The following is a 72,089-nucleotide window of genomic DNA, read 5'->3' on the forward strand; positions in this document are numbered from 1 at the left end:
TTAGTCCTCATTCTGATGTGTTGTAATACATCCCTAGCCACCAGTGATGAACACCTCGGTTCAATTTAACAGAGGAAAAGGAGGAAAGAAGGAAGGGAGGGAGGTTATATCCATACACTTTCATGTACTTTCCCATATATCATCTTCCAACCCTGAAACTCATATAGATCATAGCAACTGCCCTTGGAGTAGAGCAAAAAGCATTGAATCATCATGTGTCTATTAATGCCTGGCTGGAGCATATCTAGGATAGTATTCTCTGAGGAAAAGGCAAGATTACACACACTAGGTAGTAATCCTTCCAAAGTGAATTTCTTCAACAATTAGATTTTTGTTTTTGGTGATCATAAGAGAAAGCATTTCATAGTGAATAGAAAGCTGGCCTCGGTGTCAGGAGGTCTCTTCTAGAGCCTACTGACTTTGAGACCTGAGATAAGTCATCTAAAGTCTCAATGCCCCTAAAAAACTCTCTATGGGGCAGCTAAATGATGGGATCTAGGAGCAGTCCGGAAATCAGGAGGACCTGAGTTCAAATCTAGCCTCAAACATTTATTAGCTGTGTGACCCTGGGCAAGCTTCAATTGCCTAAAAAAAGAAAACTCTAAGTTGGTGAAATGCAGGGCAGATGCTGATATTAGTAGAATAAGTTGAGGGAGTCAGCTAATAGCGCATAGGTTAAATCATAGATAAAAATTTTTTAAAAGATAATTATCATTAAAATATCTAACATTTATATAATTTCTTTGTCCAAATTTATGATTATATTTGTACGGCAAATCTCTACCAATACATATACACCAATACATCTCCGGGTATGAGTGTAGGAGATTGAGATCTTGAAAGGTTAAGAAAATTTCCATAAGTCATACAATTAGTTTTGTGTCATAAGAAGGATTCAAACCCTTTTTATCCTGATTTGAGGCTAACTCTTACACCTCTGACACCTTACTGCCTACATACATAGCTCTTTACAGAGTACATTTACTTGCATCGTCTCATCTCCAAGTAAGAGTACTGACAGGTAAATTGTGAAAATATTATTGTCCTGTTTTTATAGAGAGAAAAATTATATTTCAGAAAGGCTGGATAATTTGCCCACATTAAGGTCACAGCTAGGGCCAGGACTCAAGTTACCTGGCTCCTCCCTCCCCCAGTCAAAACCATGACAAACCTGTCCTACTTCTAGAGAGGTCTTGGGATCAATCAATCAATCAAAAACTGTGTTTATTAAGCAACTACACCATGCCTGGCCTTGTGCTAACCACTGAAATTGCAAAGAAAAAAACAAAGCAGTCCATGTTCCTCAAGGATTGGACTAAATGGTTTCTTTTTTAAAAACTAAACAATTTTTTTTATTCATCTTCTCCACTCCATATCCCCCCAAACTGAACAAGTTAAGAGAAAAAGAAAAGGAGAGAAAAACAAATCCCTTAACACATCCTTAATATGGCAAAATTAATTCCTACATTAGCCATGTTCAAATTGTATGCTTCTGTTTGCATTTAAGTCTATCACCTCCCTGAGAGGAGATGAATGGCATTCATAAACTTATGGTTTATCATTATAGTGATAAGGGTTCAAAAGTCTTTTAAAGTTTTTTCTCGCAAATTTGTTTCATCATTACCTAAATTATATTCTTAGTTCTACTTACTTTACTTTACATCAGTTCCTAAAACTCTACTGAGCTGTGCCTGAAAATGCCCATTTCCTCATTTCTCATGACACTATTATATCCCATTACATACCTGTACTACAACTTTTGACTATCATAAAAAGAATTGCTATAAGTATTTTTGTACATAGAGATCCTTTTCCTCTTTCTTTGATTTCTTTATGGTATAGTAGGCTTATAGTGGTATAGCTGGGTCAAAGAGCATGTACAGTTTGGTAACTTGAGAGACACATTTCCAGATTGCTTTCCAGAATGGCTGAACAAATGGATAGTTCCATCAAAAGTGTGCTAGTATGTCTGTTTTCCCATAGCCTCTCCACCGTTTGTCATTTTCCTCTTTTATAATCTTTGACAGTCCAAGAGGCATGAGGTGGAGCCTCCAAGTTGTTCTAAGTTGTGTTTTCTTTGTTATTAGTAAGACAGAGCATTTTTGCAAAAGTTGTTGATACCTTGAATTTCTCAACTCTCACCACCCCCCTCACCATCACAAAATGTGCAACAAAAATTAAAAGGTAGAAGATATTTAACTAGATGTATGACAATGAGCAAATCAGTTCATCTCTCTAAGTCTCAATTTACTCATCTGTAAAATGAAGTGATTAATACTTGAATTCACTCCAGTTCCAGACTTCATGTATTAAAAATGTCCTCTGTCCCTGTGTCCTCTTCCTCTGATTGTGTAGAATATAATATAATAATAATATATAATATAATAATAATTATATAATATAATATATTTCTTATTCTTCTATAAGTAATGGCAAGCAGAATAATATCAGAAAAACCAGGAAAGACTTACATAAACTGAAGCAAAATGTAGTGAGCAGAACCAGGAGAACATTGTACACAGTAACAACAGTATTGTACACTGGCCGACTGGGAATGACTTAGCTATTATCAGCAATAAATTGATCCAAAACAATCCCACAAGAGAACTGATATTGTCTGAACACAGATTGAAATATACCATTTTTTCTTTCTTCCTTTCTTTTGTCCTTCTTTAGTTCTTATGTTCTGTTTTTGTTATCGTTCATCTTCTTGCACAAAATGACTAATATGGAAATGTTTTACAGCATTGCACATATATAGCCTATATCACATTGCTAACCATCTCAGGGAAGGGGAGGGAGACAGGAATTGAATTTGTAGCTCAAAACCTTTGTAAAGTGTTAAAAAATTGTTTTTATGTGTAATTGGGGAGGAAAATAAATTTTATTTTTAAAAAGAAATTCATAAATTAATGTGAAATTACCAAGGACAAGAGTGTCTCCAAAAAAGAGATATGAGAAGATACCTCCATTCCTTTGAATGAGTAAAATTAGCTATTGCCAGGAGACCTTGAGTTATCCTTGAGTTATCCTTCATTGAAAGTCTTCAGTAAAGCCTGTTGAGTCTATTAAAGATGGTGGGTGTTCTTTTTCAAGTATAGCCAGGTCAGCTAGGCACTGACAGCAACTCTAAAATATTAAAATTAAAATTATTAAATTAATTAAAATGAAAAGATTTTGTATCTCCCAGAGTAAGTAGTTCTATGCTTTTACTTTGTGGACACCCAGTACCTGGCACCTGGTACATACTTAATGATTGTTAATTGACTATCTGACTATAGAAGCTCAGGAAAGTTTTCTGAATTGAAGGGAATGAGACAAAGGACATTAGTGAAGTAAGAGTCATTCTGAATCCCATTGATCCATTTTCCCTTTTCAGACCCAGTTGGTGGAAGATTTCAGGGCCCTGAGGAAGACAGTTGAGGACCAGAAATTTCTGGAGCCCAGTCTCCGCTATTTCTTCATGCATCTTATTCAGATTCTGTTTTTGGAAGTTTTGGGTTGGTTCATACTGAGAAAATTTGGCAATGGTTGGCTCATTACACTGCTTGTTTCTTTTCTACTCGCAGTTTCCCAGGTAAGAATTTCTCTGAAAAATTCAATCCTTGGGCAGAAGGTTTAGCCTTCATTAGCCACCATATATATGTGATGCCCTCTAGTTGGATCCATTGAACATTCCATAACCTCAGTCTTGTCTCTCCACCACACCAAGGTTGTTTTCATCTGTTTTTTACCCTTATCGCACTCTAGTTTTTGTCATATACTTTTGTATACATCCCATGCCCTCCCTATGTCCCTTAGCACATCAAGTAAGTTACTTGAATATAGCAACTCTGTTGTCTCATTTTTCTTTCCCTAGCACTGAACACAGTCTTGGAAAAAGCAAGCAGGTAATAGGTGTTTATTAAACAGAGTTGAATTTCTTTTAGAAATATCTTGAAATTCAGAATTGTCTCCAAGATCAATAGGGCAGCTAGATGGTATATTGGCCTGGGATCAGGAAGACTCCTCTGGTTGAGTTCAAATTTGACCTCAAACACTTACTAACTGTATGACTTAACCCTGTTAGCTTCAGTTCCTCATATGTAAATGAGCTGAAGAAGGAAATGGCAAATCACTCCAGTATCTTTGCCAAGAAAACTCTAAATGGGATCATGAAGAATCAGACACAACTAAAAATGGCTAAACAATAGTACCAAGATTATTAGGCCAAATTCTCCCCTCTGAAGAATTCATCATGCTGTAAAGGAAGGAATATTGGGTTGGAGTCAGAGACCTGAGGTTCTAATCCTGTCTATGCTTCTTAACACATGACCTTGTGTATTACCTGGCCCCCTCTCTGTGCTTTAGCTTCAAGTGAGAAATTAGGGGGTTGAACTTCATGAACCCTAAGGCCCCTTTTAGTTCTAAATGATATGATACCATTGTGATCATATAACTACTCCAGCAATGCAGATGACAATTCCTTGGTTATTTAGAAAATTATTTCTGAGAGTTGCAATAGCCCCACAAATTTTCATCTTGTGGCCAGCCTCATTTGGTCGCTCCAAACTTACTAATTCTGTTCCTTGCACAACAGAACTGTCTGCCACTGAACCATATTCCAAGCTTTCTCAGCTCTTCTGTCAGTTTCACCACAATTCTAACTTCTCCTTGTCCCTTAGGCTCAAGCTTTCTTTTTGCAGCATGACACAGGACATCACTTCATATTTAAGAAATCCAAGTGGAATCACCTCATGCATGATTTTGTGATTGGACATCTGAAGGTACTGACAATTCAGGAGAGGTTTTTATGTATTCTTTCAATGCTTCTGAACTATGAAGGAAGGCCAAGTTCTCACAACACTTGAGATGGCTTTTGGGAAACCCCAGCCCTGTCATGCAGGTCTAAGAGATAATTACTCACTTCCTATTCATTCTTACTTAATACAAAGTTCTAAACAAACCTTGTTATTTTGATGAGTCATTATAGAAAAAATGGGGAAAAAACAAAGTATTTAAATACCTAGTACTAACAGTTTATATTTATAGAAAGTGCTGCATACTTTAGCCCTATGAGATGGATAGTATAAATATTAACTCCTTTTAAGAGATGAGAAAACTGTGAGATGAAGTAATATATTGCATATTTATAATGAATTTTATTGATTCTCTTTAGCATCTGCCTTGTAAAATCCAAATAACCCACCAATATCCACAGGCCCAGTAGTCTCTCCCAATGAATACATTGCAATGTAAAAGAAAGAACATTCAATTTGGATCATAATTGTTCTGTGAAAGGGTAGTTTAAGTACATGAGCCTTGAATTTAGAGTCTGAAAATCTAGATCTGACTCCTAGTTTGTTTTCTGTATGACCATGAGCAGCAAATCGTCTCACCCTTGAAATCAGTTTCCTCATCTATCAAATGACATTACATTACATGAATTTCCTATTTTAGGACTTTACTGTGGAAAAATCTCTCTATATTCCTTAAAACTCTACATTAATGTGAATTACTGTCCTTAAGCATCATTATTCTCACGTGACAAACTAGGAAACAGGATCAGTTGAATTTAAACATCTGGTGACCCTGAAGTGTCCAGTGGTTTTTGGACTCATGAAACCTGGGTTCTGGCTTATGGTGTGATGTTCACAAGTCATTAAACTCTGTGAGCCTCAATTTCCTCAGCTATAAAATGGGGGTGTTAATACTAGTTGTTTCTAGCTAAGGAAAGTTCTTTGTAAAGTAAACTAATGGCAGAGTGGAAATCTCAAAGGATTTGGTTCATATTCTGCCTTTCATTTATTTCGTGTACAAGTACTGCCTGTAATACCAGCTGTATGACCACTAGGCAAGTCATTTAATTTCTCTCAATCTCAGTTTCCTCATCTATAAAATGGAGATAATACTAGTGTGTACCTCTCAGGTTATTGTGAAGATTAAATGAGATAAATTATAATTATATATAAATATAATTATATAATTATAAAGCTCTTTACAAACCTTAAAATGCTGCATAAATGCTAGTTCTTATCATTAGTCATCATGACCATCACCTATCTAAGACTCAGATTCCCCATGTACAAAATGAAGCAGTTAAACTTCATGAACTCTGTGGTCAATACTAGCTCAAAAATAAAACATCTAAATCTAAGCTGAGAATTGCCCTCAGTAACATGGATAGTAAATGTCAACCATGGAAATAAAATCAATATTTTCTGACTGAAGTCATAGGATCATGCCCATTTTACAGATGAGGAAGTGAGAGGTTATGATCTTGTACAGGTTCATTCAACTACTAGGGAACAAATCCAGGTATTCTGTCTTAGAGACAGCGACTCTCAATCACCACCACTCATCCCCTATATTTGCCAGGGATTTAACTCTAATTATCTAATGCTATACTCACAATAGCCCTGTGATACAGAAAAAACGTCATGCATGATTCCCATTTTGTAGATGGAGAAGTAAAGTACTCATTAGTGAAATAGTCTGCCAGAATTGTTGATGCCAAGTCACATCTTTCCTCTCTTCCTCTTTAAGGACATCCCAAGTGACATATGTGCTAGGCAATGAACAGGACTCCGTATCAACTTCTTTTGAAATTATCTGATATCTCCCCATGGCTATTTCCCACCCTGCTTTCATAATAACCACTTGGAGACAGTCTTTTGTTCCAAAGGTGCTTGATAGGTCATCGAGAGCAGCTGCTGGAGAAAAATAAGGCCTTCAAGCCAGACCTGGGTACTTCTCTCCCTGCTCCCCCACACCTTACTATGACTTTTGTAAGGAGCAGTATAACCTAGATCTCTGTCTCACCTCCCTCACTGGTCAAAGGAGACACAGTCTGTTCACTAAGGGTGGGCATTGCCCACAAGGTGGACTCATGGAAATGCTGAATCCCATAGGATCAGAGAGTCAGAGTTAAAAGGGACCTTAACAATCACCTATTCCCACCTCCCCATTCTACAGTAGCAAATAGTTAATACAGGATTGGAAGCCAGGTCCTCTGCCTCCAGAGTTAATAGTCTGTTCACTACACAGTCCTAGCAGATGGGATAAAGAGTTCAAAACCTCTTAGGCAGGATTGTGTGGTAGAAATAGTACTGGAGCAGGAGTCAAGAATCACAGATCTGCCAACTAGGGAACAGTGCATCTTTGAACAAGTCACTTGAATTCTCTGAGTTTCATTTTCATCAACCCAATATCAAATGTGAGGTTTGAACCATGTGCTCTCTCAGATCATTTCCAGCTACAACACTGTTGTCTAAAGTCAATTACAGTCTGAAAAATTTACAAATCTATAGTCTGCCATTTATCTTACACCTCTGATTAGATCCACTATTAGGAAAGTTTCCCAGCAAGACAACAAGCTAGGATTTTAGCAGTATCTTCTAAGGAGGAAATGACATGAAGGCAGAGAAAAATATTATAAGATCAAGGAAACGGACATGATACAAATGTGCACTTTCTTACCCTGGAGGTGTTTTCAAATAAATGGTTACTCAATGAGGTATTGGTTTTGCGAAAGTTGAAAACTAGACCAAGAAATGCTTTTGAGGTCTCTTTGGCTCCATGTAAAGGAGGAAGATACACAGTGGAAAGTCCATTGGAGTGAGAGATGGAATAAAGGAGCAAGGAAGGAGTCTGAGAGCTGCCAGTAATTAGTTGCCAGACCCTGTGCAAACTGATTCCCCTGTCTGGACCTCAGTTTTCTTCTCATTAAAATAAAGAGCGTTAGGCTAAATGAGAAATTCTTAATCTCTTTGTTACATAAACTTCTTTAGTAGCCTGATGAATTTTATGGAACCTTTCTCAGAATGAGATATTTAAAGGTCTAGAATTACACAGGATTACAAAAGAAACCAATCGTTTTAAAGTATACTCATTAATTTTTTTTAAGATCATGGGCCCCATCTTAAGAATCCCTAAGCTAGATGATCTTGATAGGTCCCTTCCTGCTCAAGCATTTGTGGAGGCCATAATTTTTTGACACATTTCTACTGGACCATAATACCTGGGTACTGTTCTGCCACTGCCACTAATTAACTTCTCTGAGCTTCAGTTTCCCCATATATCCATAGAAACATACTAATAACTGCCCTAACTCTCAGTACAGTGGGAGTTTGCTCAACGACATCTGAGAAAGTTGTTTTACATATATGAGGGAGTGTTATATTAGCCTGAAATCATATTCCCAGACAACTATCATTTGTTATCAAGCTATAACAATGCCCCTCCCAACTTATTATTTGGCATTTCAGCAGATTAGGGTTTAAGAGTCACACGTACTTTTGACTAGGCAGAGATATTCATTAGGTTTCTAATGGCAGATTGTAGCTATATACAAGAATATTTATTGGATGGGATTGGAAAGGAAAGGTAGGGAAAGAAAAAAAGGGAGGGGAGGGAAGGGAAGCAAAGGGAAGGGGAAGAACGGAGTAGAATGGGATAAGATTTGACCAGATTACAACTTGGATTCAAGCAAAATTTTCCTGTTGCTGAAGCTTCTTTCCTCCTAAGGGCATGTCAGCCAAGTGGTGGAACTATCGTCACTTCCAGCATCATGCAAAGCCAAATATCTATCACAAAGACCCAGATATTGACATGGGACCATTTGTTGTGCTTGGAGAGTCACAACCAGTCAAGGTATGTTTAGAGTGAATACATTGGCATTATAGAAATTCAAAGACATACTTCAAAGAACTGGAGATATCCCGAAAGACTACTAGGTTTCAAGAGAATTTGAAGAAAACCCCTCCCTATTTCACATTGAAGACACACACATGCTAGCCAATTAAATCATGTAATTTCACATTTGGTTCAGCTAGGCTGCATGATAGATAGAATTTTGGGCTTGGAATCAGGAAGACAACAGTTCATATCCAACCTCAGACAATGACTGTGTGACTCTGGGCAAGTCACTTAACCCTATTTGACTCAGTTTCCTCATCTGTAAAAAAAAATAAGCTGGAGAAAGTTATGGAAAACACATTAGTATCTCTGCCAAGAAAATCCCAAATAAGATCATAAAGAGTCAGACACAACTCAAACAATTGAACAATTCACATTTAACTTGGCTTCTCAAGAAATGTCAGTATCTATTGTATAAAATACAAGCTTGTTTGAAATTTAAAGCCTTTTATAATCTGACTGCAAACAAATTTTCAGATTGGCTACATATTGCTCCACTTCACATACTCTATGTTCTAGCAAAACTATAGACCCATTGTTGTTATGTGTCCGTTACATTCTGTCACTTCAACCATCTAGCTTTTCTTTACATTGACTCACTTTTTTTCTGGAATGCTGTCCCTTCTCACCTCCACCCACTGAAATCCCTCTCTCCCTTCAAGACTTAGTTCAAGTGAGTTCTCCCTTGGCTGTCAGTGTTCTCCTAAACCACTGTCAAATTAATTTGTACTTACTTTATTCATTTCCATACTATTTTCCCCCTCCTAGAAGGTAGGGGTTTTGTAGAATGTAGAATGTAGAATTTCCCTTTGTATCCCCAGATTAGGGCCTTACACATAGCAGGCACTGAATTAATGTTTGTTGGATCAATTTATGCCTCTGTTCACTCAAAATTCAACCAAAAAATTCATTAAGCACTTCCTGTAAAGATACTTTTTTTTCTTATTGGCATTGATCAGTATACATATCACCTCTCTGAGCCTCACAGCTTTGACATAAATATGAGAAAGAATAGATTGGCCTAGATGACATCTAGATAAGATATCTTCCACCTCTAACTTTCCATATTCTAGATTCTAAGCCCTAGACTGGATACTAGGGAACATATAAAGTTTCGAGAAGACAGGATGCTTGCCTTCAGGGACCTCATGGAGTAATAGGAGTATGATCAAAGATGGAGACATTGCAAAGTGGAAAGAAAGTTGTATTTTGTGTCAAAGGATCCAGGTTTGAATCTGGGATCCAATGCTTACTCTTTGATCTCGGATAAAGCACTTCATCTGTCTGTCATCGAAAATGAAAGAACTCTAATATTCCAAATTCCATGGTCTCTCCAGTTTCTGACATTTTATTCTTTAAGTGTATTTGAGCTCTGATGTTTTATAGTCTGAGTTCCTTCTATCATGGTCTGTATTCCAATATCCTTCTACCAAACATAACCTTCTACATTCCATATTTTACATTCCAAAGGTGTCTCCTAAGTCTACATGACCATTGATTTCCCTCACAGTTCTAACTCAATAATGCTATAATTCAAGTTAGAAAGGGTGTTAAAGGTTACCTAATATGACATTCCCACCCAGTTCAAGAATCTCTTCTCTAACAATCCCAACAAGAGCAGCTAGTCTCTGTTTAAACATTTTCAGGGTTTGTTGCTATGCTAGAAAGCCCTTTCCATTGTCAACTCAAGGACTTGTTGATCCAGGGTTAGTAAGGGTTGTAAGAAGTTTAATGACCACACCAATGTTAGACCCATTAAGGGAAGACAGAGGTCTTAGAACTGGCATTACCTATCAAAAGATCTGATATCATTGCCAATTCTTGTTTCACTATATAGGACAGAGATGCATTTCCCACTATTCCACAATTTTCAAGTTCTTCTGTTTTCACTGTGTAATGCCAATTCAAGGATAAAATTGGTCATAAAGATTCTTTTTTCCTTATTGGCATTGGTTGGTATAAATAACACCTCTCTGAGCCTCACAACTTTGACGTAAATATGAGAATGAATGCATTGGCCTAGATGACATCTAGATAAGAAATCTTCTGCCTCTAACTTTCCACATTCCAGATTCTAAGGCTCCTTCTAGTTCTGAATTTCTATGTCCTAATGTCCCTGGCATTTTGTGTTCTAATGCCTTTCATTTCTGACATTCTATATTTTATAATCCATAGACCCTTCTAGATTAACCTCTTATGTCCTAAGTTCCTTCTATTTCCAAAATGTTGTCTTCTAATACCTGGGCAGCTCTAGCATTCTATAGTCTATGTTTTATTTTCCAAAATCCATCCCAGGTCTCACTTTCTATAAATGTTCTATGGTCCTTTCTGGATCTGACATTCTATGTACTAAGGTTTCTAACATTCTCTGTCCTAAGATATCTCCACATCTAATATTGTGCTCTCTGGATTTCTAGATTTCTTTTCTTTTTTTTTTTTTGCTTCTGAAATGCCATAGTTTCATGATGTGAAGTAGGAATGTAGAAATTTCATCTTTAGTTCAGTTATTTTGTGGTCATTGGCAAGTATTTTTTAAAAAGCTACTTCTGAAGAATTTAGACACTTTTTATTGAGTTGATCTAAAATCTCAGCATGAAAAGTTTTGCTTGACTTGAAAACACTATGACCATTTGTGTTCAGTGAAGCCAAGACACAGCTGATCTCAAAAGACTACACACCCTACCCTGGGATAGAGGGCTGGGCACTGAGATGCAGCTAAGTTGAAATTGTTCTCTTCCCCAGAAGTCAAACAAGAAAATTCCTCATCCAAATTTAAAAAGAAAAGGGAAGGTGTTGAGTCAGAGGATGCCTGCTTATTGAAATTCAAAGGCAAAAGTTTGACTCTCATGTAAACAGGTTTTTCCAGCTGAGGAAGACACTTATTCTGGCTTCCTGCCAAATTACTGAGGGCTGCATCTTGTTCACCTGCTGAGATCACCTGTTGGTATCACAATTCAGAACTTTAGCTCATAGTTAAAGGGGCAAGGGATATCTTCTGAGTCAGGTAGTAGGCTCATTTTTCCAGTCACTGCTTGTTTAATGTTTGAACCTTCATAAAAGCTTTACAATCCCTCCATGTTCAATATTCTAAGGGCTCCTGTAGCTGCCACAGTTTGACAATCTATGATGTAAATTCTTTTACAATTCTGAAATCCTTTGTTCTGTGTTTCAACATTCTATGTCCATGATGGCTGCCTTCAAATGTTTGAAGGACCATTGTGCCAAAGAAAGATTTGACTAGTTCTGCTCAGCCCCAGGAGAAGAATTAAGAACAAATGTTGAATGCAGTACCATGGGGCAAGAGTACTGGATTTGGAATCAGAAGAGCAGGGTTTGAGATTAGTTCCTCCATTTACTTCTTGTGAGAGCCTGGACCACTCGTAGGCTCTCTAGGACTAAGCTTCGTTGTTTATGAAATGAAGAGGTCAAACTAGACAATTTCAAGATCCCTTCTAGTTCTGAACAGTATGTCCCAAAGAAATGTCAGGATTTCCTGATGATTAAAGTCGTCCAAAATCAGAATGAACTTCCTTGGGGGACAAAAGACTGCCTTCAGCAGAAGACTTAAAAAATATACATATAAATAGCTGCCTGTCAGGTAGAGAGGGGAATTTCCTGTTCAGATACCAATTGGGTTAAATAACCTCTGTGGGTATTCTACCATAAGAGGATTCTGTGATTCCTTCTGTCCTGGGTTACCTTCTAATTCTAAATTCATCTTTTTCTCATATGCTAATAATACTGTGTTGACCTGAAAACTTGGTTAAAGAAAAGGCAAAAGGCTAATGCATACATCTTATGATTTAATTATTTAATTGATCAATTCCCTAGTAAAGAAAATGGTAACACAATGCATTACGGAGCCAGAAATGTTCTGGCTACCAATACAAAGAATTGGGCAGCCTTAAATCTGTTTTAGGACAAAGAAGTGTTCTCTTTCCTTCAGATTTATGCTCTCCATTAACTAGACCATTAGAAAGGAATTTCTTAATTGCGTAGGTTATAAATACAATAAAATATGACAAAGTTTCAAAATGAAATTATGACCTAAGATGTTTTTATTTACTTTATGATTAACATTCCATAACATAGTTTATGTCTACAAATATTAAGATAATAGAAAACGTCCCATTGTGTCTTAGGTTAAAGGTCTCTAAAGGAATGTTAAGTCAGCCTTGGCTGGCTTTTGTTGACATAGGAAGAGGCATTCTCTGAGTTTGCTTCAGAGAGAGCAAAGAGACTATTCCAAAATTTTATATTAAACATTTTCACCTCTTACTCCTTTTTAATATTTTTAATAAACCAAGATATGCCTTCTCATTTTTCATTCCAAACTTCTTCCCCCAGTTGAGCATACAAGAAAAACAAAACCCATTACAAGCATGTATAGTAAATCAAGACACATTGACCATGATAGATGTGTATACATTATATATGTATATATTCCCTTCTCAAGATCATTTTACAGTGGATGAAACTGAGGCACACAAGGTAATGATTTGCCCAGGGTCACACAATTACTGTCAGGGTTGATTTGATCTCAAGAAGGTGAGTGAACCTTACTGACTGCAGACCTGACACTCTATCCACAATGCTATCTAGCTGTCCCTTTTCTTTAGAGTAGAGGCTGTTAAATCATATGATCTTGACTTTGGTTCCTTCGTGTTTGATTTATGGCTTCTATACTTCCTCCTTTCTTGGTACTTTGCCCAGGGTCCCCTTCCTCTACCCTCAGGAAGTCTACTTCTTACTCTGTTCTAGGTCTGTGACTCAAGATTGGGTAGTGGGAGACAAAGCTGCCAGTTTTCACCTGTTCCCTGTAACAGTGCCCTAGTATGGGTCTGATGAAGTTCCTGTCTAGGTCTGGAATCTTCTCTTTCCCTGGTACACAACCTCTCCCTGAGCACTGGAGTGCTCAGAGGATCCATTCCCAACCTAACCTGTCCCCCTTGGACAGACCTCCCTGTTTCCCTCTGCTGACCTAGATCCACTCTGATATTTTCAGCATCTCCATATCAATTTCCAGTCTGGTGAATTTTCGAGATTGATTTGGAGGAGTTTTTAGATTGAAGCTTACTACACAGCTAGCTTCCTTTCACTCCATGATCTTGGCTCTGCATCTGATCCTTTAACTTCTAATATTGTCCTATGTTCTCAGGACCTTTATTCAACTAACACTCTATGGCTTATATTCCCTTCTAATTATGACATTTTAAAATCTCTATTCTAGCACCAACATTCTAAAATTCTATGATTCTGGATTTTACTGGAAGAGTCCAAGACTTACATAGATTTGGTGAAAATAAATAGTTTCTCATCTTTTCTGCCATCCCCAAGAGTTAAATGTCTCATCCAATGGCTCAGCCTTTATACCTCTCATGCAAATTGTCTGGATGACTCTTTCCACAGAGAGGATAAGAAGCTGTAATTGTAAGGACAAGATGAAGGGAACACTGTAGGGTAATGACAAGAGGTGAATTTGAAGCCAAGAAACTCAGATTAAAATCCTGCTTCTCATACTTAGGATGGCTTTATAATGCTGTGCAAATCACTTCATGAAGCTGGATCTCTATTTCCCCAACTGTAAAAAGGGATAACAAGACGTTTGTGATCTATTTCAAATGGATGAGATGAGACTGCTCATAAATGTGAGCTCTTGTTCAAAGAGAGGAGGCACCAAGGCAAAGTGCTGAATCTGGTCAGGAAGATGAGTCCAAATACAGCCTCAGATACTCCTAGCTCTGTAACTCTGGACATATCACTTACCCTGTCTTCCTCAGTTTCCTTATTTATAAAATGGGGATAATATTAGCACATACCTCATAGGGTTGTTGTGAGAAACTAACGAGATTACATTTGTATATTGCTTGGCAAACCTCAAATGCTACTTGTTGTCATCATCGTCATTGTTGTATTATTACTACCATCATCACCTGGTTTAACTCTCTATTTTACACTTACTACCCATGAGAAAATCAGGGCCCAGAGAGGTAAATAACTTGCCCAATACCAAACGAGGAGTAAGCACCTGAACTGGAATTCGTACTTACGTCACTGCCTCCAAAGCTAACATAAACGTTCACCACACTACATATTAACTCTTCACTATATAGCACATTGTATTAACAGGATTAACTTGTATTTCTGGTTTTTTTTCCTTTCTCCATTCAGTATGAGAAGAAAAAAATCAAGTATATTGACTATAAAAAGCAGCATCTATACTTTTATGTAGGTGAGTCTCCATAACATCCTCTATTCTGATTTCTAAAGGTACCTCCTATCTCTGGTATTTGTTATGCATCCTGTAGACCTATCCAGTTCTGAAATTTTGTGTTTTAAGATGCCTTCCATCTCTAGTAGTCTACACTCTAAGGCCCCTCCCAGTTGGAACCTTCTAAGTTCTAGGATCTTTCCCCTTTAACGTTCGATGGTTCATGTTCTAAGGCCCCTACTACCTGTGACAGTCTATGTTGAATTCCAAGGTCCCACTCTGTTCTAACATAATATGTCTTGAGGGCATTTTCAACTCTGACTTCTTATGATTACAGGAATAGTCATTTCCTAGAAACTGAAGACACTTTTTGAATATTGCCAACTCAGTCAATAACCAAGGTATAGGGTACCCAGTGAAAGGGTTGGATGACCACTTATTTATGCATTCATTGTACTAGCACCTCCTCATCTTACTTAACACCTTCTTTTCCCTTACAGTTGCTCTTCCCCTCCTCATGTCAGTCTTTATCAACATGAAATCCCTGAAAATGACGTTTCTTCGGAAGGAATGGGGGTGAGTGACAACCTTCCTGTCATAGACTCTGTCCTTGGAGCCAAGGCCAATAGAGGGTACAGACTACTCCTCAAGTTTGCTTGGTGACAGAGGCAGAGAACATTTACCTTGAAAAAGGATATGGCCAAACCTAGAGTGGGGACTGATAGCTCAGTCCTTAGAGCATCAGACTTTTCATCTAAAAGTCTGGTGGAAATCTGACTTGGTGGCACAGTGGGTAATGTGGATAAAGTGTAATCAGGAAGAAGACTCAGGATTAAACCCTACCTCAAATACCTACTAGCTGTATGACACTGAACATGTTCCCTAACCTCTCTCAGTCAGAATTTCATTAACTGCCAATTGAGTAGGTTGAACTCTCAAAGTCTCCTCCAGGTCTAAATTGATGACTAGATAACTTCAACCCCATTTAACCTGAAATTTGTTTTTTTTTTCCCTCTTTTAGCAGCTTGCCTGGATCAGTAGCTTTTATCTTCGCTATTTCATCACCTACAGATCTTACTATGGAATTATTGGGACTGTACTTCTCATATATCTGGTCAAGTAAGTAAATCAACAAATTATGCTATTCCTCTCTCCCGGTGATCCTTAACCTGGGGTCTGGAAACTTGCTTTTGTTTTTTACTTGTCTTCAAAAAGAGGAAGTTAAACAGGGCTTAAAGCGCTGGACTTGTGGTTAGGAAGGCCAGATTTTAAATCTGGCCTCAGGCCCTTACTACTTATGTGACCCTGGGCAAGTCATTTGACTTCTCTTTCTGTAAAATGGGGGTAATAATGGCACTTTCTTCCAGCGTTATTGTGAATATCAAAGGAGATAACATATGTAAACTCCTTTACAATACTTAAAGTGCTATCCTAATGTTGTTATTATATATATATATTTGATAACTATATATTTACAAAATTATATATGTATAAAATCAGTTTTTCATGTAATCCTATTTATTTATTTTTATGTTTTTTAGCACATTATGATGAAAAAGGGGCCACAGGCTTGCTCAGACTGATAAAGGGATCCACGACATAAATAAGACCATGCAACCACCTCTAGCCCAAACCACCAGCTCCTTTATCCCCATTAGGGCTATAGGAACTCTAGCAAAGCCCAAGTGAGCCCTCCATGCACACACCTATCCCAGAGGTTACCTAAGAATTGTGTTATCTCAGGCCTTAAAAATAGACACTGAAATAACTGAGATTGTCTAATATTTCTTCTATTGCCCTTGTATAGTGTGTTCCATTCCAACCACCCCCTCCCACACTGAACAGGTTTCTCCCTCTTCCCCCTTTTCCCACTTTTCATTTTATTTGGAAAAACAAAGACCAGATTGTGAAATGGTTTAAACAGACTTGAGTGTGTGGATCACCTCTTCATTGGCTCTCAAGGTTCTCCCTCCTCTCCTTGACTTCCTGACTTCCTTTAAAACTCACATCAATTTCTATCTTCTGCAAGCAAGAAACCTTTCTCAATACCCCTACTACTAGTGCCTTCCCTTTGAAATTGCCCTCATTTCCCCTGTCTTGTTTTGCATGTACATAGCTCTTTGAATGTTTCTCCCCCACTAGAATGTGAGTTCTTTTAGGACAGAGACCAGGTTTTTTGCTTTTCCTTATATCTCCAGCATGGAGACAGTGTTACACGGAGTTAAAATTACATATAATAAACATTTTATAAATGCTTGTTGACTGACAGATTGAGATGGCCAGTGAGAGCTGTAGTAATGGAGGGAATCAGTTGAGCTAAATCACAAATCTAAAAATGGCAAAAGAGTTTCCAGTACCTCATTTCACAGGTAAGGAAACTGAGGCAAGGTGGGAAATGACTTTCCTAAAGGCAGGAAGTTAGAATGACATTTAGAAATGAACCCACTTCTTTAGACCCCTAGTTACGTGTTACTTTTTAACTAAAATATCACTATAATGACTTTTCACATGCCCAGCCTTGGTAGAGCCTTCTGAGCTCCATATTGGTCTGGTCAGCCACAGTCAGACACACTATACCTTGATCCCAACACAGTGATGTCACTTTGGTCCTCTTTGAGAACAGACAACAACTATAGCCACTCTAACTTGTAAAGGGAGTAGATTGGATTTAATGATCTCTAGGTGACTTTTCCAGTTTTAAAAATCTGTGTTCTATGTTCAAATATCACTTACAACCTTAATATTTTATGTTCTATGTTGTAAATTCACTTCCAACTTTAATATCTCATCTTCTGTTTTCTGGAATTTTTTCTGGTTCATCATTCTATGTTCTAAAATCATGCTATCTTTGAACCAAATTCTGCTATGAAATGACTTCAAATCATGGAATTCCCTACATCTTTAATGTTATTGAATACTTTGCTCCAGACATCAGTAAAATAAAACCAGGGCTTTAGAGGCAGCATGATGTGTCAGTGAGAATCTGGACAAGACATCAGAAGAACTGCTTTCTAATCCTGGCTGTCATTTACTATGTGACCCCCTCAGAGTCTCAGTTTGATTCTGAAATGGAGGCAATAACACCTTGCCTACTTTATGTGGCTGCTAAGATGGGAACGTTTTGAAAACTCTGAATTGTTTGGGGGAAGATGGATAACCATTTTTACTCCAAGTACATCCTACATGTCTGGAAATCCATAGGATCATAGGACTTAGAGGCAGAAGAGATCTCAGAGATCATGTGTTTGGCCCTATTATGTTAGAAAAGATGTAACTGAGGCCCAAAGAAGGGGGAGTGACTTTCCCCAGGTCACACAGATGTAATAGGGGTCTGAGTAGTGGCAGGGCTAACACATTATATAGTCATCTCTGGAAAGAAAAGACAACACAGTATTGCTCATAGAAGGTAGCCAAGTCCTGCAAAAACCATTATTCAATAACTTCAAGGCCTTTCCAATCCTCTCTAGTCTTACTCCTGGTTTTCCCCCTTCACATTCTGCCCTGCCAAATTGCCTAGTACACACAGTGTACCACTCACATGGTGGTTATTTAGTATGTATTGTTAATGGATGGAAAATAAATATCTGTTCCTCATGAAAATGACCAACTGCCTCATTGCCTGTCTTTGTGCTTTCTCCAAAGGCTGCTGGAAAGCCCCTGGATTACATTAATCACCCAGATGAGCCACATTCCAATGAGGATGAGTAAAGAGGAAAACAAGGACTGGTTTAGCACACAGGTAATGATGGCCACCTTCTAACAGATCAACCACTAAATCAGTGGAGTTGATGAATGTGGGTCATGGTATCCTGTCAAATGGATCAAAAACATGATGAAAATGCTAGACTGTCAGTCTTGGAAGGGACTTGAGAGCACAAAATGTTAGAACTAAAAGGGGCATTAGAAAAGAGAATGTCAGAATGAGGAGGGACCCAAGTCTGAAATGTAGGGGTTGGTAGAGACCGTGGAGTGTAAAATGTCAGAACTGAAAGAGACTTGTGAATATGGAATGTTTAATGTCTGGTGTGGGAGGTTCTTGGGAGCAAAGAGAACTGTTAGAATAAAGAGGAATTTTAGAACAGAGAACAGAGAATGTCAGGATTCAGAGAACCCTTAGAACATAGATTGACAGAGCTAGAAGAGACTTGAGAGTTTAGAATATAGGATGTGAATTATGAAAAATCTCACAAGTGTTGACTATGGGGAATGGGACTATTTTAGAATAGAAAACACAAAATGGAAAGCTTAGAACATAGAAGGGAGGGAGGAAAAAAGGTAGGAAGGAAGGAGGAAAGAAGGAAGGAAGGAAAAGGAAAGAAGGAAGGGAGGTGTGGAGGAAGGGAGGAAGGAAAAGAAGGAAGATGAAGAGGGAAAAAAGGGAAAGAGGAAAGGAGAGGAAAGAAAAGTTATTAAGTGGTTATTTTGTTCCAGGCACTCAGCTAAGCACTGGCGATGTATATTTAAGGACAAGTAATACAGACCCTACTCTCAAAAAGCTTATATTCTAATGAAGGTAGAAAACACACAAGGGAAGGATGGTGGGAGGGAGAGAAAGGTACCCAACTGGGGCATAGTTTTGAAGTCCCAAATCTCAGGAACAAGCCAGGAGGAGAGTGAAAGCTGACCAGCCTGGGTCCTGCAAAAAATGGAGGGCCCAAGAAAACCTTACCAAAGGAAGAAGGGGACCAACGTGGTGGAAGAATATTTTAGGGTGAGAAAACTGGAAGGACCATTGGATATTCATGGTATGGAATCTCAGATACTAAGGGAAGTTCCGGAATCATTTTGAACCCCAGAAAGTTAGGACCAGAGAAGTGGGAAGGATATCAAATGTCTGGACACAGATTAAAGTATAACACAGAAAAAAAGAGTGGAAATAGTATCAAAACATAACATATCAGTGCTAGATGGGATTACAGAAGATCAAATGTAAAAATCAAGAAGAACTTTGGAGTATAAGACAAAATGTGGTATTGTAGAAAGAGCATTGGCTCTAAAGTCAGAAGATTTAGGTTCTTACTCACTTTATCACCATTAAGTTATATAACCTTTCTGATCCTCAGTTTCCTCATCTGAAAAATGAACCAGTTGAACTAGATGGCATCTGAGGACCCTTCCAACTTAAGAATTATGATCTTGTGTCTTGACCTTCAAACACAGAACTTTAGAACATAGACTCTAGGATATAAAAGGGCTCTTGTAGACTCTCTAGTCTAAACCCTTCATTATCAACATGAGGAGACTGAGGCTTGGCGAAGCAAAGGAATTGCTCAAGGTAACAGGTCTTATTTGTGAGGAAGCTGAGTCAAGCCCCCTGACTGCTGTGCTTTTTTTCTGTACTTTGCTAATATTTTAAAAGAATACAATTACCTTCCTGATGCCTCCTCAAGTAATCTTTCCAAGAGATACGGAGATGAAAAATATCCAACAAAGATGACCAACAATCCCCAATTAGAGCTAAATAATACCTTAGAAAAGAGTTGAACAAAATATCATTTTGTTCTACTATCTGAGAAGATAGCATGTTCCACATTTAAGGATGTGTCTCTGGAACTAGCTTCATGCAATGCTCTCCTTTTCCCATCCCCCCCACACAAACACATCCTTGAATTCATCTTTACCCTTCAGTCTAGTGAAATCTTATCTATTCTTCAAGCACATTTCAAATGGCACCATCTACATGAAGCCTCCCTGATCTCCTGACCAGAATGACTCATATCTCTGAATCTCTGGAACAAGTCTTTACCACTTACACAATACTGACTAATTACTTATGTTGAAGTATATCTCTGTTGATACATTGCATTTGGATATTTTTCCTTGTTAAATTATCATCTCCTTGAGGAAAAATATCTCCTTTGTAATCCTCAGCATCTAGTATAATATCTTTCACACAGAATATACTCAACAGTCCTTACTGTGTGAATGAAAATTGCAATGCGGAGAAATGAAAAGTTTTACACTTGGGTTCAAAAAATCAGCTTCATAAGAAGATGGGGAAGCATGACTGCACCACAGTCGATCAGGAAAAGATTGCAGGGAGTTAGTGGATTATCGGATCAACAATACATTATGGCAACTCCAAAAAGCTAATACGATCATAGGCTACATTGAGAGACATAGGGTTCAGGTCCAAAGATGGGATCCAGTTTTTGTGCTCTGCCCTCATCTAACCACCTTGGAAGTACTGTGAAAAGTTCTGGACATTCACTTTCAGGAAACGCGTATTAACTGAAAGTTTAAAGATGACCAAGATAGTGAATGATATCAAGAATATGGCAAATAAGGATTAAGTGAAAGAACTAGGGATGTTCAGGAGGGGAAAGAATTAGGGGCATGAAAGCTGTCTTCAAGTGCTTATTTGAAAGGCTGTCACGTGGAAGACAGGTTAGAACTTTCTGCTTAACCTTAAAGGGACCGAACTAGAAATAGCTGGAAAAATAGCAAAAGGAGAAGATTTTGGCTTAAAATAAGTGGGAGGGAAAAATCTCTTAGTAATTAGGGGTCTCCAAAACCAGACTGGCTTGTGCTCAGAAAACAATGGATTTCCCATCATTGACTGTCTTTAAGCAAAAGGTGGGTGGATATTTGTCAAGTATTTTGAAGAAGTTGCTTCTGGCTCATGTATAATTGGAAATCAATCACGTTTTACTGTCTCTTTTACCTCTGACATTCATTGATTCTGTGATACAAGGAGCTTTACATGAGACACATTGACATATGAGAGAAGCAAGACTCCATTACTCATACTCACTGAAGTCAAATATACTGATTTGTGTTTTATTGGCAGGTTCTGGCCACCTGTAATGTTAAGCAATCCTTCTTCAATGACTGGTTCTCTGGACATCTCAACTTCCAAATTGAAAACCAATGAGTAAGAAATTTTTGCTGAAAAGGGATAGAAAAGGTTATTTAACTCCTTTCCTTAGTATCTGATCTTGATGACCCTAACATAATCTGGGGAAGAAGATGGAGGACTGAATTTAAGAGAGAAGAAAACTATTCTATCAACAAGTATTTATTAATCACCTACTATATATGTCAGGCACATAGACGCTGTAAAAAGTGGGTGCCGCTTCTACTCATTGTTCCTAGTTATATGCTCTACAGCAAAGCAAACCAGATCTACCCTTTCTTCCAAGTTTCCAAGTAACAGTCATTCAAATGAGTACTTGAAGAATGCTAACATGCCCTTAATTCTTCTCTCCTCTGGGCTGCACACTCCTAACTCCTTCACCTAATTTGTGCTAGGCTAGGCTCTAGTACAAAGAATGAAATCAATAACATTTGCAATGAAACTATGACCAAATCCCACCTAAGATACCTACTATGTGTGAGCATGGCCCAATTCTACCTGCTTCTTCATCGGCAAAATGGAAATTTGTAGTACCTACCTCACAGGGTGGTCATGAGCCTCTAAAGAGAGTATGTGTGTACATCAATATGAATTATTATTAACCATCAATCAATAAGCATTTATTATGTCTACTACATGGCAGACATCACCATTGTCATTATCATCATCAGTCCACACAGTGATTTCGTCAGCAAGGGGAACGCCCTTTTAATTAGTTAACTTCATCTACCAATGCACATTAGTAGCATATTGGTAGCAAGTAAGAACCTTACAGAGTTGTATGGGGCATGTGGAGGTGATGGAACTTGAACCCAGATTTTTCTTACTCCTAGACCTTTCTTGAATCTAAAACAGGATGTGGCATCTTATATATTAAGCTGAATAAACATCTTTGAAATGACACCACTAGGGGGAGCCCAACTTTACTCACTAGGGACTAAAGAGAAAAAGTTGTCCAGATATTCCCCACAGTGATTATAGTCTGTAGGCTTAGGAGTATGACATATTCGAAAATAGAGAGAAGAGAAATTTCAGCAAGAGCAAATATTCATTAAGCATCTACTACATACAGGGCCTTGAGCTAGTCCTGGGATCATAAATTTAGACTAGAAGAGTTCAAAAGAGACATCGTGTCCAACAATCCCATTTTACTAATGAGAAAACTGAAACTTTGACAGGTTAAATGAATTAACTGTCTAAAATCACACAGCTAGTCAGTGCCTGAGGTGGGATTTGAACCATCAGCTTCCTGACTCTTAACTCCAACATCCTTTGTACCACACCACTGTCTATCAACTGAGCAAAATAAATTATTTACACAGTTACTTCCCCTTAATGGAGCCTGCAATCTAGTTGAGGAATAAGGTATCAAACATAAGTATCTATAATACATTCTTGAAGGAAAAACCCATTAGTGTTCTAAAGTCTTTATGGACAAGGAGGGTAAGGGAAGGTATAGAGAAGGAGTTCCTATCTTGAGAAAGCCACCACAGTGGATAAATTTATATTCCTGAGGTCTTAGTTAGTTAATGTTAGCATTAAGAAGAAATAGAACTGATTTGTTGGCTGAACTCCATGGAAAGTTGATCTCTTGAATAACACGTTCTTCCCTGATACTTTGATGCTCACCTTACTTTAGATGATCTAAGTATCTATCCCATACTTAGATTTTATATATTTGCTTCTTCATCATTAAGAGTGAGAAACAATTTCCCATGCCCAGGCTCAGTCACGTATTCCAGACATTTTGTAGATTTTTAGATGAAGTTCTACAAAAAACTGAAAAACATGGGACCACATTAGGGAATCCATCTCCCTGACTGTTCTCTGCTTTCTTTGTTCTGTTTCTTTGTGTCAGCCATGGTGTGGGGTGGACCATCCTTCACATTTGTAGTATTTTCACATTAGAGATACAGCTGGAGTACAGTGGTAAGAGCACAAGATTTATTCAGAAGACCTGAGTGCAAAACCTAGCTCTTCTATGTACTTGCTGCCTAAACTTAAGCAACACTATGCACTTCAAGGTCCTCATTTGTAAAATAGGGATTAAACTCGCTACCTACTTCACAGGGTTGTGCTGAGGGTCAGATGATGAAGTAATGAACATGAAAGTCCTCTTTGGAAAGAGAGAGAATGAGAGGCAGAGAGAGGAAGGAGAGGAACAGAAAAAGGGAAGGAGGAAGGGAGACAGACAGAGGCAAAGATAGAGAAAGAGAAAATCTGCTGGGTTTCTTTGTCTCTTCACCATTGTGTGAGCCACTGTTCTACAATAAACATCAATTCATAATACATTTTTAAAAATCAACTTACCTTCATCTGAAGATAAAATGTATTATATAAATACAAACAGCAAGTAAAGACAGTTTAAAGAAAGCAGCAGATAGGATGGGAGATGAGAATTGGGAGAGAAGCAAAGAAAGAATAAATTGACCAGGTCCCAGTACTAGAGAAGTTAGAGAAATCACAAAATTCTCTCCAGGCAGGTCACTCCTTAGTCAGGTCAAAAAGCTAAACAAGGCTCCACCTGATCATGATTACACTTGTTTGAAATAGCAGACCCATTCGATTGCAATTGACTGGTGCCTAGCACTGGAGTTAGTCCATACCTGTATAACCCTAGGCTTCCCATGGGGCTCAAAATTTGCCCCAGTTCTGTTGAGGAAAGCACCATCCTATGCTTCCTCCTTCCATATCCTTAGTCTTCCCTTACCGTGGGTACAAAACTATTCTTCCTATAAGACCCCTTGTTAATAAGGAGTTACAAATATATTTTACACAATTTAAAGGGCTACATAAATATCAGCTACCATTATGTCTCATGACCCTCACAACACCCTTGGAAGAAAACCAATGCTGGCTGTGATTTATAGATGAAGAAAGTAGAGCACAGAAAGACAGAATAAACTTGCCCAAGATCACATTACCAGTTAATGAAAGATCTAGAATTAGAATGCAGGTATTCTGACTGTTGTCTCTTTAACTAATGCTTACTGTTTCCATCTATCCAGAGGAGAGTGATGTTCACCCTAACAGATAATCCAAAAGAACGGAAAAATCAAAACAGTCCTTATATTTGATTAAAAAAAATAAAAGGCAATTTTCTCCTCATGAGCATTGTTTTCATAATTACACTTGGCTTGGACTAAGATTCAAATTCATTGGCATTAGCCCAACAGGCCCCAAAGCCTATCTCACAGATGGGTTCAGTGAATAGATGTGAGAGTGATAGAGATTCTTAGAACTTCCCTGAACACAGATACATGCATTTTTATGGTTGTGTTCTCATTAGTGCTATGATAGATCTGACATCTTTCTGATGAGAGTTTTCCCTCCACCAAGGTAGTCCATACTCCTCCACATCATCTTAATTGTGTTCCATTTTCATATCTTCTCATAGCAGACCTAAAAGAATCAGCAAAAATGTACCATGTTTCTTTTGATGTCTAGGTTTCATATTCTTTTCCTTCTCTTTGTTTCTTTAGCCTATTTCCCACCATGCCCTGCCATAATTATTATAAAATCGCACCACTAGTGAGATCATTATGTGCCAAGCATGGAATTGACTATGTGAACAAGCCAACGTTGAAGGCATTTGGGGACATTTTCAGGTAAGAGATTATCTCACAGTTTGCAGATTCCCTTCTCCCTCTGTAATCAGTCTGTCTAGGGGCTCCTTAGAATTTGAGGCCCACAGAGGATCCAATACAATATTAGCAACTATCAGAGTTACAAATGAAAACAATAAGCATTGTATATTATGGAGACCATAATAAGGCATTCAAATACATCACAGAATAATTGAAAGGTCAAATGAAATCAAGCAAACAGGCATGTATCAATTATCAATTATAACTTCATACAGTTGTAAAGTGCTGGGGATATAAAGAAAGGCAAAAGACCTTTATCTTCAAGAAACTCACTTTTAATAGGGGAGAGAGGTGGACACCATGCAGACAACTATGGACAAAGAAGGTATATATAGGATAACATGAAGTCATCTCAGAGGAAAAGCAAACATGTTAAGGGGATGTGGAAAAGTCTTCAGGTAAAAAATGAGGTTTTAACTGGGAGGGGGAAGAAGCCTGGGATGGTGATGAGGAGGGAAAAAATTCCAGGTGTGAGGCCCAGCCAGTGAGAATACACTGAATCAGAAAATGGAGTGTCTAATCTGGGGAGAGTAAGAAGGCTTTTGTCACTGGGTCTCACAATATGAAAAAAGGGAGTAAAGTATAAGAAGATTGGAAAGTTAGAAAGGGACCAGGTTGAGAAGGCCATAAGAAGCCAAAGAGAAGGTTTTCTATTTGATCCTAGAGGTAATAAGGAACATGGGAGTTTCTTGAATAAGGGAAGGGTGAGACTATCAGACTTCCACTTTGGGAAGATCATTTTGACCGCTGAGTGGAGAATGCGCTAGAGTGAGGACAGACTTGAGGCAAGAAGATCAACCAACAGGCTAGTGCAATACAGGATGAAAGTCTACCCCAGGGTATTGGCAATGGCAGGGAGCATATATGAGAGATGTTACAAAGGTTAAAAAAACAGGATATGACAACTGATTCTATATGGAGGGTGAGACAGAGAGAGGAATAAACATATAGTGACATATAGATTGAGAACCTAAGTAATTTAGAGGATTGGTGGTGCCCTCAACTAGGAAAGGTAGGAAGTGAGAAAGGCTTGGAGCAAAAGATAAGTTCAGTTTAGGATATACTGAATTTGAAAGGTCTATGTAACATCAGTTTTGAAATGTCTAATATATAATTGAAACTGCAATATTGACATTCATTTGGAGGGCAGAACCAGGTAAATAGATCTGAGACTCAAACTCAAAGAGATGATTATTAAATCCATTAGAGCTGATGAGATCACCAAAAGAAATGGTAAAGAAGGGGAAGAGAAAACGACCAGACCCCAGAATATAATTAATCCTAGCAATATGGAAATAAATTATTAGATCAGAGTAGGAGTAGACCGTATGATGTGGCAAGTAGACAACTAAAAAAACCTTGGTCTTCATTGAGAAATAGCATCCAGGAATGAGACAATTGTCACCACATTGTACTGTACACTTGTCAGGGAAATCTAGTGGTTTGGGCCTAATTCTATCTGCTTGTTCCTTCTCAGTCTCACTTGATGGATTATCATTGGCACCCTGCCTTCCGACTGTAGGTGAACCCCCAAGTTCTGTCCTGGGACCTGTTCTCTCTCTACACTGTTTCACTTGACAATTTCATCAATTGCCATTGCAAACAACTCTGATATCTAAATCTAGCTGAGTGTTTCTTCTGACTTGTAGCCCATCATCTCACCAACTGCCTATTAGATGTTTGAATTAGATGTTCTATAGAAATCTCAAACTCTACTTTTCTAAAGCAGAAACTCAGAAACTGCCTCCCCAACTGCAGCCCCTACCCCCCAAAAATCAACCCCTGTTCCTCTACTCTCTATTTTGTCATCCTCAACTCCTGATTCTCATTCACTCAACATATCCAGTCACAAACAATCCTATTGTTTCTCCTCCTAAAGTTAGTCTTGAAGCTCAGGTCACATCAAGAATTTGAAAAATACATGAAAGAAGAGGGTTTAAGCTTAATCTTTTTGACTCCAGAGGGAAGAATTGGGAGCCTTGAGCTGAACTGGTGGAGGCAAAACAGGTTAAATATATGAAAAAAATATAGTAATAGTATAGTAGAAGAAGCTATATTGTGATGTAGTAACCTCCTCCCTTACTGGAATCTTTCAAATAATGATTCCCAGAAAGAAAAAATATCCTTTTCAGGTATGATCTAGACTAGCTGGCCTCTGAGGTCCCTCCCTATTCTGCTATTCTGTGAAATCACCAGGGCCCAAAAATGCTGAGAAAGGCTTCATCAGGCAGACGCTATAAAATATTTATTAAGTACTTACTAAGATTCCAGATACTTTGCTAAGGGCTGGCAACCAAAAGAAAGTGTGTGCTCTTAAGGAACTCACAGTCTAATGGCGATGACAACATACAAACAGCTATGTACAAACAAGCTACATATGGGACAAAAAGAAATCAACAGAGGGAAGGTACTGAAGCTATCATCATGAAGAAGACAGACCTCAAGCTGAGACCTGAAGGTTGGGTAGTTTCAGTGGAGTGGGGTGGAGGGGGCTCTGAGTGGTACAGGCATGAAAGAATGTGCAGGTAATTCCCTGAAGGCATTCTTGACATATAAGGGCAGCAGAGAACAGTGAATTGACTAAACAAGGGGATGTGGGAGAGCCAGATACTAGGAACAGGACTGGTATAAAATGAATCATTCTAGTTTACATATGATGCTCAGCAGCATGAAGGTGGAGCGAGTAGACCAGAATGAGTGGAGCAGTTAGTGGCAGCCTCCAGTGCTAGGCCCCTGGATTTTTCTGCCCTTGTGTCTTCATAGATGTAAGCAGTGACTGTTTATGAATGGCTATGTGCATAATGACTCATGCCATTTAGTGCCCAAATATAATCTACTCTAGATATGAGAGGGAGACAGAGATAGACAGAAATAGAGAAAGAGACAGAGACAGAGAGATGGAGACAGAGAGACAGAGACAGACAGAGAGAGACAGAAATAGAGACACAGAGACAGACACAGAGACTCAGAGACAGACACAGAGACAGACACAGAGACAGAGACACAAAGGAGTGCACAAAAAGGAAGTCCACGGTCCAAATTCAATTTGAGTGCTCAGGCTGAGTTGACCTTATTTTTGTTCTGACTCCTTATAGGTCATTAAAGAAGTCTGGCGATCTCTGGGTGAAAGCTTACTATTCCACCTGAAACAGAATACATACGTCTTGGATCCTGGGCATGGGTTGGGGAATGGGGAAGGTATTTTCATTGCTTTATTATCCTTGAATGTTGGAGCACTTTGAATATGTCAACTTGTTGTCCAGACCACAGACACAGAAACACCAGACTTTGTCCTACAGGGTTATCATTCAAAATAAGAAATAGAGGAAAGAAAAGACTGGTTTGTGTCAGAGAGGAGAAGGGAATATGGGATTCTCTTTTCTGTACATCAAAACTTAGTCTTTTCAACAGGCCCTCTCTGTGCCATCTCCTTTGAAAGGACTACAATGAATAGTAAAGCATTTCTTAACAGTGATTCATTGAAGAAGAATTGACCAAGGAGAGTCATATAGATAAGTTATAGAAATTCACATTTCTCTAGAGTTTTAAGGTTTGCACAAGGCTTTCTTTCCCCCACAACAACCTCATGAAGAAATTCATGTAAGTATTATCATGTACATTTTACAAATGAAGAAACTGAGGCCCAAAAGGTTAATCACATAGGTAGCAACACTCGATCCACTACACTGTTAGTAGATAGGAAAACATGGAAAACTATTGCTTGGAGGAAGGAGGAATTAACTGTTTATGGCACGTCTGTTTGGGATGACAAATCGTGTCTTTTCATTCTTTAGTGAAAAAGAGCTGATTTTTACATACAGTTGGCAAATCACTTAGGTACTCTGTTATGAGCTGCATTTCACAGCTGAGCAACCTGAAAACCAGAGAAAAGAAGTAAATTGCTCATACCTATACAAAGGAAGCAAGATGCAAATCCTGGTCTCTCTTCATTCCATGTCCATCCAGAGCTATCTCCATTAGGATACATAGTCGTTTGGGCTCACAAGCCCCAGAGGCCAACTGTCCCAGCACCTTGAGGAAGGTTTTTAAAGTGATCATTGGAGATCAGCATGCTTTCCTCTCTCCTCTTTACAAAATCCCTTTGTTTATCATCCCCAAGTCATGCAGTTCTGTCTCCAGTATCCTAGGCTAAGATGCTGGTGTTCATGCTTCATCAAATAGGCTGTACACTTAGAGGGGACTGGAATCACTGGACAGGCCTGACTCAGCTAAGATGCAGGGTCACATGGGATCATCCCCTCAGCCTCTTAAAATTCTTCTATGGAAGTACCCTTCTAATTCTTCTCAATATTTAGTGTTCTTTCTGTCCTCAAACTGACTTGTATTTAGTAGTCTGTTCTTAGGTTATATCCTCCCAGGAGATTTAAAGCTCCTTGAGGGCAGGAAACATTTTTCCATTTTATTTTTGCATTCTCAGTGCCTAGCACAGCACCTTTTAGTACAAGTCCCTAATAAATATTTTGATGACTGATTCTTGAAAATGTATGTCATATAGTTTTATCGTTCAAGGTTCAACTTAGGTCTCACCTCCGTTAAGAGCCCTTTCCCCAACTCCTTGGGCTATCAGTATTGTCTTTCCTCAAATTATCTTAAATTTATGTCTCTATTTATATTCTCTGTCCTCCACTACAACATAAGTTCCTTGAGGGAAGGAATTGTTTCTTTTCTATGTCCCCAGCATCTCTTACAGTGCTTTGGCAAATAGGAGGTTAATAAAAGTTTATTAGATTCTTACCAACACCTTGGAAACAAGATTGAAGGACATGCTCAGCCTCACTGTGATCTCAAAAGTGCATTTTTCTTGGCTATTTCAGTGGTGTTAGTCAATGTGGGATGTATCTAGGATTATTCTACTGATGTGATCCGATACCAGAATGGAAGATCTCTCCACCTACCTTCAACTCCAGAGCCTACACTCCTAAAAATAATTTCTCGAGTGACTAATCCCAATGTATGGAATTATATCAACTTTGCTAACCATCCAGGTAACAATTATACACTTTCATACACACATTCTTTCCAATAAAATTTAAGCTACTTGAGATTGGAAACTGTTTCGTTGTTTTGTTTTGTTTTTATATCGGTCCACCAACAGTGCTTGGCATATAGCAGGATCTTTAAAAATATCTGTTGGATTCAACTGAATTGAATAACTTATAAATGAATTATCCATATGAGTCAATAGAGGGAGTTTCTACACCAAGGAATTCCCTCTGCTTATAAAATCACAGATCTGTACTTGAAAAAAGAAAACAACTCTGTCATCTTTGATCTTGAACCCTCCACTCTATATCACTATTGTTTCCACTAGCTATTAACCGTCCCACCCAAATATTCCCCATTTTCCCCTTTCACCTTAGTCCAAAAGTGGAGGGACTTTTCTCAAGAGGGTTTGATTAAGGACGTAACAACAAAAGAAATTTACACTTGTCAATGACATGCAAAGCCCTTTTCTCATGCCATCCTACCAGGTAGATACCACAAGTATTATTGAGCCCATTTTGCAAGAGGGGAGGCTGAGAGCTCTGACTTATTTAAGTTCACACAGCTAAGAACCAGAGCCAGGGTGTATGAGGAAAACAATAAAACAAACTCTCAGAGGGCAGAATTAACTTGTAGAGTATGGGAATCCACCTCCACACAGCCCCTCCCCCATTACTCTGCCCTCTAATTTTCCTAGAGTGTTATGTAGCTTATCTTTGCCCTGGTCTGTCATACCTTGGATCCAGCTTACTTACCAACCTAGTGGAACTCTGTTATTAATTCTTGGAGGCCCATCTCTTTTCGAATATCACCAGCATCTGGCCTGAGTTACCAAGAGGCCCTATTGTTTTACCTTGGAATAAAGGAAAGAAAACAATTCTTCCTTCCTCTGGATTCGCTGAGATTTGCACTTTGGATACTCCTTTGATATCGCTCCGGATTACCTCCTTGTTATACTCTGAATTCACCATTCTGTTTCTTTTCTCCAAACCTTTGCAAAGGCTGTTCCCCACGCAGGGAATGTAATCTTTTACCTGGCTGGAGCCATTACCGAAGTTGTAGTCATACACATAGCTCTTATTTCTAAAACATAAGCCAAACTGAGAGTCCCGGATGGCAGTGAGCTGGTATATGGGTTTTGGTGTCTGTCCACTGATTAGGCAAATAAACTACACCTCACCATTAAACTGATTGATATGTGACACTTTTCTTTCTGTTCCTTGAAATCCTGGACCTTATTGTCATAAGAGCCCTTTCATCTCACTAACAAGAAATTGGTGTTCAGAGAGGAAATGACTTGCCCAAGAAGATACAAGAAGTACGTAGCAGAGAGAGGCTTTGAACCCATGTCTTCCTGGCTCACTGGCTGGCTCTTTCTCTGCTATACCGCATGTCTCTCATTATAGTTATTATTCAAGCCAAATCCCTGAGAAGAATCTTGAAAAGCAATAGAAACACTCCTCTGGGAAGTCCAGCTCTGAAACAGCCCAAGAGCAGCCAATGAGGATTTTTCTCCTGAACTCTCCACAGTCCCCGGGGCTAGAGAGGCCCAGGAGAATGGGCCCCAATTCCGTAGGCTTGGCCTATGTACAGCTCCATTCAGTGCACCTGCAAGGATGCTGTTTTAGCATTCCTCTCAGTCTGAATTTGGTGGAAGCAGGAGAATTCCAAGTGAGAGCCCTGGAAACATTGAATCCCCATTATCCCTAGGATGGTGTATTCAGAAGCTAAGGGACTGTTTCTGAGGGTACCCAGACTCTAGTCTCATCAAAGTCAAGGAAATGAAAAGAGAGTAGGAGGCCCTGAAGATGGGATGAGTTATTAACTTTTCTGACATTGCTGAGAATCTTCCTGGACTTCAGAGGAAGGACTGGATCAATTCTAAAAGGAGCAAAGAGAAGCATTTGCTTGAGACAGAGGCATCTCACAAAGAGTGCTAAAAACTCAGGGCGTAAAGAAGCTTCTGTTAAATGCAAAAATGCCTTTCTCTTTTCACCATCTGTGTATTGAGGCAGGGATTAGGGTCTAGGGAAAGAGGACTGGATAGAACATCATTATACGTGCTTCCACTGCCATCTCTATATCTAACTCATCAGGTGACCTGGGGCAAGGTGCTTCTGCCAGGCTTTTATCTCTGGTAAGATGAGACATTTGGACTAGATGCTCTCTACAATACCATCTATCTTGAGTACTCCATATTCTCTTTTCCAAGTTTTCTTCCAGAACCAACATCCTGTGGTTGTTGACTGACTTCTGCTACTTTGATTGAACCACCTTTACACTACACATTTCCTAGTAGTCAACGATTCTGTTTAATGGTTCTACAATTGTTTGGATGTATAAAGTAGATCTAATCAATTCAATAAACATTTACTAGGCATCTATTGTATACAAGACCCAGGGACACAAGTCCAGTATATCTCAAAGTCAAGACTTAAATTCAGATCTTCCTGACTTAGGGATGAATAGCTCACTTCCCACTATGCTCTGTTGCCTCTCAGGACCCTGAGACCACTCTCTAAGATTACAGCTTGTAGAAAAGTTGTCAATTTGCATGAAGGGTGGTGAAGATTTAATTGTAGGTCTAGACTCTTTCCAAAGAGAAAAAAATACTATGAACTAAGTCTATAAGTTTATGTCATACATTTGTATATATATATATATATAATTTTTATACCCTTTCCACAACTTTTGCCTAATCTGATGCTTATTACTTTGTGACTTTCTGTAACACACTTCCGTTTTATTGCCTTTAATTTTTTTATTTTCACTTCTGATGGATATTCATTTATCAAATCCTCACCTTAAGAGTCTTTGACTGGCTTTTTAAAAGAGCTTCTTCTATATCTTGACACATGAGGGTAAACCATATTGTACAGAAAACAGTTCTTAAAGATTTTTAAAACTGGAAACACTGGTCAGCATTTGGTACATGAATAAATTACACTTATAGTGAAAATCTCCCCGTAAGTTTTGAAAATCTGGAGGAAATTCATATCATTTGAAATGTCTTCCATCTTAGAATATTACCCAGAGAATGACTTTGTCAATGAGTACATAAAAGTGTTAGTGTCTGATGTTTACAGCATAATAATATGCAACACTACTGGTTTCTGATGTTAGATAAAGTAAATTATATTTCAAACTCCAAATTATGTGGGACATTCTAAAATCTGATTAAAGTTTTATACACCCAAAATTCCAGTTGTATTTAGTTGTAGAAATGTATTACCAATATTCATAGTCAGCTTAATCATCCAGGAGAAAGAAGTTTCCACTCTTCTTTTGTTCAACATCCTTGATTGAATTAAGTTTATTTATTCTTGCCCTGTAGTTTTGTGGCTCTCTTCTGAAAGTAATTTCAAGTTGAGACAAAAATTTATTCATACCAGCCAAAAGTGTTTCCAAGTGTGTTCTTAGATGGAATGCCATCAAAAACGATGACCCATTCTGCTAGATAGGTGGCCATGACAAAGTCATGTTCTGCCACAAAGACTGTCTTTTTGTATGGAGAATGAAATGTTTGACAACTCTGGCTGCCATTAGACGCTGCCCAGAATCCAAGTATGCAGATAGTTCATCAATTAAAGAGACATCAGCAGGCTTGCCCAGACAAAGAGCTAAAGCAACTCCTTGTGACATCACCAGATAATGTCTGCACCTCTTGATCTATGATGTTTTCAATCTGCAGAGGCTTCATTACACTACTGACAAATTGTAGGTGAGTATAAGCTTCTCGTATCTTCTCATGTAATAACTGGCATACACTTCTGTTGATTTGGGACTGATCTTCTGTAGTTTATAGCTGACATTTAGAACTGGTACCTCACCTCCTTCATCAGGTTTAAGTTGGCCAGCAAGCATTCTGATCAATGTAGTTTTACGAGTTCAATTTTCTCTAGCATCACCATGATTTCAGAGTCTGTGAATTTTCTGGCAATGATTGCAAGCTCAAAATCTCCCATCTTTTTCTTCATTCCTGGATATTTATACATATACATCTTTTTCACTTCTTCCTCATTTGCTGTCTTGGCCACTTTAAAAATCAGTGATGCATCTCTGAACTTTAAGTTTTCCGTAGGAACATAACCATCGAAGAAAATGTTTATACCTTCTCCTACGCTAAAAGGCATAGTGACAACACCATAAGCACTTGGCACTCCATACAAACAGCACATGAAGTCAGAGAGATAATCTAAAACACTTAGATCATGCTCCACAACAATTATATATCTATCAGGATTTATTAGTGATCGTACAGTAATGGCAACCTTTAACTGCTGCTTATTAACATCTAGATAACTAGAAGGTTCATCAAACATGAAAATGTCTGCTTTCTGTATGCAAACAACAGCACAAGCAAATCTTTGCAACTCTCCTCCTGAGAGATTCTCAACTTTTCATTCTTAGAGATGGGTTGAGTCAAGCTGCTGACACGCAATAGCTTGTGTCTTTGTTTCATCCTTACGGTCCAAAATAGAACCCACAGTGCCCTTTGCAGCTTTGGGAATCTGGTCCACATATTGAGGCCTGAAAATCGCTTTTAGGTCGTCTTCTAGTAAAATAATTTTGCAACTCAGATCCTCGAAAATAAGTCAAGATTTCTTGCCAATCTGGTGGATCATCATATTTTCCAAGGTTTGGTTTTTGCTTCCCTGCTAAAATTGTCAAGGCAGTTGATTTTCCAATACCATTAGTTCCAGCTAATTCCAAAACTTCACCTGGATAAGGGATAGGCAACCTGTGAAGTTTGAAGGCATTGGCACAATATTGATGCGTTGTATCCTTTTCGTGGTTGCTAGGAAAATACAAATACCACAACCAATGCAAAGTGTTTCTGAAATCCATGCTATTTTGCTCTGTGGTGTGAGCTCTATGCATAGTTTTCCCATTTGCACTACTGGACAACTCTTTTCACACTCCTGTCGGCATTTCTTTGGCTTACATTTTTCATGATTGACAATAGCAATTCTCGTTAATTTGTCTGCCATATTCGTCCCCGTAGGCTTACAATATAGAAAGATGACTTTGTAAGCAAGAGAAGCAGCAACCCAGGTCTTCTGGAGGAAAAGGACCACCCCAGGAGTGGGAAGGGCAGCGGCAGCGATGACCTAAGATTGGGCCTCAGTCTGTAGGGCACACTGCCTTTAATTTTTTTAATCTACGAAATGATGGGGATAGACTAGTTGGTATCTGAAGCCTTTTCTAACTCTAGATTGATGATCCTATGATTCTATGATCTCCTCTTTGCTCCCTTTACCCTAAGTTTGCACTTATATATCTGTGATCTTGTTCCACGTCACGAGTACAATGTTATTTCTATGAGGGCAGAAAGAGTTTCCCCTTTTTTTAGCTTTTTGCCCAGCCTGTTTCTTGTGCTTCCGTATTTAAAAGAAGAGAAAACCTAAGATTTTATCGATCTAGGAAATTTATGGTATGGAAAAATCCCTCTATCCCAGCAGGTAGCACCACTTTTGTAGCTCATAGTCATAAAGAATTGCCTAAAGGCCTGAAAAGCTGAAATAGATCAAAGGTAAAGCTTCAATCAAGATCTTTTTTTGATTCCGAAGTGGTCTCTATGTGCCCTCCATCACTGCCTCGTAGTAGGGAGCACTGCGTTAATAAATGCTTCTGTAATCAAATTGAATAAGGGATCGATCTCCCCTTCTGATCAGTTTCCTGATACTCATCCCCCAACTTCTCATGCCACTACAAGATTGCTCAGACCATCCATGTCTGAACTGCTCTATGGTTGGGTTTTCAGAGCCAAGTTTCCAACCCTAAATCAATCTGCTTCATTGTTCTGCTGAAAAACCTCATCTTGTTTTTAAACCACAAAGATACATAACCCCCAAGGGATATCTTCCCCTAACTTATTGCCCAGACTTGGCTCCAAACAATTTTGGTCTGGTTCCAAAATTAGCTTAGCTGCTCAGGAAAGAGAATTCCCTCCAGTGAGGGGGGATAGTCCAACAAATGGGTCAGAGGTTCTCTGGGCTACCCTGGCTTAGGATCTGATCTTTCAACTTGAGCAGTAATAGATCACAGTCGAAATAAGTGCATTAATTTCAAAGGGTACTAATGTGAAGAGGTAGAGACCTCACTGGGATGTGTAAGCTCTGGAGCACTTGTCTGAAATTCTGTCAACTTACTTCAGGTGACCCTTATGAAGCTCCCTCATCTGTAATGGAATGTGATGGAATGTGATTCATGTGCCTTCCTGGTGCCTGTGACAAATGTCCCTTTAGCTCCCCAGGCCAATGTACTCCACAAATGGACAGAGAGTTTATTTCTAACCAAGAAAACTAAGCATGACTGTCTAGTCATAAATTAAGGACCAGGCTCAGGTACACTCAGCCCTCCAAGGTTCTCACAGAAAGGTCTGTTCAGAGACAGTCGAACAAAACCTTAGAGATCCTCTACTCCAATTGTCTGATTTTTCAGTAAACAAAGCTCTGGACATGGAACTGCAAAGACCTAAGTTCAAATCTGACTTCAGATTCCTCCTGTGTGACCTTGGGTAAGTTATTTAACTTCTCTTAGGGTCACTTCCCTCATCTGTGAAATGGGAATAATGATAGCAATTGCTACCCAGGTCTTTTGTGAATATCAAATGAGATATTTGTAAAATGATTAACAAACTTTAAAGTGCTTTGGAAATGCTAACTATAGTTGTTACACTCCAAGTAAAAAAAGAAAAAAAAAACATTCTTTTCATTTAACTCTATAATCATTATTTCCTACTATCAGGGCTTGGAAAGTGATCAGGTTAATAACAAAATTATTATTACTATCATCATAGGATTATTATCATTGTGGTTCCATATTAATCAATTAATCACATTCATAAAAACCTATCAGTTCAAACCACAGGAGCATAGCTCAACTACTCTTGCCCAGGAGATGGTGGTTTATCCAAATCAAAGACATACTATCAGAGGGAAAATAAACCATATTATGAATATTAGCTTTGCAAAACAAAGCTTGGAATGTGAACCACCAAAAACTCAGGATAGAAACTCAATATTCATTTGTCCCTCATCTTGGGTCATGATGACTCACTCTTGGTATTTTCTCTGTGCCTTTCTTTCATAGATGATATATCTGCTATAGTCATGGCCCAAGGAAACAGCACCACAGTGACTGAATTCATCCTGCTGGGATTTACTATTCACCAAGAACTGCAGTACATCCTGTTCCTGGTGTTTCTGTTTGTCTGTGTCACATCTGTAGTGGGCAATGTTGGCATGATTCTGATCATCAAGATTGACTCCCATCTCCACACTCCCATGTACATTTTCCTCCAACACTTGGCTTTTGTTGACTTCTGTTACACCTCCACCCTCACTCCAAAGATGCTGCAAAACTTCCTGGTGACCCACAAGTCTATCTCATTCTCAGGGTGTCTGATCCAGTTGTTGCTTTATGCTATGTTTGCTACTATTGATTGTTACCTTCTTGTGGCCATGGCCATAGACTGGTATGTGGCCATTTGTAACCCTCTGTGCTACCCAGTGGTCATGTCTCAGAGAGTTTCCATTCAGCTCATTGCTGGGTCTTATGTTATGGGATCCCTGAATGCCTCTATCCATACCGGTTTTACATTTTCTCTGTTCTTCTGTAATTCCAACACCATCAATCACTTTTTCTGTGATGTGCCCCCACTCCTGACCCTTTCCTGTTCCAGAACTAATATCAATATCATGTTGTTAATTGTATGCATGGGCTTCAATCTGATAAGCACTCTCATGGTGGTGTTCTTATCCTACATTTACATCATGGCTGCAATCTTGAGGATGTGCTCTGTTGCAAGGAGATCCAAGACCTCCTCTACTTATGCCTCTCACCTGATGGCTATCATGATTTTCTATGGGACTCTTTCTTACATGTACTTACAGCCTTCTTCTAATGAGTCCCAGGAAAATGATTATGTAGCCTCAGTGTTTTAGGGCATCATCATTCCCCATGCTGAATCCTCTGATCTATAGCCTGAGGAATAAGGAGGTCAAAGAAGCCCTGAAAGTGATGGGCACGTCTTGCTTAATATGCAAGCTCTGAATGTCTGAGTACTACTTTATAGGACCAGCCTGGCAAAAAGCATATTCCCCCATTCTTTCCACAAGTGTTGAAGAATGCTGTAGTTTCCAAAGTCATCAGGACAAGGACTAGACAATGACAAGTCTGCTGTCCTGGTCAGGTTCCATCCAAACCAGCTCAGTCCAACAAGCCTTTTTGAAGTATCTCTTCAACCCAGTGTGGAGATGTAGCACAGTGTGTTGGATATAGAAGGAATATAATCAATGTTTGTGACTTAAGTTGATTGGAAATATGCTGGCTATTAGGAAACAAAGACAAAACAAAAGGACTTTCCTTACCTTTCAAGAGCTTAAATTCAATAGATGGGATGCAATAAGTAAGCAGATAAATATTTATTTTGGAAGTTTGAGGAGCAGTGTCCTTAACATATTCCCATAGCTGACATTTATACCGTGCTCTACGGTTTGCAAAGAGCATCATGCATGCTGTCTCATGTGATTCACCTAACAACCCTGGAAAGAAGGTGCTATTGTTATCCCCATTTTAAAGATGAGAAACTGGGCCTGATAGAGGTTGAGCGACTTGCTTAGGCCTAACTAGCTAGTAAGTACCATAGGTGGCACAGTGGAGAGAGCTAGGTTTAAGGAAGGAAAGCTAATCTTTGTGAGTTCAAATCTGGCCTCAGACACTTATAGCTGTCTGTCTCTGGGCAAAGTCAAGGAAACCTGTTTGCCTCAGTTTCCTCATCTGTAAAATTAGCTGGAGAAGGAAATGGCAAAACACTCAAGTATCTTTGCCAAGAAAACCCCAAAGGGTAGCATGAAGAGTTGGATACAACTGAAACAATTGAACAGCAACAATATAGTGGACTCAAGAAACAATCTTTGTTAATGTATAATAATAATTAACATTGATAAAGCCATTAATACTTATGTAACACTTACTATATACCAACTAAATGCTTTTTATTAATATTATCACCTTTGATCTTTACAACAATACTGCAACCCTGCAAGGTAGATGGTGTTATCATTATTTTACACTTGAGGAAACAGAGGCAAATAGAGGCTGAGTGATTTGCCCTGGGTCACATAGTTAGTATCTAAGGTTGTTTTGAACTCAGGGCTTCCTGGCATCAGACTTGGTGATCTATCCACTGTGTCACCTGGCTGCCAGATTCTCCTCGGTTCTCCTCTCTCTGACATCTCCAGCTGCCAGCTTTCCCCAATCTTGGCCTGAGACTGAGGAGACTCCATAGACCTGAAAGACACCCTCCTAAGTCTGGCAACCAAGGCCCAGAATGAGGTGGGCAGATATTGCAGCCAAGTAAACATGGGTATATGTATATGAGTATGCCAACCTCCCTGGATTTGGAGTCAGAGGATTTGCATCTCAAGCCTCCTTCAGCTGCTTGTTGTCTGTGTGGTGCTGGGCAAGTTACTTTGCCCTTCTGGGCCTCAGTTTCCAATTCTGTAGATTGAGGATGCTCTTCCAGCTCTAGCTCCTCAGATCCTACAACTAGATATCCCCTAACAGCCCTTCCAGACCCAGATCCAATCACCTGATAAACCAAAACGATGTGACTCAGTGGTGTGTCATTTGTTTCATTCATATCCCAGGGCCTGGCACAAAAAAGACGCCTGATAAGAACTTGCTGATCAACTGAATGACATGTGTACTTTGTGATTCACAAAGTGCTTTGCATACAATATTGTATTTGAGCTTCACTTACCATTGTCCCCATTTTAGAGAGGAGAAAATAGATACACAAAGATGGTGGATAGATCACTGAACTTAAACTCTGGAAGACCTGGGTTCAAATCCCTCCTCAGACAGTTACTAGTTGTGTGATGCTGAGCAAGTCATTTAAGTTCTCTGTGCCTCAGTTTCCTTATCTATGAAAGGTGGAAGCTCAGGTCAGTGGCTTCTCAGGTTCCTTCCAGCTTTGAATCTGCTATTCTGTGATCCATCTGTACATGTTTTTGATAATAATGTCCCCAAGAATCTTGCAGGGTCACAAAGCTGATTAATATGTAGAGTGGGATTTGAAACCCTGACTTATCTGGTTTATACTTTGTACCCCTTTTCCTAAATTTATATGGCTATAGATTTTCTCCTTGATCTAAAATAAGGTCCTCAAGACAGGAGTTATTTCATTTTCGAGGTTCTGATAGATGCCATCGCACGGGTGCAGCATTGCTTCTGCAAATTGCTGACTGGGACGCCACTCATTATCTCTGTGACTTCCCAGACAATGTTTTCCATTCTCTGGAAACTTCTCCCCATGTGTGCTAGATTCCCCCATAAGAATATGAGGTACTTGAGGAAAAAATGTGTCATTTTTCTAATTCATTTCACAGGGCTTAAAACGGTACTTGGCACATGGTCATATAACATTTTTGTAATGTTTATAACATTGATAACATGATTCTCATCATCAATACCATTGCTAGGCCTATGTTGCAAAGATATCAAAAAGTGGAGGGAGGAAGGAACTATGTATGAAAATATTTATAGCAGCTTTTTTTGTGGTGGGTTAGAATTAGAAATAGAAGTAATGACCATGAATTGAGGAATGGCTAAAGATGCTGTGGTATATGATTATAATGGAATGTTATTGGGCTGTGAGAAATGACAAGCAGGATGATTTCAGAAAAACCTGGAAAGTCTTACATGAACTGATGCAAAGTGAAGTGAACAGAACCAGGAGAATGCTGCACACAGTAACAACAATATAGTGCAATGAAGAATTGTGAATGACTTAGCTATTCTCAACAATACAATAATGTAAGACAATCCCAAAGGATTAATGATGAAACTTAGTATCCACCTCCAGAGAAGGAACTGATAGTGTTTGAATACAGACTGAAATATGCTATTTTTAACTTTCTTTCATTCTTTTTCTTCTGAGTCTTCTTGTGCAAAATGACTAATATGGAAAGATTTTACACAATTGCACATGCATAACCTATACCTGATTGTTTACTGCCTCAGGGAGGGAGGAGGGAAGGATAAAATTTAAAACTCAGAACTCAGAAAATTAAAAAATTGTTTTAGCATATAGTTAGGGAAAAATAAAATCGTATATATAAAAAAAGTTGTTTGTATTTTTTAAATGCTTGTCATTGCTTTTTTCATTCAGTAACAAGCCTCATTTGGGTTAATCTGTTTCTCTACGAGCTCCACTTCTGAATCTCCAGAGTCCTGATTCATTCATTGTTGGTGAATTGGTCCAAACATCCTGGAAGGTGATTGGAGGCATGAACAGAAATTCTTTAAACTGTGCATATCCATTACCTGAGAAATACCACTAAGAAGTATATTCCACAAACAAGTCAAAAAGAGATCCATATGTAACCAAAAAATTTAGCAGCACTTTTCATTGCAGAAAAATCTGGAAACTAAGTGGATGACCTGATTCATCTGGATAATGACTGACCAAATTGTGGCATGCAAATGTGATAGAAAATAATCACATCATTCACCAACATTGCATATTAAGGATCAGAGAAATGAGTTCATATATAATCATCGTACTTGCTTGTTTTTATATTAAAATGGCTTTGTTACTTAGGGGGCTACATTCATAACAAAAAAAAAGATTTTTTTTCCAAAGGACTTGATAGTTGTAAAATATGTGAATTTGTAAAGAAACATGACTGAAGTTTGAATCCTCAGTCCCAGGGGCCTTGAGGTCTCAGGGTTACCCGATCCTGAAGCAGTTGTCATCACATTTCCCAGAACACCATAGACACATGTTAAATGTTTTGATTGATTGATTATTACTTATGTGACCATGGATGACTCAGTTGATTATAAATAAATATTTTTGATAAACCTCAGTGGATCCCTCTGTAAAATGAAAATGACAGGACCTCAGAAGGTTATAATAAGGAATATGTTTAGAAAACCTTAAAATCATGTAATTGTGGTCTGCAGTTATGATTATTATTCCTTCAGAATTTTTAAGAACTTTGAACACAGTAATGACTCCTCTGGGAAGTTCAGCTCCAAGTCCTTAGGAAAGTAACCAATAATGGCTTTCACTGGAGCTTTCTTCATTCCTTGGGACCAAAAATGCTCAGGAGGGCAGGTCTCAGTGCCATCTGGTTGGCTTATGTTTGCCCACATTTGGAGGACCTGGAGAGATGCCATCTTAGGATGGCACTCAGCCCAGACCTGATGGAAGTAGGGAATGCCAGATTAGGATTAATTCTTCTGCCACAAAGACATTTTCCTACTAATTCCAATGAAGTGTGGATGTTTAATATCTTGGAAGAGAAAAGCATGGAAGATAGAACAATGTCAAAGAGAGAGAAGATCTTGTTCTGAGGCTGAGCAAAATCTTCTCACCTCTAGCAAAGGCAGCGTGAAAAGATAGTAGCAGACCCTGCTGAGGGGTAAGTGAGTAAGACTTCCAGAATTCTGGAGTTACCAATTGACATGTTGGGGAATGGACACATCACCTCTAGGAGTCAGAACTCTTAGAATCTACAACTAAAGGGTCCCTTTAGGGTTTCTAGTCCATTCTCTCCATTTTGAAGGAAAGAAACTGAGGCAGTGAGGTGGTTCAGTGCATCGAGTTCTATACCTGAACTCACAAGGAATTGAGTTCAAATTTGACATTATGCTGCTAGTAAGGGTGTAAGGTCAGTTGAACTCCATGTCTAGAACTCTATGTACTGAGCTACCTAACAGTGTGACCCTGGGCAAATCACTTAATCTCTTCCTGCCTGAGTTTCCTCATTTGTAAAATGGGGGAAAAATAATAGTACCTACCTCCTAAGATTGTTGAAAAGCACTTTTCAAACCATATGATAGAAGAAAATGGGAAAGTGAATAAGAATGTATACAGCACCTACTATGTACCAGGCACTGTGCTAAGCCCTTTACAAATATTATCTCATTTTATAATGACATAAAGCTCTATACAGTTATTATAATTAATAAGTCAAAATAGGAATATTCACTAAGCAACATCAGCGGCTACTCTAAAGAACACTTGAGGCCTTCTGGGCTCTAAATCCTATGGATTATTTTAGGCAAGTCATGATGCTAAGTTTCAGGGATTCAAATTTAAAAAACTTTAGAATCCTGTCTTTAAAAGAAGTCTGCCATTGTTCATATGAGGCTCAGATATAAAGTCAATAAATATTTATTAAGCACCTACTATGTGCCTAGCACTGATTGATGATGGGGGATCATGAATAAGGAAAAACAAGTGGGAGTTTTAGCTAAAGTAGCCTAGAAAAGTATAAAGAGTGAGAAATTACTTTCAGCCCTGCCAACTCTGACCTTTAGACTTGGCTTCTTTAGACTCTACCAGCTCTGAAATTCTGTGCTTCTCTGAATACAAATGCCCCTTCCAAATAGATTGTCTCCAACTATTCAGAGCTACCATGCCAGATGTAGAGCAGGCATTGGGATCTGGACAACTTGGGTTCAAGTCCTACTCTGACACGTACTTGCAAAGTGACTTTGGACAAGCCACTTTACCCTCTCCCTGCTCTCTGAAATTCTCCAAGATTGCCTATTGCAGTCAAAGTGCAGACCTGGATTAATAGAGGGAGTTTTCTCACCTGGGCTTCCCCTAGCCTCATGAAATCACAAAGGCATTCTCTGCTCAATCAATCAGCCTTGATTAATCCTCTGTTGAGCATCATCACTAGGATTAACTTGTTTTAGGGATTTGGGGGAACTTTCCCCTATGAGGAGAGAGAATCAGTGCAGTAGGGAGACTGAGCTGTATTTTCTTTTACAAAACAAGAAAGGGAAAGGCACAGTGAGGGTTCTCCCCTATCCAGAGCTGCCGTCAGGGGCCTGTACTCTTATTCAGCCAAACCCTCCCCCATACCCTTGCTGCCATTGCTCAGAGCCTAAATGCTGGACCTCTTCCCTGGGAATAGCCTTCCAAACCAGGTTGTTACATCCAGGAAAACCTCCTCATTGTTTTCCTGACATGCCTTGTTTCTTACTCAGAAGGGCCTTATCCACCATGATTTACTTCCTCTTCTCTAAATGGCTCCAAATGACCTCCACATTTTAAACTTAAACCCTCTTGCAAAGGGGGAGAGGGAGATTTTTGACCATTTAATGGTACAGAGATTCTACAGATAATGCTGATCTAGGAGAATAGTCACACACTGAACAAATGATCCATGACTGAAATAAGCACATTGCTTCTTAGGGAGACTGCAGTAAAGGGGGAAAATCTAATTGTAATGTTGAATTCCTGGGTGTATTCCCCCCAAAATATTTGCTGGATAGAGCACTAAGGCTGAAGTCAGAAAGTCTCATCTTCCTGAGTTCAAATCCAGTCTAACACACTTACTGGTTGTGTGTCCCTGTGTAAGTCCCTGTTTACTTCAGTTTCCTCATCAGCAAAATGAAGTGGAGAAGGAAATGGCAAACCACTGCAGTATCTCTACTATGATAACTCCAAAAAGGGGTCACAAAGTCAGGCGTGACTGAAAGATGACTAAGCATAACTTCTGGGTAACCACAACAGCACTCCATTACAAAGGGCTGTAGTTCTGGTTTAAGGTCCATTTCCAATACCTCCTCAGAATTTCAAAATCCCTAAGAAATGCTGCCTCAGTAGTCCTCCAAACCATTGGGGTCTCAAAATGGGGCAGAGATCTTGAACCAGATGACCTAATCACAGACTAGAGATCAGTCTCAAGCACAGCAGTCTGTACAGGATTTCCAAGAGAAAAAGACAGGCTCAGAAGCGAGAACAGAAAGATGAGAAATATATTTAAGGAAGTAAGGAACCTTGATGGATACAGTGTTAAAGTTCACATCTGACCTTCAACAGTAATTGTGTGACCCTGGGCAAGTGATTTGACCTGTGTCTGCTTCAGCTTCTTCATCTATAAAATGGGAATTATAATCACACCTACTTCCCAGTGTTATTGTGAGGATCATCTCAGCACATGAGAAGAGCTTTGCAAAACTTAAAGCTCCATAGAAATGCTATTTATCACTAGTGGTTTGGACATAGACAATGTGGAAATTTGTTTTGATTGACTATGAATGTTTGTTGAAAGAGGTTTATCTTTTTTTTTTTCTCTTTTAATTTAGTAGTATGGGAGAAAAGGAAAATAAATGCTTACTAATAAAAACAATACAGAGAATAGCATGTGACAATGAGATTTAGAACTAGGAAAAGCCTTAAGGATCAGTCAGTCTGACTCCTTCACTTTATAAGTGTGTCCCCATTCCAGCAGCAGATGAGGCTGGGGAGTGCAGTTTTCCCAAGAAGCGGTAAAGGATTAACTAGTTGGGTTCTGTGTAAGCACTGGGAAGTGGGAAGTGTTACCGTTTGCTAAGATGGGACACAGAGTGAGGAATAATGGGAAGGGTTAACCTGACCACAAGAAAAAGACTTGACTTCCCCAGACGAATTAGAATAGAGGTCAACTGGAATCTGACCTTGTCTCCTATTTCATGTAGGGAGTGATGTACTTGGATATAACTTCCCACTTTCATAATTGTCTACCTCACACAACTGCTGGGACATGATGAAGGTAACCACTCTCCATTTTCTCTTCCTTTCTCACAAAAGATAGTATTTGTGAAGTCCTTAGTGCTGGGTCTGCCACATAGTCAACACTATATAAATGTCTATTTTCATCCTCCTTCCTTTTTCTCCCCTCCCTTATTTACCTTTGTTACAAGAAAAGGCTCATTGGGCAGGGAAGAGATTGATGGATATACTGTATTCATAAACTAAGTTAATATAAAAAGAAAATATCAATAAACATTTTTTTAAATTAGAATAAAATTATCATAGTAGGAAACTAAAGGTCATTTTCATTCACAGTCAAGGGTGTCTATAATTTCGTCTTTGTCCTTCTTTTTGCCTTTCACCTGCAGATCTCATGCCAGCCATGACACAAGGAAATGGCACCACGGTGAATGAATTCATTCTGATGGGATTTTTGGTTCAGCAAGAGGTGCAGTACACCCTTTTCTTTGTTTTTCTCATCATCTACATAACATCTGTAGTGGGCAATGCTGGCACGATCCTCCTCATCAACATTGATTCCCGTCTTAATACCCCCATGAATTGTTTCCTGCAACATTTGTCCTTCGTTGACCTCTGTTATACCTCTGCTATCGCTCCCAAGGTGTTACTGAACTTCCTGGTATCCAACAAATCTATCTCTTTTTCAGGATGTGTGTTACAACTAGAGATTTAGGGAACCTTTGCCATCACTGAATGTTACCTTCTTGCTGCCATGGCTATAGATCAGTATGTGGCCATCTGTAAACCTCTGCACTATTCAATGACCATGTCTCGAAGAGCCTGCATCAAGCTGGTGTCTGGGTCCTATTTCATGGGTTCTGTGACTGCATCCCTCCAAATTGCCTTTCTCTTTTCCCTATCCTTCTGTAACTCCACCTCCTTTTTTTCTGTGATGCTCCACCAGTCCTTGCCCTTTCCTGTTCTAGTGTTGATATGAATGTTATTATGTTATTTATCATTTCAGGTTTCAACCTGTCAAGCACTATTATGACTGTATTCTTCTCCTACGTGTACTTCCTCTTCGCCATCTTGAAGATGCACTCTGCACAGGGAGACAAAAGTCTTTCTCCACCTGTGGCTCCCACCTGACAGCTGTCACTATTTTATATGGGATTCTTTTTCACATGTATTTGCATCCTTCTTCCAGTGAGTCCCAGGAAAATGATAAAGTAGCCTCCATATTTGATGGCATCACCATCCCCATGCTGAACCCCCTAATCTACAGCTTAAGAAACAAGGAGGTGAAAGAAGCTGTGAAAATTCTGGGGAAGAGTTGCTCATGATTCTAGCCTTCTATTCCAATGGTACAGTTAAGAAAAGCACCTAGGCAAAGACTATTCTATCTCCTTTCTTTAAGATATAGGCAGCATGTCAGCTTTCGGGATGTGACAAATTAGGGACAAAAGTTGTGAAGATCTATACAGAGTTAACCTTCCAATAGCCTATAAACGTGATAAAAAAAACTTTCAGAATTCTTAATATAATTATAATGATTAATAACCTTATTGATGGATATAATGGTGACAGTAATAGTTCTGGATTTCTCTTATCTGTCACTAAAATGCTTTCACATTTTGCAAGGCATAGGGGACTCAAGACCCTGAGCATATCAACGTAGAAAACTCGCACAGGAGTAATTGTCTCCAGTAAACTCCTCTGATGCAGAAGGTCACCTTGTGACATGTCTGAGAGTAATAATGTGACAGAGAATTTCTGGAGAACACTGAGGTGTTTAGTGATTTGTCCATGGTCACACAGCTAGAATGTGTCAAAGACAAGACTTGAATTTAAATCTTCCTCACTCTCCACTATGGCCTTAAGGCTCTTATGTGATCAATTTAGAAGTTCTGAATAACCCTATAAGGTAGGCAATATAATATTATTTCCTCCACTTTATAGATAAGGAAAATGAAAAAAGAAATATCAATAAAAATAAAATGTTTCTGGTAGATTTTTTTTTGCATTGTACTTAGTTTTTATTTACTTTGTTAAACATTTCTCAGTTATGTTTTTTTCTTTTTCTTTATTTTTTATTTTTTTTATTTTTTACTGTTAAACAATCACTGCCATACAATTGAGATTTTATCCCCCCCACACCTACCCCCCACTACCCCCCTCCCTCCCCACGACTGCATACAATTCTGTGTAGGTTCTACATATACTTTCCTATTGAGTATATTTTCACTATAGTCATGCTATGTAGTCAGACTAAAATAAATGAAAGAAATCATATAACAAATCAAAACATGATACACAAAAACTTACACATACACAAACATGATCTGCTACATTTTGCGAATGACTTCCATATTTCTTTCTCTGAGTGTGGAAGGCATTTTGCCTTGAGAACCACCATTGGGATTTTTTTTTTAAGAAGTTCTTGCGTTATTACGAAATTCCAAGTCTACCAGAAAAAACTCTCGCACACTGTGGTCGTTGCTGTGCACAAAGTTCTCCTGGTTCTGCTCCTTTCACTCAGCATCAGGTCATATAAGTCCTTCCAGGCCTCTCTGAAGTCTTCTTGTTCATCATTTCTTATGGCACAATAGTACTCCATTACATTCATATACCATAATTTATTCAGCCATTCTCCAATTGATGGACATCCCCTTGACTTCCAGTTTTTGGCAACTACAAAAAGTGCTGCTATAAATATTTTTGTACATGTGGGACCCTTTCCCATTTTTATGATCTCTTGGGGATACAGTCCTAGAAGCGATATTGCTGGGTCAAAGGGTATGCACATTTTTGTAGCCCTTTGGGCATAGTTCCAAATTGCTCTCCAGAATGGTTGGATGCTCTCGCAGCTCCACCAACAATGAATTAGTGTTCCAACTCTTCCACATCCTCTCCAGCATTTATCATTTTCTTGTTCTGTCATGTTTGCCAATCTTACAGGTGTGATGTGGTACCTCAGAGTTGTTTTGATTTGCATCTCTCTAATCAATAGTGATTTAGAGCATTTTTTCGTATGATTATAGATATCTTTAATTTCTTCTTCCGAAAATTGCCTGTTCATATCCTTTGACCATTTATCAATTGGGGAATGACTTGTATGATTATACATTTGAGTCAGTTCTCTATATATTCTAGAAATGAGGTTTTATCCCCGAGCTTAGCTGTAAAAATTCTTTCCCAATTTACTACATCCCTCCGGATTTTGGTTGCATTGGGTTTGGTTGTGCAAAAACTTCTCAGTTTAATGTAATCAAAGTTATCCATTTTGCATTTCATAATGCTTTCTATCTCTCCTTTAGTAAAAAATTCTTCCCTTCTCCATAGATCTGATAAATACACTATTCCTTGCTTCTCCAGTTTATTCATGATATCAATCTTTATACCTAAATCATGTACCCATTTGGACTTTATTCTTGTGTATGGTGTCAGGTATGGGTCTATGCCTAATTTCTGCCACACTGTTATCCAGTTTTCCCAGCAATTTTTGTTAAACAATGAGTTCTTATCCCAGAAGCTGGGGTCCTTGGGTTTATCAAACAGAAGGTTGCTATATTCCTTGCCTACTGCGTCTTGAGTGCCAAGTCTATTCCACTTGTCTGCCTCTCTGTTTCTTAGCCAATACCAAGTGGTTTTGATAATTGCTGCTTTATAGTACAGTTTGAGCTCTGGTAGCACTAGGCCACCTTCCCAAACATTTCTTTTCATTAGTCCCTTTGTTATTCTGGACCTTTTGTTTTTCCAAACGAATTTTGATATTATTTTATCCAGCTCTAGAAAATAATTGTCTGATAGTTTAATTGGTATGGCACTAAATAAGTAAATTAATTTAGGTAGAATTGTCATTTTTATTATATTAGCGCGGCCTACCCATGAGCAGCTAATGTTTTTCCACTTACTTAAATCTGACTTTATTTGTGCAAAAAGTGTCTTGTAATTGTGTTCATATAATCCCTGGGTTTGTTTTGGCAGGTAAACTCCTAAGTATTTTATACTGTCTACCCTAGCTTTAAATGGGATTTCTCTTTCTATCTCTTGCTGTTGGACTTTGTTGCTAATATATAGGAACGCAGAAGATTTGTGTGGGTTTATTTTGTAACCTGCAACTTTGCCAAAGTTGTTTATTATTTCAAGTAATTTTTTACTTGAATCTCTGGGATTCTATAAGTAGATCATCATATCATCTAAAAAGAGTGATAAGTTAGTTTCTTCTTTGGCTATTCTTATTCCTTCAATATCTTTATCTTGTCTAATTGCTACAGCTAACATTTCTAGTACCATATTGAATAATAGTGGTGATAATGGACATCCTTGTTTCACCCCTGATCTTATTGGGAATGCATCTAGCTTATCCCCATTGCATATAATGCTTGCTGTAGGTATTAGATAGATACTGCTTATTGTTTTATGGAAAGTTCCCTTTATTCCTACGTTCTCCAGTGTTTTTAGTAGGAATGGGTGTTGTATTTTGTCAAAAGCTTTTTCTGCATCTATTGAGATAATCATGTAGTTTTTGTTGGTTTTGTTGTTGATGTGATCGATAATGCTAATAGTTTTCCGAATATTGAACCAGCCCTGTAATCCTGGTATGAATCCTACCTGATCATAATGTATTAATCTCGTGATAAGATGCTGTATTCGTTTTGTTAAGATCTTATTTAAAATTTTTGCATCTATATTCATTGGGGAAATTGGTCTATAATTTTCTTTCTCTGTTTTGTCTCTTCCTGGTTTGGGTATCAAAACCATATTTGTATCATAGAAAGAATTTGGGAGGACTCCTTCCCCAATTTTCAAAAATAATCTATGTAGTATTGGAATTAACTGTTCTTTAAATGTTTGATAGAATTCACTTGTGAATCCATCTGGCCCTGGAGATTTTTTCCTAGCGAGTTCATTGATGGCTTGTTCAATTTCTTTTTCTGAGATGGGGTTGTTTAAGTATTCAACTTCCTCTTCTGTTAATCTGGGCAATTTGTATTTTTTAAAATATTCATCCATCTCGTTTAGATTTTCGAATTTGTGGGCATAAAGTTGGGCAAAGTAGTTTCTAATTATTGTTTTAATTTCCTCCTCATTGGAGGTGAGTTCACCCCTTTCATTTTTAATATTAGTAATTTGATTTTCTTCTTTCTTTTTTTTAATCAGATTGACCAAAGGTTTATCAATTTTATTAGTTTTTTCATAAAACCAACTATTGGTTTTATTTATTAATTCAATAGTTTTCTTAATTTCAATTTTATTAATCTCTCCTTTGGTTTTTCAATATTTCTAATTTGGTATTTACTTGGGGATTTTCAATTTGTTCTTTTTCTAGCTTTTTCAACTGCAAGCCCAAGTCATTGATCTCCTCTTTCTCTATTTTATTTATGTAAGCATTCAAAGATATAAAACTTCCCCTAATAACTGCTTTTGCAGTATCCCATAAGTTTTGGTATGTTGTCTGACTATTGTCATTCTCTTGAATGAAATTGTTGATTGTTTCTATGATTTCTTCTTTAACCCAACCCTTCTTTAGAATTAGATTATTTAGTTTCCAATTGATTTTTGGTTTATCTTCCATGGCCTTTTGTTACATGTAATTTTTAATGCATGATGATCTGAGAAGGATGCATTGATTATCTCTACCTTTCTGCACTGGATTGTGAGATTTTTATGTCCTAGTACATGGTCAATTTTTGTAAATGTTCCATGTATCGCTGAGAAAAAGGTGTATTCCTTTCTATTCCCATTTAATTTTCTCCAAAGATCTATCATATCTACCTTATCCAGAGTTTTATTTACCTCCTTAACCTCTTTCTTATTTATTTTGAGGTTAGATTTATCGAGTTCAGAGAGGGGGAGGTTGACGTCCCCCACTAGTATAGTTTTGCTGTCAATTTCTTCCTTCAACTCCCCCAACCTCTCCTCTAAGAATTTGGATGCTATACCACTTGGAGCATACATGTTTAGTAATGATATTGCTTCATTGTCTATGGTGCCTTTTAGCACGATATAGTTTCCATCCTTATCCCTTTTGATTAGATCTATTTCTGCGTTTGCTTTGTCTGAGATTAGGATTGCTACTCCTGCCTTTCTTACATGAGCTGAGGCACAATATATTCTGCTCCATCCTTTGACCTTTATCCTATGTGTATCCCCCCGTTTCAAATGTGTTTCTTGTAAGCAGCATATTGTTGGATTATGGCTTTTAATCCATTCTGCTATCCGTCTCCGTTTTATGGGAGAGTTCATTCCATTCACGTTCACAGTTATGATGACAATCTGTGTATTTCCCTCCATCCTCTTTCCCACCATTTGTGCTTTTAGCTCTCCCGTCTCCCTTCCCCTCCTCAATAGTATTCACTTTTCTCCCCCTCCTCCTGCAGCCTTCCCCTCCTTCTTTTAGCCCCCCCTCCCTTTTACTCCCCTTTACTCTTATTGCTTCTTCCCTCCCTTTTAGCCAGTCTCCCCTTTCTTCCCCCTTCCCCTCCTACTACCTTATATAGCTAGTTAGGATTATCTACTTAAGATTATTGTTCCCTCCTTTAAGCAATTCAGATGAGAGTACCTCTCAAACAATGCTCATCTCCCTCCCCTCCTTCCCTCTACTATAGTTTTGTACTTCTTCCTGTGATGTAATTACCCATTTTCTGCTTCCTCCTTTTCACACCTCCTATTACAATCTCTTCTCATACTTAAATCATATTTTTGACATGACACCATTTACTTTATACCCGTTCCCTCTACGTATATCCCTTTTATCATAATAGCTGCACAGTTCTCAAGATTAACAGGCATCATCTTCCCTTATAGGGAGGTAAACAGTTTGCCCTAATTGAGTAGCAAGTTTTTGTTTTTGTTTTTTCCCCCCTGTTTACCTTTTTATGATTCTCTTGAGACCTGCATTTGAAGATCAAATTGTCTATTGAGTTCTGGTGTTTTGGTCAGGAAGCTCTGGAATTCCCTTATTTCGTTGAATGACTTTCTCCTTGCCTGAAATGTTATGCTGAACTTTGCTGGGTAGTTGATCCTTGGTTGAAGTCCCAACTCCTTTGCCTTACGGAATATTGGGTTCCAATTCTTTCGATCTTTTAATGTAGAAGCTGCAAGGTCCTGTGTGATCCTGACTGTATGTCCTTGATATTTGAATTGTTTCTTTCTGGCTGCTTGTACTATTTTCTCCTTCACTTGATAGCTCTGGAATTTGGCAATGATGTTTCTTGGGGTTTTGAGTTTGGGATCCCTTTCGGGAGGGGAACGGTGGATTCTTTCGATGACTATTTTGCCCTCTGAGTCTAGTACTTCTGGGCAGTTTTCCTTGATGATTTCCTGGAAGATACTGTCCAGACTCTTTTCTTCATCATGGGTTTCTGGCAGGCCAATAATTCTTAAATTTTCTCTCCTGGATCTATTTTCCAGGTCAGTTGTTTCTCCAATTAAATGTTTTACATTTTCTTCTATCTTTTCATTCTTTAGATTTTGTTTGACTGATTCTTGTTGCCTCATTGAGTCATTAGTTTCTACTTGCCCAATTCTAATCTTCATCGTATTGTCTTCTTCAGTTAACTTTTGCATCTCCTTTTCCATCTGACCAATTTTTCCCTTTAAGGAGCTATTTTCTCCATTTAATTTTTGTACTTCTTTTTCCATTCGACCAATTTTCCCAGTTAGGTTTTGTGTTTCCTTTTCCATTTGATCAATTTTCCCAATTAGGTTTTGGGTTTCCTTTTCCATTTGATTAACTCTTCCTTTTAGGGAATTATTTTCTCCAGTTAATTTTTGAACTTCCTTTTCCATTTGTTCAGTTTTCCTTTTCAAAGTGATGTTCTCATCAGTGAATTCTTTTTTGTATAATTTTAAAATCATTGGCCAGTTTTTCTTCTATTCCCTTCTTCAGCTGTTCCAGGTAATCTAGTTGTGCTTGCGAGAAATTCATAGTCCCTTCTGAAGTTTCAGATGGAAGTACAGTCTCAGCTCTTTGGTGTTTGTGTTTTGGTCCTTATCCCCATAGAAAGATTCTATGGTTTTTTCACTTTTCATCTGCTTTTTCCTATTCATGATGTTGGCTGAGTGTTGTAGCTTCTGGTTCTTTCAGTCAGAAGGTACAGAACTTTGTGTTGAGCTGATGTGTGAAGAAGCTAAAAGCAGGTTTTTGTTTTTTGTTTCCCAGATCAACCCTGGGGTTAGCTTGTTAAGTGTGTAGGAGGGGTGGTCTGGTCACAGGAGATCTCCTCAGCAGACGTAAGGCAAAAGCAAGGTCAGGGGATGGTGATCCCAGCTTCTCTATTGTCTTCCTTTTTCCCTTGGAGGGCTGAGGCACGCCTAGATGCTAATGCGTGTTCCCGCCCCTCCTGGGGCTCGTCTCCTGGCTCTGAGGCTTGCCTGGGTCTCAGCGCAAATTTTCTCTGCCCTGGGTCCTCTGTCCTTCTGGATTGCCTCCGCCACAGTAGGAAGAATCCCCCTTTGTTATTTTCCTAGCCTCTAGCGTTATGAGACTATTTGCCCCCTTCTGCTGTTCCCGCTGATCCAGGATTTATCTGGGGAAATATTTTATGGTTCTTTCATGGTCATCAGCGGGGAGGAGAGAGCATTTACTGATCACTCCGCCATCCTGGCTCCCGAAAGTTCAAGTAGGTGACTTACCGAAGTTTAGTCTTCAGGCTGAAGGTTTCAAGGGCTGCTGAGCTGATATCTGGCACTCAGCAGCTCTCACGGGCTCGGTTTGGCTTGTCTCCTGCTCCGCTGGTTTTGCCCACCACTCTCGGGCTTCTCAGGTCCCTTCTGCCCTGCTGTGCTGACCACGCTGCGCTGTGCGCTGGGGCTCACCCCTGCGGAACAGATCCTTCCCGCGGACCTTCCAGTCTAACCTGGGCTCTGAATCCGTCAAAGTCTGTCACCCATTGGATTCCGCACCTCCAAAGTTTGGTCAGATTCTCCTTTCAGAGGTATCCAGAGGAATTTGTCCAGGAGCTTAGGTGAGTTGTTGCTTTCACTCTGCCATCTCTGGTAGATTATAGAGGGTTAAATCCATCAGGGATCTTAGTGATGATCTCATTTTACAGAAATAGCACTTATTTCCAAAGAGAGAAAGTGAGTTATCCAAGGAAATGAAGCTAACCTGTGGCAGCAGAGACATTGATTGTCAAGGTCCTAGGAAAATGGAAGACTGCACGATGCTAGATTGTTGGTAGAGTTTCCATTCATGGTACATAGGGAGCTGCATGCTCCACCCAAAAACATAAATTGTGAGGGTTCAATGAGGAATTAAATTGTCACCACCTCCTGCCACTCAATTTAAAGTAAGAGAAAATATGCCAAGCCTTCATACATTTACAAAGTGATGAATTTGATTGTTTACTGTGTTTAAAAGGTCTTGATACTTCTTTGAATTAATCAAAAACATTTCAGTTATGGGCAACAGGAAGTCTCTTCTTATTGGGTAAGAGATTTGATCAGTCCCCATGGATTTGTCCAAAAGAAGTAGCCAATTCAGAGCTGAGGAGAGTGTTTTTGAGATTCTATAATGGAGGTGGAAAAGTACAGCCATCAAGCACTGAGAAAGAAAAAGGGAATCTGAAGAAAGGAGAAAGAGAAGGTAGGACTGAGCTGTGATAGAAAAGGAAGGGCCTGCAAAGGGTCATCTTGGAGCAGAAGATTTGATCTGACTCCCCCAGAGATATCAATTTCCTCAAGAGTAGAGGACAGAAAACCTCTGTTCTTTCCTCCATTTCTCCTCCCAAGATCTGTCTATTAAGAAATACTCTAGAGGTACCACATCACACCTATAAGATTGGCAAACATGACAAAACAAGAAAATGATAAATGCTGGAGAGGATGTGGGAAAGTTGGAACACTAATTCATTGTTGGTGGAGATGCGAGCGCATCCAACCATTCTGGAGAGCAATTTGGAACTATGCCCAAAGGGCTACAAAAATGTGCATACCCTTTGACCCAGCAATATCGCTACTAGGACTATATCCCCAAGAGATCATAAACATGGGAAAGGGTCCCACATGTACAAAAATATTTATAGCAGCAATCTATGTAGTTGCCAAAAACTGGAAGTCAAGGGGATGTCCATCAATTGGGGAATGGCTGAATAAATTATGGTATATGAATGTAATGGAGTACTATTGTGCCATAAGAAATGATGAACAAGAAGACTTCAGAGAGGCCTGGAAGGACTTATATGACCTGATTCTGAGTGAAAGGAGCAGAACCAGGAGAACTTTGTGCACAGCAACGACCACACTGTGCGAGAGTTTTTTCTGGTAGACTTGGAATTTCGTAATAACGCAAGAACTTCTTAAAAAAAAAAAATCCCAATGGTGGTTCTCAAGGCAAAATGCCTGCCACACTCAGAGAGAGAAATATGGAAGTCACTCACATATTGTAGCAGATCATGTTTGTGTATGTGTATGTGTTTGTGTATCATGTTCTGATTTGTTATACGATTTCTTTCATTTATCTTAGTCTGACTACATAGCATGACTATAGTGAAAATATACTCAATAGGGAAGTATATGTAGAATCTATACAGAATTGTATGCAGTCGTGGGGAGGGGGGGAGTAGGGGGTAGGTAGGGGGGATAAAATCACAGTTGTATGGCAGTGATTGTTAAACATTACAAAATTAAAAAAAAAGAAAGAAATACTCTATTATACTCTGCTAGTTATTTTTCCAAATATTTTTCAGGAACATGAATTTTGCCACATCTTCAAAGAGGACAGAGATAAACATAGATGTCAATCCTCTCCTTATTTTCCCAAAGAGGACTCAAAGTGATTAGGTTGGTATTCAAAACTGTTCATTTAATATAAACTCCGTGAGGCTATACAGGGGCAGCTACACGGTGACGTGGACAGAGCACAGGCCCTAGAGTCAGGAAGATTTGAGTTCAAATCCAGCCTCAGACAATTACTAACTATCACCCTGGCCAAGTCATTTAACCCTGTTTGGCTTAGTTTTCTCCTCTGCAAAATGAACTGGACAAGAAAATAGAAAAACCAGTATCTTGACAAGTCTAATGCTATAATGATCAACATTACCCAGAAACCAAGAATATAATATCTATGAACAAAGGTGAATTCAATGTGGTTAAATAGGAGATTGAAAGATTAAACATGAGCATCTTGGGTATCAGTAAATTTAAATGGATGGGAATGGGTGAACTTAATTCAAATGATCATTACTTGTTCTGTGGGCAAGTATCCCTCAGAAAAAAAATGGAGTAGCCCTCAAAATCAATAAAAGGGTGGAAAAAGTAGTACTAAGGTACAATCTCAAAAATGATAGAATGATATGTGTTCAAATCCAAGGCAAACTATTCAGCATCACAGTTGTACGAGTCCATGCTCCATCCACTAATGCCAAAGAGGTCAAAGCTGATCAGTTCTATGGAGACTTACAACGTTCTTCTAGAAATAAAGCCCCCAAAATGTCACATTCATTACAGGACCTTGGAATGCTAAAGTAGGAAATCAAAAGATTATTGGAATAGCAGGCATCACCAGATGGTCAATATAGAAATCAGACTGGTTAAATACTTGCAGCCAAAGGTGGTGAAGTCTATGCAGTGAGTCAAAACAAGATGTGGAGCTGACTATGGCTCAGATCGTGAGCTTCTTTTTGCAAAATTCAGGTAGAAATTAAAGAAAGCAGGAAAAACCAGCTTCTCATGTAGGCATGACCTAGATAACATCCCTTATGAACATGAAGGGGAGATGATGAAAAGATTTAAAGGATTGGATCTGGTAGATAGAGTTTCTGAAGAACTGTGGACAGAGGTTTACAATATTGTACAGGACGCAGAAACAAAAAATATTGTAAAGAAAAAGAGTAAAAAAAAGCAAATTGGCTGTCTGATGAGGTTTTACAAATAGCTCAGCTGGAACTCCACCACCCCCTTGTATTATTGCTAGCAATGTTTTCTAAGGTCCGCTTGACTTCATTCTCCAGTCTATCAGCAACCACACCATCATGATTATCAGTGATGTGAAGATATTTCTTGTACACTTCTTTTGTGTATTCTTGATGGATCTTCTTAATTCTCCTTCTGTTAACTCCCTTCCATTTTTTGTCTTTGTCATGCCCATTTTTCCATGAAATGTTCTCCACTGTTAGGCACGTATCCCAAAAAGATCAGTGATAAAAAGAAAGAACCTACATATGCCTAAATATTTATAGTTACACATTTTGGTTTGGCAAAGAACTAGAAACAAAGCAGATGCCCATCAACCTAGGAATGGTTGAACAAATTGTAGATAAATGTAATGGGATAGTATTGCTAGGTAAGAAATGATGTGAGTGATGAATACAGGGAAGCATCGAAGGATCTGTATGAACTGATGCAGGGTGAAATAAGTAGAGCCAAGAAAACAGTATACATAATGACTACAACAATGTAAACAGAAAGAAAAATCACAAAATTGTCAAAAGTGGATGCTGCAAAATTATAAAGAATAAACTGGGCCCAAAAGATGAGTAAAGAGAAGACATCCTACAGCCCTCCTTTACAGAGAACTACAGTGTAGAGCACTACTTAGGTTGTTAGATTTGTTTTCTAAGTATCAATTGGTTTTGCCAATCTATTCTCATCCTCTTTATCCTTTTTAAAATAAATCATTTGTTATATGGAATGACTCTCTGGGAGTACAGATACAGGAAATTCAGCCAATGGAAAAAAAAATATATCAATAAATATTTGCTTTGTAAAATATATTAGTAATTCCAGATGACTCACCAACCCAGATCCCTACACAGTTCTTGGACTTCTAACAATTTCCTGGGTTTGTCGTAGTATTGGGGGTAAATACATACTTAAATCTTTGACTCCATTTTCTATCTAGTTTATTCTTTCCATATGCCAAACCAATTCAACCAGAAAATCATCACTGAAAAATAATTAATGAAAGCAGATAATGTGGTCACTCAAGGAAATTAAATTAATAACATACTCCTCCCCCATACACACACTCCCAACTGAGTATCCCTCAAGGAGTATCTGCTCCCTATTAACCAGTCTGCTTACTAAATACAACAGGAGCAACATATATGAATTCAGTCACAGAAAGGCATCAGCATACGAACTGGGAGCGCTGAAGTGAGCACTGTTGCTTTGGTATGTGAACTAGGAACCATGGCAGAGAATGTTATGGCTTTTCTTCAGGACAGAAATTGTACATTCACTAGATCTCAAAACATAGGTGCCATATTTTTATTCTCACCTTTTCATGCCTAATGTCATGTGAACTCCCCTTACTCTTTAAAACATGGAAACTTCCAGGGGACATGACTCCTGAAATTAGGATGGTGTTAATTAATCAGACTCCTAATGTTTAACTGAATGACACCTAACTTAGACCTGATCTACCAATACTTCATCTTGGCAAGACCTGAATCCCCCCAAGTATTCTGTATATACATACAGTTTTAATTTTCATATTAGAGAGGAGAAAAAAAAACAAAGGAGACTATCTGAGGTATCCATCCAGGAGCTCAATTTGTCCTCTGCTTCATAGGTTTTTAGTCTACTGATCTCCCTGACTACACACCCTGTACTAACCACCTTCCAGAATGTAAGATTTGTCTGATAACTAGGATACTACCAAAGTTGGATTTTTTTTAATTTACTTAACTTTTAACATTCATTTTAAGAAAAATTTTGGGTTCCAAATTTTCTCTCCTTTTGTCCCCTACCCCACCCTAAAACACCCAGCATTCTAATTGCCCCTATCACCAACCTGCCCTTTCTTCTATCATCCCCTCTCTGCCCTTGTCTCCATCTTCTCTTTTGTCTTGTAGGGCCAAATAACTTTCTATACCCCTTTACCTGTATTTCTTATTTCCTAGGGGCAAGAACAATACTCCACAGTTGTTGCTAAAAGAAATTCCAACTTCTTTTCCTCCCTCCCCACCCCTTCCCTTTGGAAGGCAAGCAATTCAGTATAGGCTAAATCTGTGTAGTTTTGCAAATGACTTCCATAATGGTCGTGTTCTATAAGACTAACTATATTTCCCTCCATCCTATCATGCCCCCCATTACTTCTATTCTCTCTTTTGATCCTGTTCCTCCCCATGAGTGTTGACCTCAAATTGCTCCCTCCTCCCCATGCCCTCCCTTCCATCATCCCCCCACCCTGCTTATCCCCTTCTCCCCACCTTTCCTGTATTGTAAGATAGGTTTTCATACCAAAATGAGTGTACATTTTCTTTCTTCCTTTAGTGGAATGTGATGAGAGTAAACTTCATGTTTTTCTCTCCTCTCCCCTCTTTATCCCTCCACTAATAAGTCTTTGCTTGCCTCTTTTATGAGAGATAATTTGCCCCATTCCATTTCTCCTCCCAATATATTTCTCTCTCACTGCTTGATTTCATTTTTTTAAGATATGATCCGATCCACTTCAATTCACTCTGTGCACTCTGTCTCTATGTGTGTGTATGTGTGTAATCCCACCCAGTACCCAGATACTGAATAGTTTCAAGAGTTACAAATATTGTCTTTCCATGTAGGAATGCAAACAGTTCAACTTTTATAAGTCCCTTATGACTTCTTTTTGCTGTTTACCTTTTCATGCTTCTCGTCATTCTTGTGTTTGAAAGTCAAATTTTCTTTTCAGCTCTGGTCTTTTCATCAAGAATGCTTGAAAGTCCTCTATTTCATTGAAAGACCAATTTTTCCCTGAAGTATTATACTCAGTTTTGCTGGGTGGGTGATTCTTGTTTTCAGTCCTAGTTCCTTTGACTTCTAGAATGTCATATTCCACACCCTTCAATCCCTTAATGTATAAGCTGCTAGATCTTGTGTTATCCTGGTTGTATTTCCTCAACACTCGAATTGTTTCTTTCTCCTTGCTTGCAATATTTTCTCCTTGACCTGGGAACTCTGCAATTTGGCCACCATGTTCCTAGGAGTTTCTCTTTTTGGATCTCTTTCAAGCGGTGTTCTGTGGATTCCTTGAATACTTATTTTGCCCTCTGGTTCTAGAATCTCAGGGCAGTTTTCCTTCATAATTTCATGAAAGATGATATCTAGCCTCTTTTTTTGATCATGGCTTTCAGGTAGTCCCATAATTTTTAAATTCTCTCTCCTGGATATATTTTCCAGGTCAGTTGTTTTTGCAATGAGATATTTCACATTATCTTCCATTTTTTCATTCTTTTGGTTTTATTTTGTGATTTCTTGGTTTCTCATAAAGTCATTAGCTTCTATCTGTTCCTTTCTAATTTTGAAAGAATTATTTTCTTCAGTGAGCTTTTGAACCTCTTTTTCCATTTGGCTAATTCTGCTTTTAAAAGCATTCTTCTCCTCATTGGCTTTTTGAACCTCTTTTGCCAATTGAGTTAGCCTATTTTTCAGGATGTTATTTTCTTCAGCATTTTTTGCGGGTATCCTTTAGGAGGGTGTTTACTTGTTTTTCATGCTTTGCTTGCATGTCTCTCATTGATCTTCCCAGTTTTTCCTAAACCTCTCTAACTTGATTTTCAAAATCCCTTTTGAGCTCTTCCATGGCTTGAGCCCATTGGGTGGGCTGGGATACAGAAGCCTTGACTTCTGTGTCTTTCCCTGATGGTAAGCATTGTTCTTCCTCATCAGAAAGGAAGGGAGGAAATACCTGTTCACCAAGAAAGTAACCTTCTATAGTCTTATTTTTTTTCCCCCGTTTTCTAGGCATTTTCCCAGCCAGTGACTTGACTTCTGAGTATTCTCTTCACACCCACTTCGCCTCCAGGTCTGGCCAGCCAGCGCTTGGGGTCTGAGATTCAGATGCTGCTTTCCAGCCTCAGGGCTTTGGGAGGGGGCAGGGCTGCTATTCAGTGTGAGATTAAGTTCAGGTGCTCAGGTGGGGGCAGGGCCGCCTCACGGGCTCAGTTCCCTCAGGGGTTTTATGTAGAGACCTTCAACAATGGATCCGGGCTCCAGGCTGCTTGGGGAGCCCTGGTCTGCTGCCGCCTGCACTGCTGCCTCCCGAGGGGCCCTGAGTTATACGGGCACCCCACTCCCCTCTCGACCTGCCAAAGAGACCCTCTCACAGACCCTTGTCACCTGTGGGTGGAGGGACCCACGCAGCCGCTGGAGATTCTGTCCCTGAAGCCTGCTCAGATCTGCTCCTCTTGGCACTGCACGGCCAACGCAGGGCTGGGCTTGGCTGTGGGTACGGGGCACAAAGAGCCTTTTGCGAGAGGTTTTCAGGGTCTCCGGAACAGAAATCTCATCTGCTCCATTGTTCTGTGGCTTCTGCTTCTCCAGAATTTGTTGGTAGTTCTTTTTCACAGATATTTTGTGGGCTGTGGGTTTGGAGCTAGTGTATGTGTGTCTTTCTACTCCGCCATATTGGCTCTGCCCTCCCTAAAGTTGGAATTTTGTGTAGAGAGTGCTGTTCTCTCTGTCCCTCTGTCTTTGTCTCTGTCTCTCTATGTTTCTCTGTGTCTCTGTCTCTGTCTCCATCTCTCTCTGTCTCTCTCTCTCCATATGTACCCCTCAAGTAGTCCATGTCTTCACAACTTTCACAAAAGCATTTTCAGAGCATCAAAATATGTATGGATTCCATTCAAGATATTCTATACATTTGCCAGGCCCCTGTAACATTTATATTCTATTTAAATAAATATATGCTAATAATAATAACTACCACTGATACAGGGACTCAAAAGTTTGAAAACCACTTCCCATTTATGTTATCCTTTGGTATTTACAAGAACCTTGTCAGTGTGATAAAAAATTCCCAAAGTACAATTTCTGGGTAATTAATATACACAGTAATATAATTATATTAATAGGTAATTAATATTAATAACCTATCTTTCAATTAATTGATTAATTGTAGTAATAGACAATATAATTTATTAATTAGACTACATGGCAATCAACAAATTGATGGTCAGCAGTTTTTCTCAGTAATCAAGAACAAAACCATGGAGAGCCTGAGCATCTTAAATATTTGTTTTTGAAAGGCAATGACCCTGACAAATAAAAATCAGCTTTGCTTGGTGGGCATTTCCTGAGGAGGTGTGCTAAAAATCTTCAGCTGCTCATGCTGAGAAGGAGGTTTGATCATGAGCCTCAGCTGCCTCCAGTACTATGAACAGGGGAATCCATCTCCCTTCAAATCAGTCCGTCTGCTTTTCTCCTTTGTGAGCTGGGTCACTTTAAACTCTAATGGAGAATACAAGGAGAGGGGTTCCTTTCCCAGGGTCCCAAGGACTTGTCCAGATTGGATTCTCTTTATACTCTAAACAGAAGTTTGGTCTGCTACTTGGGTGGAGTCCTACTGGTGATTGGAGAGCATGTTCCTTGAGGAGTAGGGAAATCTCATAAATGAGACAAGTCCTTCAGAGAATGATGTTTCACAGGATCTGGGCCTTAAATGAGGAAATGAAGGTGAAAAGCCTGGATCTTGAGTTAATAATTTGTTATTAATATAATAGTAAAATAATGTTTTAGGTGATAAGTGCTATTATTATCCTCCTTTTAGCAGGTGAAAAAAACGAGTTTGAGAGAGAGTGTGACTGCCTACAATCATGGAAATAATAGGTCTCTGAAGCAGGATTCACCCTCAGGGCTTCTTCATTCCAAGGCTAGCATTCTATTCATTACTTCCCCTGTCAGCTGGCACTCAATCCTGACTCTGACAATTATTAGCATGTATGTAGTATGGTATGTAGTAGGTGCTTAATAAATGCTTGTTGGTTGATATATCGACTGATTACTACTTGTACGACAGCCTCTGAAAACCTCATTTTATCTATATGTGAAATGGAAATAGAGATATGGGTAGTATCTTAGGGTTATAATCAGGAATTTGCTTTGCAAATTATAATGATTCTTAATTATAATTCCAAAATCCTGACAAATCTCTAAGTAAAGTAATAGGAAAACAACACTCCTAAGGGAACCAAAGCTCTGTTGACAGGAAAGCAGTTAATAAGCATTGTTTCCTTTGAGCTTTCTCCATCCCCCTGAGGCAGAGATGCCCAAGAGAGTAGATCCCAATGCTATTGCTCAGATTTATGTGCACTCTCATGTTTGGAACCTTACAGAGACATCATATTGGGACCCCGGTCAATTTGGACCCAATGGAAAGAAGAAAATCCAAAGTGAGATTACTTTCCCTCAAGTAAGAGAAATCATCCGTGATTCCCACAGAACAGGGCTTCCCTTAGGGTCTTTGGGGAGAAGCCATACCTGAAAGATCAGGGTAAGAGAAACAGAGGGGCTGATTCCATATCTGGGCCGAATTTTCTCACATCCAAAAAAGGATCAATACAAAGGGTATGGGAGAAGCACCTAACTGGCTAAGCTCAAAAACAATCCTCCATTCCTAAGATATTTGAAAGAGAAATAATAGATCATCTCCTAGAGTTATAGATCTCAGGATATAGTACTGAAATGAAACTCTATCCCCTTCATTTTAAGAAAAAGTAACTGAGGCACAAAAAGATTCATTCAAATGAAATCTTTGTCAAATGACAGAATGGGGCTCTTCTTACTCAAATCTAGGGCCTTTTTCTCTCAATCTATGGTCCTATGGCCCAGCATATGCAAACCATGGTGCCTTGTGTGGCAAGACTAAGATTGAGAATACACAGTCCTTAACTTTACACAGTATGCAGGTAGCTATTATGGAGGTTACGTGGGGGTAAGCCACATATAAAGATAAGTATGTATTATATAATATTATATAATGCAATTATATAATATAATATATATTTATAATATATATAATTATATAATAATCCAATAAGCATTGGACATAACTGGAGGCAAAGCAGAGATCAAAAGAAAGTGTTCTGGGAAAATTTGAGGGCAAAGAAAGTGTTTTCATTTGGGGATATCAAAACAGATAGTGGTGCATGAGCTAATTCTTGATGGAGCAGAAAGATTCGGAAAGGGGATACGAGGGGCAGGTGCATTATAAACCCTACAGGCTTGTGGGCTTGCTCATAAGCATGGAGTAGGGGTGGGAATGGAAATTCAGTTTGGGAAAAGGCTAGCAGTCCAGTGTAGTCAGAATATAGTGTCAGTGAAGGGGAGTAATATTGAAAATAAGGGGGAGGTGGAAATACAGGTTGGAGACAGGACCTTGTATGTCAGAAAACAGTTTGTCTTTTATACTCTGGGTAATAAGGAGTTAACAGGATGTTTTTGATGAGAGGAGCACTGTGAGACCTATGCCTGGGGCAGGTTATTTTGACAGTTGGGTGGAAGATGGATTGATAAACGGAGATGCTTGAAGTAGAGAGCATCATTAGGAGGTTAGGACAATAGTCTGAGGATAGAGGTGCTCAGGGCTTAGTGAGATGGCTATGTGAAGAGACAGAAGAGGTAACAGATAAAAGGTGGTTTAACAGTAGAACTGATAGGAGTTGACAACTTGCTCGACACTCTGGATGAGGGAAAAGGAAAGTCACAGACTATGCTGAGATGTTGAGCCTGGTGGATGGGAAGCTTTGGGATGCCATCAACAGAAACGAGGATTTCAGGAGGACAGATAGATTTGGAAGCAAGAAGAATGGAGATTAAAATGTGACTTTGGACAAAGTACTGATCGTTCTGGGGAAATCGATAACTAGGAAGGAAGCCTTCCACCTTGGAGGAAAAGTACAAAAATTAGTAGGTGAGTAGGAAAGGGCAGGGTGTGGAGTTGGTAGCAGAAAAAAGGTGGCAATCTGAGCATGAATACAGTCACCAGGAAGGGACTTGAGGTGGTGGTGGACTAGCATTCTGATTATTGGGTGCAGCCCATGGAATGGAAGAAAGATATTTTAAGGAACCACTAATACTGAGGAATCAGATGTACAGAGGATCATAATGCTCTAGGCTCAGGGACTACATCGGGAGTGCCTGCTCCACCCAAAAACCACATCAGATTCCAGTGCCCTGAATCACACAAGCCCCCACACAAGTTAGAGCTCTTTACCTCAGTTTCTTCATCTATAAAATGAAGAGGTAATATTATTGACCATGAAGTACCTTGCTGCTTAGATCTATGCTACCTTGAGGTATTGACTCTAAATCTATCCTTTATTTTCCTACAAACTACTGGTTATACTGGGTACATTAGCCTCTCTGACTCTCATTTTACATACATTTTTGTTTCAGAAAATATATTTTTTCTTGATATTTTTTCAATGAGATTTGAAAATGAGTGGGAAGGAATTGCCCAGATGCTAATGGATTGAATTACATTTCAAGTGTTTGTTTACACATCTCCTAAGCAAGGTGTCGTTGTTGAACTACGGTTCAGTCATTTCTCAGTCATGGATGACTCTTCATAGCCCCATTAAGTTGTCTTGGCAAACCTACTGGAGTGGTTTGCAATTCCCTTCTCCAGCTCATTTCACAGAGAAGGCAACTGAGGCCAACAGGTTTAAATGACTTGCCCTCGGTCACACAGCTAGCAAGTGTCTGAGATGAAATTTGATCTCTGGTCTTTCTGACGCTGGGTCCAGCACTCTATCCACTGTCCCACCTAGCTGCCCCTAAGCAAGATGCAGGGGATAATTCAAAGAGCATTGGTCCAGGTACAGGAGCCCTAGCTGACAGCTCTAAGTCTTCAGAGCTAGAAGGAAAATCAACTTTAGTGTGACTTTGGACAAATCATTTACCCTCCCTGAACCTCAGTTTTCTCCTCTATAATGCTAAGGGTTAATTTTTCATGTCACTTTTTCATTCTATCATTGCTCTATGTTTGGAGTCCTTTCTCTTAGGTCGGATTTTTTTATGTTCTAAGATCCCTTCCATCTCTAATGTAATGACTCGATTTCTTTGGAATTTCCTTGCTTTAACATTCTCTAATTCTCTCAATCCAAAAAGCCCTTTGACACTCGTTGTCTCTCATTCTATTCAATTCAAGAGATCCTTATGAAGCCCATAAAATGTCCACATCCCTATCAGCAGGAAGTGCTTTTCTTTAGACTCATGCCATGGCTGTCTAGCCCATAAGGCATGTCACCAGAGAAATGAATTTTTTTAATTTTGATTTTTTTTGTCAGTAGACTAGACTGTGCAAAGGTCAATAATGGCCATCACCTTCAGAGCAGTCACTGGGAGTGGACTCCTTATCCACTTTATTACCACTACCACTTTCACATGGTCTCGTATGCCATTTGAAAAGCACCTTTAAAAGCCAGGCTACTAAGCACAAGAAGATCTTCTTGGTGGTTCCATACTCTCATTTTTATCCAGATTCTCTGATTTTCCATCTCCTTATTTTTTATTTTATATTTATATATTTTTGTATTTATATAAATATATATTTTATATACATTTATATAAATATAATTTGTTTATGTATATAAACAATGTATTTATACAAATATATTTATATATTTATATAAATATTTATTTATGTATATAAATAATATATTTATATAAATATATGTTTATATTTATATTCCACCTCCTTATATTTTTATTTATCCTTATTATTTCCCATAAGTGACTTTAAGTGGCTTTAACTTGGAAATAGCAGAAATATTGGTCACTTCTCAATATTATTATTAACAATGCACAGGTACTGAAAGCCCTAGGGAATAAGTGTATCTCTTCTTAAAATGACTACTGCGAAGGAGGTGACCTTCATTTCAATGTATAATGCATAGTGTATTAGTTATAAGGAGTCTTCAGGGTCATGTGAATGAAAACTCACAATAGCACTGAAGTTCAGGCACATGGTTAACATCATTCATTCTCAGAATCCTGACATATCTAAAAATATTGTCTCAGTTGCCCAGGCAAGCACAGAACTTAGGAATCTGATTCGCTCTCCTTAGACTAATGATCAGACCTATGAATGTTGAGCCTTATGAAGTTTCCACAGAGAAAAGAGGAAAACATGGAATAATGAGATGTAGAAAGGAAGAGGAAAGGCAATACGCATTTATTAAGCACCTACTTTATGTCAGCCCCTGTGTCAAGCACTTTCTCATATGATCTCATTTGATTTTCACAACCTTGGCATCCCAATCTGACAAATCAGGAAACTGAGTCAGAGGCAAAGTGACTTGAACACTGTCACACAAGGACTAAGTGTCTGAAGCCAGATTTCAACTCAAGTTTTCCTGACTCTGGGCCCAGCCCTGTATCTACTGTGCCATGAAACCAAGGTGGGATCTTAAAAATTAACTTGTCCAACCTATATGTACTTAAAAGATGAAGAAATTAAATTCTAGAGGAAAAAAAAATAGTTGTCCAACGATTCCTAGGCAGAAAGGAGAGTGTTTGCAGCATTCATACCCAGGTCTTCTGGTCTTCTGGTTCCAAATGCTCTCCTCAATTAGCTGTCCCACACTGCCTCCCTTACAATGCTCTGCTGCTTCTCTGAGTTTATATGGGATGAAAATATTTTATAATCCTGTTTAAATAACAGGTTGTGGTCTACACAAATATGTTTGTGAGAAGGTAACTGGAGTGGGTTCAGGATTCCAGTAACTGCACACACCCTACAGAGAAGATGGAATATCTCCTCAATCAGACCATAAAAAGATTGCAAAACCTTATGAAAATAATTAATCTATGATAAAGAATTGCTTTTATACTTACCAATTAGTAAATATTTTAAAAGTGAAGGTAATTGTAATGCCTAAACAGAACCCAAAGAAAAGGTGTGAAGATTTGCTAAGCATCTGATACAAGCAATGCCCCAGGTGCTCAAAGGACTTTTGACACATAGCTGATGGAAATTCCTGAAGCAAACCAGAATCACGAACAAATTCCAAAAAGCCTCTTCCTCTGAGTTATAATGTTAAAGGTCAATTTTTTTGTCTGTCACAGAAATAAAAAGTGATGAATCAAGTGCTGATTTGAATAGTTAAAGAGTATTGAGCATGGCGTATGATTGTACCTAACTGTTTGAATTTCTTTAAGTCTTACTCAACTTTACTGTAGTTCATCTTTTCAAATATAGACACTGATTTGCTCAATCAACAGGTATTTATTAATCATTTCCTATGATATAGGCACTATGTTAAGCCATGGAGATGCAAAGAGTTCAATTTAGAAAGATAGTTTAGTGAAAAGTTCTGTCATTAAAAATTTCTCAGTTAACCAAACCCATAACAAATCTCTATTTGGTCACAGTTCAGGTAGCATGTGTACTCAATGACAGTCAACCCAAAATAGGTATTAAGTACTTTTATAGGAAAACAACTTCGTATTTATATAATCCTTTAAGTTTACAGAATGTATTCTTAAGAACACACCTCTCTGAGGCATTATTATTTCTATTTCGCAGATGTAGGAATTGTTCTCTCAGTTTCAATAATTTTCTTCTTGTCATTCAGGTGCTAAGACTATGAGACAAGATTTGAACTCAAGTGTTGTAACTTACTGATCATCATGAGTTCTATCCACTACTCCTTGAGACATAAGTGCCTAAAGTGTTGTAGATGAACTTAAGTAAATTGATAAGGAGGAAAAAAATGTTACTGCATTGTTAGACACTGTTGATATATTGAGTAGTTTTGTTAAGTCAATTTTCCTTTCTTATCTGTAATAAAGGATGGTTCATTGGATAGGGCTTGGGAGAATGGATATATTTGGAAATAAAGGCATATACACATATGTGTGAACACTCACAGACACACACACACATATATGTAACAGTAAGCACCACAATATCCATGGGGGGGGACTGCTATCACGGGTTGTTAAGTCTGCATTCACAAAAGGAAAAGTAGCTTTTGAGGGAGAGTGGATATATTTGGAAATAAAGGTATACATACGTGTGTGTATATACATACACACACACACACACATATATATACACACACACACACACATATATATATACAAACATGCAACACTAAGCACCCCAAAGTACATGGAGGCCTGCTATCACAAGTTCTTAGATCTGTATTCAAAAAAGGAAAGGCAACTTTTGAGGGGTTAACAATCACTTTAATTACACACACATATCATTCACCTAGTTCAGGGGAGTCAGTACTCTGAACTTCAAAGAAAATACAGAGGAATCAAAGATCAACAGACATGGCTTCCTCTGTCTGAATTCACCAGAAAGATCCAACTGTCTGATCATAGTTACTAGAGAGGGAAACACTGACATAGGGGTTTTCAAAGCTGGTGGGCTCCTTAAGCGGCTTCCCAGAGTCCTTGTCTGGCCAAACAAACACTTGCAGTCAGTAAGCCCCAAAGTAAAACCTCACCCTCAGAGTATTATACCTTCTTTAGATCCAGAAAGCATCCTAACCCTTAAGAACCAGTGCCTCATTAACAAAAAGTGTGGGCCTTCCTACACATCATTCCTAATAAAGCTCCCTTTAATGAACAGTCCCATTAATGGTTGTGGAAGATCTTTCATCACATTACAATAATTAGCAATACAAATACATACACTGTTTCTAGTTAAAGAAACTCTTGTTTCTGTACTTTCTTCCTTGTAAAGACTCTTGATTGATAAGGCAAGATTCAATTAAAGACACTTGATAATACTAAAACAAAAACAGGATAAGATCCTATTTTCCTTGCCATCACAATAATATATATATGTGTATATATGTATATATATACACATATATATGTATGTATTAATGACATAAACAAAATTAGATTTTAGAAAGATAGAAAACAACATAATATTGGAAGGCATTTTATTCCTAAATCTAGGTAACAGCAATCTCACCTTAGTCCTATTCTTCCTTTATCTGCAGATGACATGATAGCCATGACAAAAGGAAACAGCACTGTGGTGACTGAATTCATTCTGCTGGGATTTTTTGTTCAGCAAGAGATGCAGTATGCCCTTTTCCTTGGATTCCTTGTCATCTATGTTAGAACTCTACTTGGCAATGCTGACATGTTCCTCCTCATCAGTATTGATTCCTGCCTTCGCATCCCCATGCATTTTTTCCTCCAACACCTGTCCTTCATTGACTTGTGTTACACCTCAGCTATCACTCCCAAGATGTTAGTAAATTTCCTCGTGTCTCACAAGTCTGTCTCATTCTCAGGATGTCTGACACAATTACATATTTATGGTTTATTTGCCACCACTGAAGCTTATCTCCTTGCAGCCTTGGCCATAGATCATTATGTGGCCATCTATTACCTACTACATTACCCAGTGGTCATGTCCCGAAAGGTCTGTATCCATCTGGTCTCTGTGTCCTATTTCATGGGATCCCTGACTGCCACTGTACATGTTTCTTTACTTTCTTTGCAATCTTTCTGTAATTCCAGTACAGTCAATCATTTTTTTTTGTGATGCTCCCCCAGTCCTGGCCCTTTCCTGTTCCAATATTGACCCGAATGTTATGTTGTTAATGATCAACATAGGCTTCAACCTAACAAGCACTTTGCTGGTTGTATTCTTCTCCTATACATACATCCTGATTGCCATCTTGAAAATGCACTCTGCTTCAGGGAGACACAAAGCCTTCTTCACCTGTGCTTCCCATCTGACAGCCATGACCATTTTAAGTGGGACTCTCTCTTACAAGTATTTCCATCCTTCTTCCAATGAATCTGAGGAAAATGATAACGTGGCCTGCATCTTTTATGGCATCATCATACCCATGCTAAACCCCCTGATCTACAGCCTGAGAAACAAGGAGGTCAAATATGTACTGAAATTTGTGAGAAAGTGCTGCTCATGCCTCAGGACTTCTTTACCACTGGTTTGGTCCAGAGAAGCATCTAGTCAAAAAGTAAATCTGTTTCCTTCCTTCAACAGAAAGCCAAGATGTGGGCTTAAATGGATGTGACAAACCAGGGGAGAAATTTGGAAAGATTAATAGGAGTGCTGGAGTGATCCTTTCAAAAACTTCTAAAAGAAGTAGAAGTTCCAAATTTTTTGACATAATTATTAGAACAACATTAATGATGACAATAATGGTGGTGGCGGCTATAGATAATATTTATCTGCCATTAAAGTGTTTTCACATGGTGGGGAGGTGGGGGAAGGATGAGGGACTATGAAGTCATCAGGAAATGGAACACTGGAAATCCATCCACTAATCTCTACTGATGTGGCCTAACAATTTGCTACTTAATTGTAATTTTTAGTGTTAGAGACTTACATGAAGCACTTGAAAGCTTAGTGACCTGCCAGTGGTCACAGAAGTGGAATGTGTCAAAGTCAAGAAGTGAGCACAGATATTCCTGATTATCCACTACAGCATAACTGAAACCTCTTATAAACTGAATTAAAGTTTTACATTCCCTCTATTA

At 38.7% G+C, this 72,089-nt stretch overlaps 2 protein-coding genes and 3 pseudogenes across 2 annotated transcripts; 4 read left to right on the plus strand and 1 right to left on the minus strand.

Annotated features, from left to right (window-relative positions):
• The first annotated feature begins 14,800 nt into the window (after positions 1–14,800).
• LOC140524243 (fatty acid desaturase 2-like protein FADS2B) lies at positions 14,801–21,926 on the plus strand. Its single transcript, XM_072638621.1, has 5 exons — positions 14,801–14,908; positions 15,388–15,463; positions 15,909–16,006; positions 18,530–18,626; positions 21,678–21,926. Exons 2-5 carry the CDS (start codon positions 15,458–15,460, stop codon positions 21,759–21,761), a joined length of 285 nt encoding a protein of 94 aa, XP_072494722.1. The 5' UTR covers positions 14,801–14,908; positions 15,388–15,457; the 3' UTR covers positions 21,762–21,926.
• Positions 21,927–33,643: 11,717 nt separating this feature from the next.
• LOC140523292 (ATP-binding cassette sub-family E member 1 pseudogene) lies at positions 33,644–35,386 on the minus strand (annotated as a pseudogene).
• A 2,123-nt stretch (positions 35,387–37,509) lies between these two features.
• LOC140523293 (putative olfactory receptor 5AK3) lies at positions 37,510–38,343 on the plus strand. Its single transcript, XM_072638229.1, has one exon. The coding sequence runs from the start codon at positions 37,510–37,512 to the stop codon at positions 38,341–38,343; it is 834 nt and encodes a 277-aa protein (XP_072494330.1).
• A 7,980-nt stretch (positions 38,344–46,323) lies between these two features.
• On the plus strand, positions 46,324–47,245 carry LOC140523294 (olfactory receptor 5AK2-like; annotated as a pseudogene).
• Positions 47,246–70,576: 23,331 nt separating this feature from the next.
• Positions 70,577–71,623, plus strand: LOC140522046 (putative olfactory receptor 5AK3; annotated as a pseudogene).
• The last annotated feature ends 466 nt before the right edge of the window (positions 71,624–72,089 follow it).

The sequence above is a fragment of the Notamacropus eugenii genome, chromosome 2 (assembly GCF_028372415.1).
Source record: "Notamacropus eugenii isolate mMacEug1 chromosome 2, mMacEug1.pri_v2, whole genome shotgun sequence".
NCBI classification, from domain to species: domain Eukaryota; kingdom Metazoa; phylum Chordata; class Mammalia; order Diprotodontia; family Macropodidae; genus Notamacropus; species Notamacropus eugenii.

Bases quoted from the DNA above. Each gene is read 5' to 3' on its own strand.
- LOC140524243 (XM_072638621.1), top strand. The intron at 16,007-18,529 runs GTAAGTAAATCA...CTTTCTCCAAAG, and splicing joins CTTCTCATATATCTGGTCAA to GCTGCTGGAAAGCCCCTGGA. The intron at 18,627-21,677 runs GTAATGATGGCC...TTTTATTGGCAG, and splicing joins AGGACTGGTTTAGCACACAG to GTTCTGGCCACCTGTAATGT.
- LOC140523293 (XM_072638229.1), top strand. From the start codon at position 37,510: ATGGCCCAAGGAAACAGCACCACAGTGACTGAATTCATCCTGCTGGGA.